The sequence below is a fragment of the Rutidosis leptorrhynchoides genome, chromosome 4 (genome assembly GCF_046630445.1).
Source record: "Rutidosis leptorrhynchoides isolate AG116_Rl617_1_P2 chromosome 4, CSIRO_AGI_Rlap_v1, whole genome shotgun sequence".
Taxonomy (NCBI): domain Eukaryota; kingdom Viridiplantae; phylum Streptophyta; class Magnoliopsida; order Asterales; family Asteraceae; genus Rutidosis; species Rutidosis leptorrhynchoides.
This window is the reverse complement of record NC_092336.1, coordinates 544,268,785-544,340,873: the sequence shown is the minus strand read 5'-3', so window position 1 is coordinate 544,340,873 and position 72,089 is coordinate 544,268,785. Positions and strand designations below refer to the sequence as shown.

General features: G+C 36.2%; 2 protein-coding genes across 2 annotated transcripts; both read right to left on the bottom strand.

Moving 5' to 3' along the window:
- Window positions 1–14,875: 14,875 nt before the first annotated feature.
- LOC139842657 (uncharacterized) lies at window positions 14,876–15,319 on the bottom strand. Its single transcript, XM_071832774.1, has one exon. It carries the CDS (start codon window positions 15,317–15,319, stop codon window positions 14,876–14,878), a length of 444 nt encoding a protein of 147 aa, XP_071688875.1.
- Window positions 15,320–48,652: 33,333 nt separating this feature from the next.
- Window positions 48,653–49,723, bottom strand: LOC139842656 (uncharacterized). The gene has a single exon (XM_071832773.1). The coding sequence runs from the start codon at window positions 49,721–49,723 to the stop codon at window positions 48,653–48,655; it is 1,071 nt and encodes a 356-aa protein (XP_071688874.1).
- Between the last annotated feature and the right edge of the window lie 22,366 nt (window positions 49,724–72,089).

The following is a 72,089-nucleotide window of genomic DNA, read 5'->3' as shown; positions in this document are numbered from 1 at the left end:
AAAATCTTTCAAGGGGAAGCCTTACTTTTAGAATTCTGTTAACTTCCTGGGATTAAATTTTAATGGTTACGAAAGGGGGAGGTAACTCATTGATATCATATTTCAAGGGGGAGTTAACTCATTTTCTTGTGAAAATATCAAAATGGTGATTTACTTTCTTGTATATCACATTTTGAGGGGGAGAAAAAGGGAGAAAATGAAAAGAAAATTATTTTTCAAAAGTGAATTTCATAAACTCTTTGTTTTTATCTGAAATAATTCACTAAGGCTTGTATACATCTCAGTATACAACCCGTTTTAACAATTGGTATCACTGAAGATTTGTACTTTGTACATAATTCAAAATTTTCTAAGTACAAATCTTGTTTTGATAAAATTCATAAAAATTGGAAAAGATAAAATTCAAAAAGATTTGAATTTAAATGAATAAATGCTAATTTTAGCATTATACCGAATCTGACAACCAACAGTACAGATTCGGTAAGTTCAAAATTTTCAACAATTGTCTCAGAAATATTTTTCATCAAAAATGTGATAATCTTGAATGATTTTTGATAAAGATTTGTCAAAGTTTGAAGTGCAATGTGTCTAAATTTGAAAATGGACTGCATTCGGTACTTAAGGCCCATTCAGTAAAGCCCATTTCTTTAAAACATTCGGTATCTGTAAATAGCAGGGTCAAAGTCAAACTTTCTTTTACTTTTACCTAATTGCATACCGAATCTGATAAAACCTACCGAGTCTGCCTAATCTACCGAATCCGTCTCTCTGTATCTTCAAATCTTTGGTATATTCTTGTTTTAATTGAATTTAAGTATCACATGTTGTAGATCTGAGATAATTGAACATTTATAAACCAGAAAATCAAGCAAATAACATGATTGTGACACTTAATTTTGAAAAATGTTGCTTATACCGAATCTGAGTCGTATTTCTTAATTCTTTGATTAAACTCATCTGGTTTGGTTGATTAACATGAAATCTTGTCAATTCATGTTAAATTAGTTGATCTATCAATTGACCGAGTCTGATTACATGTTTAATTGAGTATTTGATAGATTCTGTACATACCGAATGTGTTCTTGCTACAGTACCGAGTTTGTTCAAGTCATTAACATGTTTTTCTGGTTTGTTTGAGTTGTTAATTGATTGTGACTATGTTTTTGCATGATATAAGACTGAATATGCATGTTTGGGTGATTATGTGTGATTTTTGAAGATACCGAATCTGTTTTTGGAATTATACCGAATCTGTAATTTGGTACTTTCAAAATCTGAGATTTTCAACTTGATAAATCTTACATGCTTTATTTAAGTCTTTGGTATGAAAACTCAAGCTTATTTGGTTACAGAATCTCAAGTTTTCATGACTACCGAATCTGCTTTATTTGTGCTTAAAATTGACTAAGTGTTGTTCTGATTCTTTGTGTTATATAATTGACTTTGCATAATAATTTTGTACTGTAATGAATATCATATGAATGTCATGTTTGTCAATTACTTGTTCATATTTGGAATAAATGATGTTTATAACTTAGAAAAATCATAAAAATTATAAAATTTGAAAAATACAAAGTATTTCAAAGGCAAATAAGAATAGAGATATGTGCTTTATGTTAAATATCTTGTGGTATTCTATTTATTATTTATACAGCTAAATGGCGAACAATCACTTCATCAATTCTGAAACCAATATTCCGTGCAATTACTGGACTGCAATACTAGAGAGGCATATAATGTGGCATGCTCTAAGCTCAACTGTCAGTGTACCTGTGACAGATCTGGAGCTACTTAATAGAACTATTAGGTTTGTGGAAGCTACACAACTTACTGCAGCAAATCCAGAGGGTACACAAGCTCGATTTGAGTTTGAGCTAAGAGGAGTTCAAGGGATGAGGAGTATCACTAAGTCTGATTTAGGCTTTCTCTTATACAGAATGCTCCTGCTTTCCCTGCTACTCAGCAAATGATGTCATTAATCTTTGATCTTGGTTATGTTGGAGCAAACAATGTTCCACCGGCTAAGTTTCAAAAGAAATACCTGCACTCAAGGTGGTATGTGATCTTCTCAATCATCAACAGATGCTTACTGATAACAAGAAGTGGATCCGACAGCCTGACTGTGCCAATGTTGAGATTGTTCTACTCTTTCACAAGAGTAGAGACTCCTGATTATGCAGAACTTTTATGGGATTTGGTTCAGGCTCAAGTTGATAAGCCAAGGGGTTCATACATCCCTTGTGAAAGGTTTTTCTGTATCTTTATCCATGATGCTATCACTGCTTGCAGAAATGCAAATATATTTGTACCAGGTACACATGGATTACAGATGAAAAGATTTGGAGAGCTGAAGATGAATACCCCGATGGTATCTGACAATCAATTCACTGCGCCAATTCCAAATTGGCTTGTGGGGCTAGCTGCACCCCAAGACGTTCGAATGCGTTCTTATTTTGAGGCTGTAGGAATACCTCTTCCGAACCCGGCACAACATGAACAAGTTGAACCCGCCGCGGTTCCAGTCCCAGAGGTTGTAGAGGAACCTGTAGTACAACCACCCAGGCCAGCTAATCCTCCACTTAGGGTAAACCTCAAACGTTCTAGGGTAGCACACCAAGCTCAACCCGTGAGGATCAGGGAACCTAGATCATCTAGGATTGAACCAACCCTTTCAACAACACCCGAAGTGAGCAGTGACACTGATTCTTCAGCAACTGAGTTATCTCCTGAACATTCTCCTAAGAGAACTCGTTTTATGCCTGATGAGATGATTCAGACTCCGCCAACCCAACGAGTAACTAGATCTAGGACTTCGACAACTATCGTCCGCCAAACAGTTACTCCAACCGTTAGTGATACGGATCATGACCTAGAGCCAATTAGGTCACCCTCACCCATCTCTGTATCACATCCAATAATAACAGTAAGCCCTACGCTAAATGAAGCGCAAGCTTCGGTAGGCAAGAGAGCTAAACGCACGGATGGTAAAAAGACCAAAAAGCCCATCCAATCTAAACCGGACTTAATAATAAATCTTACACAGCAAGATGCTTCGGCATCTAAGGAAGTAAAGTCTTCCTCTGCAGTAAAGTCTGCGTTGACTCAATCGATTAAGGAAACTCAATCATTGAAGTCCAGAATGGCCGAAGGGGAGCTGAAAAGTCTTGAAAAGGCACCCTGCGTATCGGCTGGAAATCCTCCTGTGCCTCAAAGTACAACAGGGTCTCGAGGTCCGGCTTATCTTAATGAGGGAGATCTACCGCGTCCCATGGAAACGAGTCAACATGACAATCCTTCGGGATATTTATCAGACTTCCAGCAGACTGATCCCTTGGTTCATGAAAGTGATCCATTGGTTTAAACCACTTCTCTTTCGGATTCTGAAACTCAGGGTCTGGAGGAAGAGTCGTTAACTGAAAGAGATTTACCACCTCATGGTATATCAATGATTTCAGGAGTCGAAGATAGCAATATCTCTGCGAGATCTAAACCGACGGGTAGTTCTACTACTTTGTCAGAGTCCCATGAGACTAAATTCATGGAGGTGGATGCTTCGAAAGAAACTTCGTCGACGACAACTCCGGTTGTTGCCCAACCTCCATCAGAAGGGGATATCACGAATATGACTAGTAGTATGTACAGCCCTACATATAAGCATAATACCGCACGTATATCCTTACCTGCACTCACGGAAAATCAAACACTTCCACCGACATCGCCTTCAACCGATGCTGCTGATGCTGATGTTGTTCGTGGTTACACCGTTGTTTCACCAACTGGGTCACCTTCTAGGATTTCGAATAGATATGGATTGCAATATCTCTCTGACAATGAGGTGGAGGAACTATATCTTGCTGAATTTGCTAAACGAACCGATCTTGATGAAGTTCGCGAGACTATGATGATTTATCTTGAGCAAGCAAGATAGTATATCCTTTATCTCCATGCAAGTCACCTGGACCAATTCACATGCCTGATCATGATGATTTCAATCCCGACAATCTTCATGAGGGGGAGAATAGACAAGGTGGTTATCGGTCTAGTGGTTTTCAAAGATCAACGTATGAAGCTGGTACATCTAGTCAACATAAGGATCAAAATGTTGTTGATATATCTGATTCTGAAAGAGATGAAATTGAGGAAATTCAGTGTGAAAGTTTTCTAGATGAATCGGAAGGTCAGAGAGAGGGTGACTCAGGGATGCTTATGATTATGGATTCAGCTGATCAATTAGAGAATAAATCAGCTCAAGAGGACAATTAAAACTTTGATAATACTGAAGATATTTTGAAGGGATCGTCGAGTGTCGCCAATGAATTCAATGATCATTAATTTGTTAACTTGTCATCTCCAACTGATGAATTTGGGATACACTTTGAAAAGGAGATTTTCTCTAACGACAAGGAAGATACTACGACTCCTCCTGATCTGAATGTTCCATTTCAAATTGCAGAGATTGTTCTTGAGCGTGATGCTGATTTCCAATTAAGTGAGGAAGAAGAGAATAGGATTCTTCATTTACCATTCATTGAACAACAAGCATATAGAATCTACGGTGATTTTGATCTCATCCTTTCTGCATCAATGAGTGTTCTGGGTGCATGGAAATATCATAAGAAACTAGAATATCTCAAAGCTTATCTGAGTGTTCGTGACAAATATAAATTGAAGAATGAAGAGAAACTTCAAGTTCATCGAAATTTAGAGATCAAAAGCATAAATAAGATTTTGATGATTAACAAGGATGGAGTGAAGATGCCATTGTTTCAGGTAACAAGAATGGATGATGAAGATTATCAATTCTCTGAAGTAGATTTTGATAGATTGAAGATGGACGACATTATTTTCATTTACAACTACTTGATTAACTTAAATGAATCTGCAACAATTTATCATGCTACTACAATGAAGGCAATCTACAGATTTATTCTTGACTCGATGAGATGGATGTCCGTTCATGATTTTCAGATGGGGTTAGAATCTGGACACAAAAAGCTCGGAATCAAACCGCCAAATCAAGTAATCGAAGATCTAAGATATATGTCCTTACTTGAAGTGAGTGACTGTCCTTATGGGTTTGTGTTTGTCAATTCTCACTATACAAAGATCTTCATCAGAGTCTCAGATTTCAGAAGATACTCAGACGGAACATTGATGTATGCTTTCAAATACTTGAGATGAAGACTGATCAATAGTTGCTATTCAACTGAAGATAATGAGATTGTCAAATATATTCTCACAAGATTGAAATGTCGTCTAAAGACAAGAGAGAACATATGAAGATATGAGAATCTCAAGGGATTCAAATCTAAAGTTCACTTCAGAGGAACAAATTTCCTTTAGATGTTTTAATAGGATTATATTGTAAAGTTCACATTTAACACTAAGGGGGAGATTGTTAGGACCCCGAAGTTGTATAGTGTTAATGTGAAATAAGCTTAAATGATGGTTCCTTAGAAGAGAGCTATATAATTGTGTTTGCAAGTATTAATTGTGTTGTAAATCACTAATACACTTGTGAGTTAGTGAAAGGGTTGTTAATGGGTTTAACTTTGACCTAGTTGGGTAAGATGGGTATGAAATACCCTAAGTTTGTGTTAGTTGGTGTTATGGGACTTTAATCACCAGCCTTTAGTGATTTATGATAAGTCTTGATCTAATTGGGCGGTTTCAATGTAAATGGGTCATTTATTGCAAATGGGTCATTAAATGCACATGAGTTAATTTTTGGTGTTTAGTCCAACGACTTAGTGTATTGAATGTGTACTTATTGTATTAGGTACTTCACCTTGAAGCTTGCAGATTTGCATAATCATCACCTAGGCATTAAGGTGAGTGGGATAATTATGCATGTATGTATATAGTATATTTATTTGTATGCTATGACATGATCTACGGAGCCAGAAATGCCATAGTGTGTGAGAGTGTTCTATGATGTGAACCACGGAGCCGGTTGCATCATGGTACGTGTAATGTGATGTGAACAACAGAGCCGGTAACATCAAAGTGTGAACCATGGAGCTGGTAGCACTATAAAATGAGGTGTGAACTACGGAGCCGGTAACACCAAAGTGTGAACCAAGGAGCTGGTAGCACTATAAAAGAGTATGACTCAAATGCGTAGTGGCATGAACCAAGAAGCAGGTAGCTTCATAGCATTACGTATGGTGTGAACCACAAAGCCGGTAGCACCATGACGTGAGTATGGTTAACCATATAGTTTGTGCATGTATTGTAGTGTAGCATATTATATTTTGGAGTATATGCTATTGTTTATGCTAGTTACGGTAATGGAGGTTATTAGCTTTATACTTGGAGTTCGTATGCTAATATTGTATTTTAGAGTATATGCTATTATTTATGCTAGTTGCGGTAATGGAGGTTATTAGCTTTATACTTGGAGTTCGTATGCTAATATTATATTGCTAGCATGTTTGTGTATGTGAGTAGGTGGTTGTAAGTAGGTATATTATATATACATGTGTATACTTATTGCACTCATTAAGCGTTAGCTTACCCCTCTCGTTGTTTACTTTTTTAGGTACAAGTATGGAGAAGGGTAAAGGGGTTGTCGGGAATTAGATATTCCCATGTTGGTTGCTAGACGAAGCTTTTAGAAGTCGACCTGGTGTTTTGGGTAGTTTAGCCCCAAACCATGCTCGAGTGTTGTTTGGTTTAAAACTATCTTTTAATGGGTCGAACTTGTAAACATTTGATTAAAGGCCTTTGTGCCTCTTTATGTAAACGTTAAACTTATTGTATGTTTAAACGGGTGGTATGAAACGGTTTACATCATGTAACCATTTAAATGGCGCGTTAATGGTTTATTATTAGAAAAAAAAAATTGTCGGGTTGCATACGGGTTGAGTTGTTTCAATAAGGTCAATATATCACCATTTCAGTGTTCAATTGGTTTAAAGAAAATCATGTCATCCCTAAAGAATTTGATAAGGGATTTTATAATCATATTTTTATGAATAACAAAGATGAGATTTACATGAGCCTTTATATAGGCAACTAAAGAAACCAGAAAAGGACATTATTATCCATATCTAATTAGAACTTAGAGAAGGAAGCCAAATAAATATACGTATCTATATAGGAAACATATATCTCAACACTCCCCTTCAAGTTGGATTGTGAAGGTCATGAACACCCAAACATAGAAGTTTAAAACGATCTGCTCCAATAGACTTGGTGAAAATATCTGCTGGTTGAAGCTCGGAACGAATTACACAAGGTTTAATTTCTCCACTGGAAATCCATTTACGAACAAAGTAACTGTCCATCTCAACATGATTTTTACGTTCATGATACATTGGGGTTACTGCAATGTGCCTCAGTGCATCATTATCACACACCAAAGGAGTTGCTTCAGATTGTGCCACGTCAAAATCCTGAAGCAGCCAACGCAACCATAAGACCTCACAAACAGTAGAAGCCATAGCCATATACTCAGATTCGGTAGATGAAAGAGATACAATGCTTTGTTTTTTCGGTCTCCATGATATAGGAGCTTTACCAAGCGTGATGAAGTAACCCGTACAAGAGCGCTTCGCATCACAATAAGCTATAAGCTCCAAGTTTCCATGTGAAGGGTAAAATAACCCTTGACCATGGGTGTTTTTAGATAACGTAGCACTCTAAATGCAGCATCCATGTGACTATGTTGTGGGTTGCTCAAGAACTGACTAAGCTGGTTTACGGAATATGTTATATCAGGTCTTGTGACTGTTAAATAGAGAAGACGTCCAATCAATCTGCGATATTGTCCTACATCAACATATCCACTATCGTCTTCTTTCTTTAGCCGAAGGTTTTCTCCATTGGGAAACTAATCGGTCTGCACCCTTGAACTCCACAATCATCTAGAATATCAAGTGTGTATTTTCTCTGATTAATGACGAATCCTTCTGGTGATCGTACAACCTAAATGCCAAGAAAGTACTTAAGTGAACCTAAGTCTTTAATACTAAACTTTTTATGCAAATTTTTCTTGACTTCATTAGCTTTCTCACGATTATTACCCATTAGTAGAACATCATCAACATATATTAAGGCAATGATATGAACATCCTTAGTTTTGTACACAAACATGGAATGATCCGCCTTGGATTGTTGGAAGCCAATCTCAATTAATGACTTGGTGAACTTTCGATACCAATTTCTCAAGGCTTGTCGTAGTCCATATATTGATTTTTACAATTTGTACACCTGATTTTCTCGGTTTTTATCATATCCTTAAGGTATCTTCATGTATACCACCTCATGGAGGTCTCCGCGCAAGAATGCATTATTAACGTCCATTTGATCTACTAACCACTATTTTTCAGCAGCAACGGCTAACGCACAACGGACCGTTACCAATTTGGCAACATGGGCGAATGTTTCATGAAAATCCACTCCTTCTATCTATGTGTAGCCTTTCGCTACTAAATGCACTTTGTAATGTTCCACATCACCATTCAGCTTATACTTTATCTTGTATACCCATTTTGAATCAATCGCTTTCTTGCCTTGTGGAAGATTAGTAATGACCCAAGTTTGATTGTCTTCGAGTGCTTGTATTTCTTTACTCATGGCCTCACACCATTGTGGAATTTTTGTAGCCTGAGCAAAAGTTTTAGGTTCTTCATGAGTAGTAATAGCTGCTAAGAATGCCTGATGACTGTCAAAAAATTTATTATAAGAAACAAACTGAGATATGGGATGTACCATGGTAGAACCTGAAGTGGGAATGGGATTCTCATGATTTAAGGATGGTAGCAAGTCAGTGACATATTCTTCTAAATGCTTCGGTCGTGATTTAACACGAACACTTTGTCGTTTATTTTTAGCCTCATTTTGTGAAGGAACACCAACATTAGTTTGTGTATTATCTTCACTTGTCGTTTGTGTATTTTCGATCATGGGAAAGAAACTGGAAGTATCCACCCCATTATTAACATTATTACTTGAATCAACACCTTGATCAATAACTATGTCATCATAATGATTTTGTACATCAGGTAAGGCTTCTTCCAAATACTCTTTTTCTATAGACTTGTGTCCTTCATAGTCGATGTCAAACGGAAACTTATCGTCAATGAATGTTACATCACGAATAACCCGCATCTTTTGATCCTTTATATCATAAAGTTTGTATCCCTTTTGACCCATGGGATATCCTAGAAAAACACATGCTCTCCCCTTCACACCAAACTTATCTCGTTTGTAGAAATTATCGTGAGCATACACGAGACTTCCAAAAACCTTCATATGATCATACGAGGGCTATTTTCCAAGGAGAATTTCATGGGGCGTTTTGTTATCTAGAACACGACTTGGTAATTTGTTAATAATGTAGGCCGCTATGAGAACACATTCTCCCCAAAACTCTATGGGTAATGACGCTTGAAAACATAAAGCCCTACTCATTTCGAGCAAGTGCCTATGTTTACCTTCTACTATTCCGTTTTGTTGTGGGGTTTACGGGCACGACGTTTCCAACATAATTCCCTTCTCTTTGTAGTAATCTAGTATAAAATTAGAATGGAACTCGGAACCATTGTCTGTTCGTAACCGTTTTACCCGCTTGTTACATTGTGTTTCGACCATGTTGCAAAATAATGTAAGATAGTAGGCCACTTCAGATTTCGCCTTCATCAAATATACCCATACCCCACGACTATGATCATTAACGATAGATAAAAAATAATATGAACCATTAATTGAAGCATGATGATAACGACCCCATACATCCACGTGTATTAACTCAAAACATTCATTTGTATTTGAAAAACTAATGGGAAAAGGTAATGTATTTAGTTTAGCGCGAATACAAGAATCACAAAAATGACTACTAACATCTAGATTTTCTAAGTGCTTTATTTTCTTGAGTACATAATTAGAAGCGTGTCCCAATCTTCTATGCCAAAACTTCTGCTGCCTTAACACAGACATTGCCACAATCATGCGTTTAGATGGCTGCATAGTACAGACCATCACGAACTCTACCCATCCCAATCAGGTTCTTGGAGCGTAAGTCCTGGATAAAACACATTTTCGGATAAAACTTGAGAACGCGATTCAAATCGTTACTCAATCTACTAACAGATAATAAATTGCACTTCAATTCAGGGAAATGTAAAACACCTTTTAGGTTAAGGACATCAGATACTTTGATGTCTCCCACTCCTTCCACTGGAATGGTGGATCCATTCGGTATGGTCACCGAAGTATGGGTTTCATGCTCATTCGTGGGCTCGATCCAATTTTTATGGTGCGTGATGTGTTCACTTGCACCCGAATCAAGAATCCATGAATTATGAGACTCACTTTTACCTGCGATGTTTGCGTTTGGTGCACTTTATCTTCCCTTCGTAGAACGTAACAGTTGCATTAAAGAATCATAATCCTCTTTGCTAATAGTTTTTTTGATTTTCTTATCTTCTTAAACAGAGGCAGCCTTGGGTAGAATGCTAGGCTGCATTTTACCTCTACTTGATTGAGGTTTAGGAATAATAGCCTTTTTCATCCACCATTCCGGATAACCAATTAAATTGAAGAAACCATCAATGACGTGTCTTGACTTTTGGCAGTATGTACATGTCTTATCTTCAGTCTTTACATTCCTATCATCCCTCTTATATGTCGATTGATTATAGTTTCTACCTAAATATCTTGATATATTCTTGCTCTTGGTTTGAAAAGCAGATGCATCGATATTAACTGGTCGAGAAAAACCCACATGTCATTGTTGCTCATCCTGGTTAACGAGATGGAAAGCTGCCCCAAGTGTGCTCAAAATCTGTGTTCTCACCGTTCCATATTCTTCATTTAAACCCATTAGGAAGTCGTACAATTTTTCTTTGTCACGCATTTGTGCTATTGATTTTGCCACATTGCATGTATATCCTGAACAGGTACACTTTGGTGTTGGACTCACTGATTGCATCTCATCCCACACGCCTCGTAATTTGGTGTAATATACGGATACATATAAGATTTCTTAATGAATCATGGTAATGGTTCTTCCTAGTTCATAAGCTCTAGGCGCATTCTCTTTGTTAAATCTTTCTTCAAGATCGATCCAGAAGTCTCTTGCAGTGGTGGCGTACTTCACGCTAGTTCTGATATCCTTTTCCATGGCACTTACAAGCCAGCCTCGAACCATTGCATTACAACTCTGCCAGTTCATTAAGTCCTTTGATCCTTCTTTAGGCATCCGTATCATTCCATCGATGAATCCCATCTTGTTCTTGGCAAGAAATGCATTAGTAATTTCGCTTTTCCAGTCACTGTAATTACCGTCTCTAAGGAGATTATCTCCTACGAAATTTAACCCTGGATGGTCGGCAGAAGTGAGAAAGTATGGTGAAGTTATATCAATAATCGACCTTGTACTAGACTCTGTATCATCTCCTGCCATTGTTACAGAGTAAGTTGTGGATTGGTTTTATTTTTATCTCGGTTAAAAGAGCACACGAAGATGAATCAATGAATTAATTCTGAACGAGTTTGTTGGTTAGGGTTTTAAAGAACTTGATTTAATTTGAGTGATCTTTGGGCGATTTGTGATGGATGAATTTTAGGATAAAGGAATTTAGGGTTTGAATTGGGTCGGTACGACTAACAGACGAATTTTAGAGGTTTGATTTTGATTATAGGATTTTGCTCTTGATACCATAAAGAATTTGATAAGGGATTTTATAATCGTATTTTTATGAATACCTGAGATTTACATGAGCCTTTATATAGGCAAATAAAGAAACCATAAAAGGAAATTATTATCTATATCTAATTAGAGCTTGAGAAGGAAGCCAAATAAATATACGTATCTATATAGGAAACATATATCTCAACAATCCCTAAGGATCGAACCCATGACATCTCCCTGATGCGTGTGGAACAATACATCAATTACCCTTAAATTTATACAAGATTCAAACACTACAAATAAGCACACACAACTAACGAGTACTTAGAACCCGGTTATTATAGCACTTTTTATGTAAGTATTCGTTTCAAGTTCATCCCAAGAGAGCGGTGTAAATAGAATAATTGAAACTATTAATTGTCTTAGGGGTTGTTTGATTGGGGGGTTTTGATTGATATTAATTAACAACTAAAACGTGAACAAGTAAACAAACTTAAACTTAACAATTAAAACTAGTAACAAGTAACAAGTAATTAAGTATTAAGGACTAAATCAATCAAATATGTAGTGTTCACTTACCTAATCCTCTCTATGCTTGAATTGCCCCGTTTTACCCAATTTGCTATTGCATTAGTTATTGAACTATTGAATGTTTAACATTACTACCAAACCTTAATCATATTACACTTTGCAAACTCACATAAGCATTGTATCCTAAGATCAAGTTAAGTATGAGCGGTTATTTAGATTATGCTTGGGTTGAACTCACTTAAAACCCTTCAACTATCAAAATCACTTAAGATAATCTAACACCACTATGTTGACTAAAGGTCAATTGAAAACTAACCTAAACTAAGAACACAATCACTTGAAATTCCTAATTTAGTTGTCTAGATCACTTGAAGTGTTGAAGCACAAATTGATTCACTTCTCAAATCACTAAGAGAGCTACACAATCTATGTAATCAAAGTAAAGCCTAAAACAATGCATAGCAATGGACCTCATAGCCAACACAATAACACTTGCTCATGTATTTCATTCAAACAACTTCATTCAATTGATTTAGGGCAAATCCTTACACTAGAGATTCATAGATAAGCAAACACAATCAAATTAGCCAAGCATGGCTAAGATTACATTGAAATATAAATAAACATCATATTAATCTATTACAAGTATTCAATTCAAAATTAGAGAAATAAAGGTGGAGATTACAGCCCAAATGGTAAAACTAGATAGATCTAATGATAAGATTGCTTGAGCTTTTGCTTGATCTTCCAAATTAGCCTTAATCTCCTTCTTGATGATGAAAAATTGTGCTAAAAATTGCAGCTCTCTCTTGAAAACCCTATCCTCTTTCCTTTTATACTTTCCAAAATTTCTGCCAAAAAACAGCGAGGTACGCCGCACCTAGAGGAGGTGCGTCGCACCTTAAGGCGTGGGACTCTGGTGCGTCGCACCATAAGGCAGGTGCGCCGCACCTTATAACTGCAATTATGATCTTCAAGTTCTGAATTTGAATTTTGGCTTTTTAGTGTTAAGGTGCGCTACTTTTTGAGTTTGGTGCGCCGCACCACATAACTGCTCTTCCAAAATCTTCATTTTTCACTTGGAATTGCCCATTTTGCAATCTCTTTTCACTTTGGATCATGCTCTGCACTTTGGCTCACTAAATAGGCTAAGTTTTGGTCAATTTTTCACCAATTTGAGCTTTTAGCCTTGAACCGACACTTTAGCGCGAATAAACAACTTTCGGGCCCAATGATCCTCAAAACCGAATGAAATGAGGGAGATTTTGTGAGATAAAACGTGTATAACTAGAGCAATATCACTCCCTATCACATGACATAAAGTACATGGGGAACCGTTGGACTATGCCGGCAAGTTTAACGTTCTAATATCATTATAAGTGTTTTAAGGTTTCTACCTCACTAGCTTTACATCTTGAAGTGATTAGGAAAAGTATGAGAGCAAGTAACAAAATAATCTGATTAGAACGTAAATTTGAGTAAAAAAAAAAAAGTCACCCTCTACGAATAACCTATGAAAAACACTTGCCATTTACTTATTTACATATCTCTCTTTTCGATTTTATCTTTAACCGCGTCTTTCGTTATTTACAAATTGGGTGCGTTGAGAAATCGGACCCAACATATAAAACCAAGTAGGTTGTACAACCGATTCAATTCGTATCATAGACTTGGTTGCTTTCCCAATATAGAAAGTTTCATTGACTGTTAATGCAGATCTACTGAATAAGGTTATTTTATATCATATGGTTTTATTATTAAGAATTAATTACAATTTTAATCTTTATTTTTGTTCTCAAAAGAAGAAGATGTGCTCATGCATGTTACCTTGGCCTAATAAACAATTACCGGCACAAATAATTGAGGCATGCATACTGTATAACTTATCAATTTATATACACACTTTCCGTTCATTTTCATCAATAAATACAAGAAAGCCACAATGATTGGATGCTTGCTTCATTATTTGTTTCAATCTATTTTATTAAATCATCTTTTTACGCTATTATTAGAGTGGTCATTTAAGTGGTTGAAACTTGTTTTTTTTTTACCTGTGTATCCAACTTTTTGAACCGACTAATCTCAGGGCAACTACCCGCTTTGCGAGCAGCCCGGAGTCATTGCAGGCGAACCTCCGTGACCATGAAGAAGAATAACTTTTGTAGTAGCAAGGAATCGAACCCTTGACCTCCACATTGGAAGGTCAGGGTCTTATAAACAAATTGTGTGGTCATTTAAGTGGTTTACCGCTCATCCTCTCGAATTGGCCGAATTTCCTTCTGAACAACAGTTGGGGTCGAGTTATGCAACTGCGAGAAATGAACGCGTGAATGGTTAAATTCCCCAAAGTAATTCCGTAATATTGTTAAAAAAAAAGTATCTAAAAAATCTAAATAATTATTATATGTATATTATCTTCTAATAGTATTTCTATGTGTGTGGCATGTCACTTTAAACTACGAAAGTTTCAAACAAAACACGCTACACACTTAATTTTTGTGTCATAGATTGGCTTAAAATTTTAATGGATTGCCGGAATATTAATTCATATAGAAATCTCGATCTGGGTTTGGGCTCCTTTCGTATGTAAAAATAAAGAAACACGCTATACATCTTAGGTCCACTAAGAAGCTACGGAGTATAAAAATAGTTGAGCTATTTTTCAAATTTGTTTCTTCTTAAGCCCATTAAAAAACTTTAATAGCCTCATAATCCAGATTTATCTATAAGACCATATATAACCCTGCATGTTTTATCTTCCTCCCAATCACTTAACGCAAATCCTTGATATTCTAAAATCATATTATGTAATATGATACAATAATCCATAACTCTTTGCATCTTGTTTACAGACATAGTGCGTGCCGCTAATTTTAAAATATGAAGTCGACCTTCAAAAACCCCACTCACAACATTCTTTCGGGCACTAGCTTGAAACCATGTAAACTTAATGCTCGGGTCATCTGTCAGCGCCGCAAAACCTTTGACTAGGGTAGTCCAGTGAGGATATATACCATCAGCTAGGTAATAGTCTTTTGTGTAATGATTACCATTTACCTCAAATGGTGCGGGTGAAGTTGTTCCGTTCTTTAGTTTATCAAAAACATGTGATTGATTCAAAACATTTATATCATTGTTGGAACCCGTCATCCCAAAAAATGCATGTCAAATCCATAAGTCATACGAAGCAACTGATTCAAACATAATGGTGGGTTTCTTATGATCACCCGAGTGTATTGTCCCTTTAAAGCAACTGGACAATTCTTTCACTCCCAATGCATACAATCTATACTCCCGAGCATACCCTTAAAACCATGTTTCTCCTCATGTATTCGACTTCGGCATCTTCACCATGTAATTCTTGAATTAGTGCAACAATACGCTCGTCTTCTGAATCGGATTCGGAATTAAGTAAATACGATGCAATTTTATTATATAAATAATTTGAATGAAAGTGTTAAAATGAGAGAAAATATTGAGTTTAATGTGTTAAAAATGATAAGTTTGATGGGTTTATATAAATAAAACTATAAATAATTTAAATAAAAAAAATCTTTAAAATAGCCGTTGCCCAACGGCTAAAAACGTGGACCAATCACAGCTCGACACAAGTTATGACGCCGTTTTTTTCCCGTGAAAAATTCAACTGACGTCGCGTAGGTCTAAGTATTGATATTATTTGGACATAAGTAAATGTAGGTAGTTGTCCAGTCGTAGCCAAACAATAAGATTCCCGAGAAAAATGCACCTAAGAACAAATATTTCGAGCCGGCTTCCGTGGAAAATTCAGACTTTCTTTTTGATGTTGCGATCACATATAGTCTGCCTAGCTTGCTTGTTTAGTCCTAATTTTTTTTTGTCATTACTAGAACAATCCTCATGCTATGTCAATAAGACCATTTCTAATTGTGACTGTGATGTCACAGGTAGTTTTGACACTTTTTGACCAAAAAGTGCAATCTGACTCTGACTGAGTAGTGTCAGTTTCTGACATTTTATAACCCTAAATGTCAATTTTCAGTAGGGTCCATCTGTCTTTTATTTTTACATTTTATTTATATAATTAACACATATATAAATAATAAATAATATTCATTTAAACGGCTATATCTTTAAACCAGGCTATATTTTTTTCCTCTTTAAATAGACCAGTTTTCTCACCATAAATTCACACTTCAAACCGTATCTTCCTCATTTTGTGATTGAATTTGTGGTTGAGTTTCGGTCACCGTTTCTTGAGGCAACGTCGGAGTCATCGGATTCATCAGCAACATCGGCGTTATGGGGCGATATTGAGCTTGTTCGAGAAGTCGTTGTTGCTCCAAATAAATTTGATGTTGTTCTTGTGTTAGAGAACGATATTGAGGTGCAACGATTAGGATTTGTTGAAGATTATTTGGGTTTGATGAACCACCACCTAAAAAGGTTCCGTATTGAAACCAACCGTTGTAGTCATTTGGGGTTGGTAGTCTTTGATTTGGATTCGACATGGTTTTTTTTGTAGAAAATGATAAAGTTAAAGGTGAGATTTTTGTTGATGAAGATGAAGAGAATTGTATGAGTTAATATATAGAAGAAGAAAAAGGTATAATGTTCGGACTGCGTGGAGTATTAGACTAGAGTTTAAGTTAGTTGGCTCAAGTCCGATTATGGGCTTGGATCCATTAGAATTTTTATGTAGCTTTAGGGTTTATATATCCTATAAATATTGCATTATAGTGAAGTCATCCTTACGGGCCATGTATCATTCTTAAACATTACTCTTAAGTCTCATATTTATTACTGTATAAGTAAAGGTTTTTAATACCAGTGTTTTAGGCATGTAAAATAAATAAAAAAGTAGATAAAAAGTAAAGGGTATGTTTGATGTGCAAAGAAGATCAAAACAAAGAAACAAGGGCTGTCGCATTTTGGCTTGTTCTGTCGCCAAACGCGACAGCACCAGGACGCGGTATACTAGCCTTAAACGTGACAGATGTGACAGAACGAGGTGTCTGAAGGTGTAACGTTTGAAGTTGTTTTGTCGCGTGTGGATGCAGTTGGTCGCGGATCACGACAGGTCATCGCGAAACGCGATGATGTGCGTAGCCAGCAAGTTATTAGATTGTTTCCTAATGTTGATTAGCACTATAAATATACCTTTTGTAATCTGTAAGCCTAAGCACGAAAAATCAATAATAAAGCTCTCTAGTTGGCCGTGGACTAAAGTAATCACACTGATTGCATATAACCATGTAATATCTTGTGTCGTTTACTTTTCTTGCATTTATTCTGTCCGTTTGCCGTTTGTGGGATCACAATCTATCGATTGGTGGTCATTGTTGGGTCCATAAATTCCTAACAACTGGTATCTAGAGCACAAGGTTCGTATTGGGCACAATGGCGAACGAAGGAAAATTTAAGATTGATCGGTTCGATGGGAAAGATTTTGGATTTTGGAAGATGCAAATAAAAGACTATTTGTACCAGAAAAAATTACACTTACCACTTGAAGAGAAGAAGCCTAATAGCATTAAACAAGAAGATTGGGATCTCCTGGATCGCCAAGCTTTAGGGGCGGTTAGGATGTCTCTTGCAAAAAACGTTGCTTACAACGTTATTAATGAGAAGACTACGTTTGGGTGCTTAAAGGCACTTACAAACATGTAAGAAAAACCTGACGCTGCTAATAAGGTTTTTCTCATGCGTCAATTATTCAACCAAAAGATGAAAGAAGGTGCATGTGCTGCAGATCATATCAATGATTTCAACAATCTCATCACAGGATTGGCCTCGGTGGATATTGTGTTTGATGATGAACTTCAGGCACTGATTTTGCTTTCGTCTTTGCCTAAAAGTTGGTCGGGTACAGTTACTGCAGTTAGTAGTTCCACAGGAACCACTAAGCTCAAGCTTGAAAGGATCAAGGATTTGATTATAGGGGAAGAAACTCGTAGGAGGAATTCCGGGGAATCATCGGGGTCGTTCTTAAACACCGACAGGGGCAGGAAGAACGATAAGGGTACGAAGAAGAGTAAGAAATTCAAAAAGAGGTATAACTCTAAGGACTGAGAATCTGCGGTTTGTTGGAATTACAATCAAAAGGGTCACTTTAGCACTCAATGTAAGAATCCAAAGGTGGATAAAGCTAGAGTGAACTTCACTTCTGAGGATACGGATGACGCTTTGGTGTGTTGTGTTGAAAATTCGGTTGAAGCTTGGAACATGGATTCGGGCGCATCATTCCATGCTAATCCAAGTAAGGAGATGATGAAGAATTTTAAGGCGTATCGGGGGAAGGTGAGATTGGCGAATGACAAACACTTAGACATAAGAGGCATTGGAGATGTGACATTGAAGACATCCAATGGTTCCAATTGGACTTTCAAAGATGTGAGGTATATTCCGGATTTGAAAAGGAAGTTTATCTCTATAGGTCAATTGGATGAAGAAGGTAATCATACTACCTTCGGTGATCGCAAGTGGCGTGTTCAAAAGGATGGTCAAGTCGTGGCTTCGGGACATAAAAGGGGAACTTTATACATGGTCGAGGTATTCGATGATGATGAGGTTAATGTGACGAGTAATGTAGGGGCCGATTCTACTCTATGGCACCGAAGATTAGGGCATATGAGTGAGAAGGGGATGAAATTGCTAGTTTCTAACAGGAAGATTCCGGGTTTGAAGAAGGTGGATATCGGGTTTTGTGAGCCATGTACTATGGGGAAACAAAAGAAGGTATCATTCGGGAAATGGAGAATTGTGCCAAAGAAGGAGAAGATTGAACTTGTTCATTCCGATGTCTATGGATCTACAACGGTTGAGTCGCATGGTAGTTCCCGCTACTATGTCACCTTCATTGATGACTCCACAAGAAAGGTATGGGTTTACTTTCTCAAAGTTAAATCTGATGTGTTTTCTACTTTTAAAGTGTGGAGAGCTGCTGTTGAAAACGAGACTAACTTGAAAGTTAAGTGCTTGAAATCTGACAATGGAGGAGAATACAACAGTAAAGAATTTAAAGACTATTGTGCAGAACATGGTATTCGTATGTTGAAAACAGTTCCGGAAACACCACAACACAATGGGGTTGCCGAACGCATGAACAGGACGCTCAATGAGCGGGCTAGGAGTATGCGGTTACATGCGGGTCTACCAAAGATGTTTTGGGCAGATGTCGTGAACACGACAGCTTATTTAATTAATAGAGGACCCTCAACACCGTTATAGTTTCGAATTCCAGAAGAAGAATGGACCGGTAAAAAGGTGAGTTTGGCTCACTTTAGGGTTTTCAGTTGTAATGTGTATGTGAAAACCAAAGACATTGACAAAGACAAGCTTGAAGCTAAATCAAGAAAGTGTACTTTTATCGGGTATGGATTGGATGACATGGGTTATAGGTGTTGGGACAATGAGGCGAGGAAGGTGATTCGTAGTAGAGATGTTACTTTTGATGAAAGCTCGTTGTATGGCACCAAGGTAACAGTTAATTCTAATCATAGTCCGGTTATGCTTGATAAGTTTGTTGATGTGAATACAGGTTCTAGTGGGAGTTCGGGAACTATTGAATTGCCGATTGACGGTGAGAATCAAAGTGATGGAGATGATTCAGAGAGTGGTGCTAGCTCCGAAAATGATGAGAGCTCTATTGGTGGGGATGATGGTGACTTAACTCGATCACCACCACCCGTTACTCCACCATTGAGAGGCTCTAGTAGAACGCCCAAACCTACTGTTAGGTTTTCTCCATCAGCAAACTATTTGCTCTATACCGAGAATAGTGAACCCGAGAGTTATTTTGAAGCAAGACACTCTATAGAATCCATACAGTGGGAGCTTGCTATGAAAGAAGAGATGGGGTCACTTATTAAGAATAACATATGGTCTTTAGTGAAATTACCTCCAACAAAAAAGGCGTTGCACAGTAAATGGGTCTTTCGAGTCAAAGATGAGTTGAACGGGAAAAAGTGGTACAAAGCTCGGTTGGTAGTTAAGGGGTTTCAACAAAGGGAAGGAGTTGATTATAATGAGATCTTTTCGCCGGTTGTGAAGATGACTACTATTCGATTGGTTTTGAGTATTGTTGCTGCTGATGACTTACATCTAGAACAGTTAGATGTAAAGACCGCATTTTTACATGGGGATCTTAAAGAAGAGATTTATATGGTGTAACCAAAGGGGTTTGAGGTAGTTGGTAAAGAGAGATGGGTTTGCAAATTGAAGAAAAGTCTGTATGGGTTAAAACAAGCACCACGGCAATGGTACTTGAAGTTTGATGAATTTATGACAAGGAGTGGCTTTACAAGAAGCGAGTCGGATCATTGTTATTACTTGAAGAAATTCAAGTCCTCCTATGTTACATTGTTACTTTATGTTGATGACATGTTAATTGCATGATCGGATATGTTAGAGATCAACAGGTTGAAGAGAAAGTTGTCTCATGCGTTCGAGATGAAAGACTTAGGGGCTGCTAAACCGATACTCGGAATGAGTATTGAAAGGAATCGAGTTGAAGGTACTTTAACTTTGTCTCAAACCAAGTATATCGAGAAAGTGTTAGAGCGGTTCAACATGGGTGATTCAAAGGCAAGATCTGTGCCTTTAGGCGGTACCTTAAAGTTAACAAAAAGTCAAGCACCTACAACAGAAGTAGACAAAGAGGAGATGGCTCAAATTCCATATGAGTCGGCAGTGGGTAGTATTATGTACGCAATGATTTGTCCAAGACCCGACATAGCTTATGCAGTGGGAGTAGTGAGTCGGTTTATGTCGAATCCGGGTAAAGAGCATTGGGAAGGTATAAAGTGGCTTTTGCGCTACTTGAAAGGTACTTCTAAAATGGGGTTGCAATTCACTAAAGGTGATTCCATTTTGAGATGGTACGTTGATACTGATTTGGGTGGTTGTGACGATTCGGGTAGAAGCACTACGGGGTATGTTTTCACGGTTGGTAAGACGACGATTAGTTGGATGTCCAAACTTCAAAGCTGTGTTGCGCTGTCAACAACGGAGGCTGAATATATGGCAGCAGCAGAAGCATGCAAAGAACTTGTATGGCTGAAGAATTTTATGATTGAGTTGGGACGAGTTCAACAAGATTACTGAAATGTCCCGTTCGTATTGATTATAAACGTTCCATATTAATTGATTTCGTTGCGAGGTTTTGACCTCTATATGAGACGTTTTTCAAAGACTGCATTCGATTTTAAAACAAACCATAACCTTTAAAATATTACGACGATTATCAAATAATGATAATCTAAAATATAGCGTTTTCACACGACCATTACATAACGGTTTACAATAATATTACACAACAATATATGTCTTCGAATGCTGTTTTTAAACAATATTATACAAGCATGCTGACTCCAACTCTTGTCCATAAATTAGCATGCAACAGCGGAAGCTCTTAATAATCACATGAGAATAAACATGCTTTAAACGTCAACAAAAATGTTGGTGAGTTATAGGTTTAGCCTATATATTTATCAAATCGTAATAATAGACCACAAGATTTTCCATTTCCATTTCTCAATAACATGCAATCTGCATAAAAATCATTCATATGATGAACACCTGGTAACCGACATTAACAAGATGCATATAGAATATCCCCATCATTCCGGGACTCACATCGGATATGATAAATCAAAGTACTAAAGCATCCATAACTCGAATGAGGATTGTTGGGCCAAATAGATCTATCTTTAGGATTCGCATCAATTGGTGGCAATTATCATAAACACCAATTCTTAGGCTACCAAGCTAAAAAGGGGCATATTCGGTTCGATAATTCAACATAGAATGTAATTTCGATCACTTGTGTCTATTTTGTAAAACATTTTTAAAACTGCATGTATTCTCATCCCAAAAATAATAGATTTCAAAAGTGGGACTATAACTCACTTTCACGTATTTTCACTTTGTTGGAAAATAAGACTTGGCCACTGGTCGATTCACGAACCTATAACAAATATGTACATATATATCAAAGTATGATCGAAATATATTCACAACATTTTTATTACGTTTTAATGATTTAAGTTTGTTAAGTTAACATTCCAACGTTAGTAATCTACAACTAGTTGTCCACAGTTAGATGTATAGAAATAAATCAATATATATTATCTCGAATCAATCCACAACCCAGGGTATACAAGTCTCAGGCTAGATCACAACTTAAAGTATATATATTATTTTGGAATCAACCTCAACCCTGTATAGCTAACTCAAGCATTACTGCATATAGAGTGTCTATGGTTGTTCCGAAATATATTATATAGATGGGTCGATATGATATGTCAAAACATTGTATACGTGTCTATGGTATCCCAAGATTATATAATATATGTTAGAATACATGTGTAATATAATATAAGTTAGTTAAGTTATGATTTGTATAGATTTGTTACAAATTTCACGTAAATACAACAAGCAAAATAACCAATCTTGTTTTACCTATAACTTCTTCGTTTTAAATCCATTTTGAGTGATTCAAGTTGCTATTGTTTCATAATGAACTGAAATTTATGAAACTAAACAGAAAAAGTATAATTTTATAGTCAGAAATACAAGTTACAAGTCATTTTTGTAGAGGTAGTCATTTCAGTCGAAATAACGACGTCTTGATGACCATTTTGAAAAACATACTTCCACTTTGAGTTTAACCATGATTTTTGGATATAGTTTCATGTTCATAAGAAAAATCATTTTCCCATAAGTATAGCTTTTAAATCAAAGTTTATCATAGTTTTTAATTATCCAAACCAAAACAGCCCCCGATTTCGTTACGACGGCGTATGTCCGGTTTTACGGTGTTCTTCGTGTTTTCAGGTTTTAAATCATTAAGTTAGCATATCATATAGATATAGAACATGTGTTTAGTTGATTTTAAAAGTTAAGTTAGAAGGATTAATTTTATTTGCGAACAAGTTTAGAATTAACTAAACTATGTTCTAGTGATTACAAGTTTAAATCTTCGAATAAGATAGTTATATATATATGAATCGAATGATGTTATGAACATCATTACTACCTAAAGTTTAGTAGGTAAATCTACTGGAAGTGACAAGAAATGATCTAGCTTCAAAGGATCCTTGGATGGCTTGAAAGTTCTTGAAGTAGAATCATGACACGAAAACAAGTTCAAGTAAGATTTCTACTCGAATTAAGATAGTTATGGTTATAGAAATTGAATCAAAGTTTGGATATGAGTTTTACCTTGAATAAGAAAGATAACCTACTGTAAATAACAAAGGTTTCTTGATCTTAGATAATTACTTGGAATGGATTGGAAAGCTTGGAAGTATACTTGCAAACTTGAAAGGATTTTGGAAGTGTTCTTGAAGTGTTCTTCCTATGATGATTATAGCTTGATTCTTGAAGTAATTTTTGATGAAAATGATGATTTGGTTACTGGAAAAATTCGTTCATAGGTGTATGTGTGTGTTGAGAGAGAATTAGAAAGGAAAATGGAAATGAAATGAAGTGAATGGTGAGTGGTGAGTGGTGAGTGGTGAGTGGGGTTAAAAGGAGTTCTTGTTAGTTGACTAGTTCATGGTAGAAGTTAAACTTGATTACTCATGCATGACATAATCAAGAGTGGAATCCCATGCTAGTTCCTATTGGTATATACCTGTAGTAAGTACGTCTAGAAGTTGGGTATAATACGAGTACGAAGACTGAATGAATATGAGTAGAATTGTTGATGAAAATGAATGAGAATGTAATTGTAAGCATTTTTGTTAAGTATGAGTGTTTTGATATATGTCCTGAAGTCTTTCAAAAGTGTATTAATATAACTTAATACACTACATGTATATACATTTTAACTGAGTCGTTAAGTCACTGTTAGTCGTTACATGTAAGTGTTGTCTTGAAACTTTTAAGTTAACGATCTCATTTAATGTAGTTAACCCATTGTTTATTATATCTAATGAGATGTTAAATTATCATATTATCATGATAACATGGTGTATGAATATATCTTAATACAATATATATATATATATATATATATATATATATTGAAACGTCGTTACAACGATAATCGTTACATATATAACTCGTTTCGAAACTCTTAAGTTAGTAGTCTTGTTTTACATATGAAGTTCATTGTTAACTCACTTAATGATATATTTAATTATCATTTTATCATGTTAAACATAGTGTATCAATATCTTAATATTATTCATATGTATTTAGTAAGACGTTGTTATAACGATAATCGTTATATATATCGTTTCGAGTTTCTTAATTCAATAATCTCATTTTTATGTATATAACTCATTGTTAAAATACTTAGTGTGATACTTACCTATGATAATTCTCATGTTAACTATATATATATATATATATATATATATATATATATATATATATATATATATATATATATATATATATATATATATATATATATATATATATATATATATATATATATATATATATCATGTAGTTGTTACAAGTTTAAACATTCGTGAATCGCCGGTCAACTTGGGTGATCAATTGACTACATAAACTCATTTCAATTAATCAAGTCTTAACAAGTTTGATTGCTTAACATGTTGGAAACATTTAATCATGTAAATATCAATTTCATTTAATATATATAAACATGGAAAAGTTCGGGTCACTACAATTATGTCTTGTACTGTGATAATCAAAGTGCTATTCATTTGGTAAAGAACCCGGTGTTTCATGGTCATACGAAACACATAAAGCTAAGGTATCATAAAATTCACGAACTTATTGAAGATGGTACTTTAGTTGTTAAGAAAATTCCCGGTACGGAGAATCCTGCTGATATGTGTACTAAGGTGGTTACGATCGGAAAGTTGAAGTTTTGCATAGCTTCAACTGGTCTTCTTTTTACTTGATGAAAGAAGACGCGAACTAGAGAGTTCTAAGGATTATTGGTATTGATTTCGACAAGTAGTGCTGAAGACCTTGTATCGAAAGTCTGCTCTTCCAGCGATGTTGAGTTTGCGTATCCCATGTTTGATTGGCAGTATGAGAGGTGGTTTGATGTTCTTGGTTGAAATGATTAGTTTTGGGGTTGACGAGATCTCTGGGTTTTGCTCTCCTTTGAGTGGGAGATTGTTGGATGTGCAAAGAAGATCAAAACAAAGAAACAAGGGCTGTCGCGTTTTGGCTTGTTCTGTCGCCAAATGCAACAGCACCAGGACGCGGTATACTAGCCTCAAACGTGACAGATGTGACAGAACAAGGTGTCTGAAGGTGTAACGTTTGAAGTTGTTTTGTCGCGTGTGGATGCAGTTGGTTGCGGATCGCGACAGGTCATCGCGAAACGCGATGACGTGCTTAGCCAGCAAGTTATTAGATTTTTTTCTAATTTTGATTAGCACTATAAATATACCTATTGTAATCTGTAACCCTAAGCACGAAAAATCAATAATAAAGCTCTCTAGTTGGCCGTGGACTAAAGCAATCACACCAATTGCATATAACCACGTAATATCTTGTATCGTTTACTTTTCTTGCATTTATTCTGGCCGTTTTTTGTTTGTGGGTCCATTGTAACATCCCTCCTTTTTCTGTTTACTTTCCGTTTATTTATTTAAGGTCCGTTATATGATTATAACATCTTCTGTTAATACGCGTTTTAAAATATTTCGTTTAGGTAATTCACGCACCCGAATTTAAAGTTGAGGGACTAAACTTGCCAAGAGGCCATAGTTTTGACTAGGTCAACTAGTCAACCATGACCTCTCATCCATTCATTTCATCTTTTCCTTTTTCTCTAATACTTCTACTTTTCTCTCAATTCACTCAACACAAATTCATCATCTATTCAAGATCTAGCAAGCATCAATTCAAACAAATTACATATTAGGAATCCTTGCATCTTCCTCTTCGAATCCATACCGATTACATCTCATTTGGGTAACTTTCTAAAAACACTAGATTTTGTGTTCTTGATGATTTTGACTTATAAAGGTGTTAATTAGTGTCTATGGCTCAAGACTAACATGAATATGTGATTTATATGTTTGATCTTGTTATTTTAGGTAACTAGCATGAACTTGAAAGTTGGTATGTTTGATTTGGTGATTTGGTTGTTTAATGTTGTTAAATGTTAAAAGTTCTTGTAATAATTGTGTTACTAGCATCACTAGCTTCATTTTGATGTGAAGGTTGATTAAGGAAACTTCATTAACATGATTATTGTTTTGGTGATTTGGGTTAGGGTTTGATAGGCTTGATTATGAACTTTTGATGCATTAAATGCTTTGCAATGTTGTTTGTAAGTGTTTAGTTGTATTGTATTAGTAATTATCAACAAAACGGCATACCACATGTGTGCATTAAATTCTCGAATCATCTAAGTGCATTTATGAACTAGAAAACATTTATGGTGAGCATTTAATGAGCTTTTAATTTGGTTTTGATTATTGTAAGTGATGATTTTGGTTGATGAAATGTGTTTAGTTGTATTCCTCGTTAAATTACCTTTCCAACGATGTATGATATGCATTTTAGGTGTTTACGGTTCATTAGTTACGATAAATTGAAGTTTGGTCCGAGACTTGTAAAATTTTTAAAGCAGTTTCACTGAATCAGATACAGATGCGGCGCATCTGCCTTAGATGCGGCGCATCTGCTGCAGATGCGGCACATCTGATGGCTGCTGTCCATTTTTTATTTTATTTTTTTCGTTTAATTCCCGCTATGCTATACATGTCCGATTAACATGAAACTTGGCCAACATACTTATATATGCTTATCTTTCAAAGAAAAATTGTCGGATACCCAACCCGACCCCGTTGACTTTGACTTTGACTTTGACCAAGTTTGACTTTTAATCGAACTTAACCGAATACTTATGCGATCATTTCTAACATGCTTTTATACTTGAATCTTGCATGAAACTTGACAATTTGATTCACATGCTACATTAATCAAGTCGTAACGAGCCATAGGACTAATTGAATATCTTTGACCAACTGTGTTTACCGTTATTGATACAACCTACTTGTTTAGGTCAAGACTAGCATTCGTTCTTGCACACGTTACTTTGTGAAGTACCTTATTTACTCGTGCACTCAAGGTAAGATCATAGTCCCACTTTCTCAACAACTTTTGTACTTTAAAACATGGGATGAGAAACATATACAATTTATACAACTTACATTTATACTTTGAACACAAGTATGAAACAAACATTCCACGTGAGAGTTTGAACAAAAATCCTCAATTCAATTATCATTAGTTACACTTGCGGGTGTGAGCGTGAACTTATGTTGTATGGATCCATGCGGGCTAGACGTGCCCTCATTCGGACGGTTCGCAACCGTCAGCGGATGAAATATATTTTCGATTATAGTGTATGTTCTAACACTACGTAACAGGGTACCAAACAGTAAAGTCTTGATAATTGGGTGCTCCACAAACATTTTGGACTGCAAACGATTTGGATAATCAACTATATTAAATCTTGTGGTTCAAATACAATGTTTACTAATACACCTATGATTTCACCAACATTTTTCGTTGACAGTTTCTATATGTTTTCTCAGGTCCTTGAACGCTATGTGATGCATGCTTCCGCACTCTTTTTGATACTTGCTTGGATGTCGAGTATATATGCATACATGGAGCATCTTTTGGCTTACTTTTAAAATTGTGTCGCATAGGTTTTATTTGTACATTAAACATTTTAATGTAACTAGTCGTGGAACTACCTTTGTAAACTTGAAACACTTTTACATTTGAAATGAATGCGACATATTTTGGTCAAACGTCATCTTAAAGACTTATGACCACGTAACGGGACCTAAGTAGACGGCGCCGTCAATGACGATTTTGTCGGGTCACTACAGATGGTATCAGAGCATTGGTTGTAGGGATTTAGAGTTCATTGGTGTCAACCCCAAGTCACAGGGTACATTGGTGAGTCTAGACTACAACCGGCATATAGACTTGAAGTAGGAATTACTTGACTACTTTTGCATTTATACTAGAGCTCTTCTATTCGTATCTAACTCTTATTACATCTAAATCTCACGTTGTTTAATTTGATTGACACGCCATCTTGTTCTTATGTGATAATGTCAAATGCACACATGAATTAGGGTAATATAATTGCCTGGATTATATTACGGTGACTCATATGAATGTTCCGACATTATAACATAAAGAATTTAAGGCGAGTCAAGGAAAATTTTCTCTTTATCCTCATTCCATATCACGGTTAGTATTATTGAGAATACTAATCAATGATATTCTTGTGTTTTGAAGGAACAATGCCTCCTTGCCGTGTACCACGCCATGAAACACCCGAACAAGCTCTTGAACGAATGATCGCCACCGCCGTAGATGCGGCCATGGCCCGTCACTCATCCAACACCAACAACCCCAACAACAACAACAATGGAGCCGAAAATTCAAATGAGGGATGCTCCTACAAAGCTTTTATGGGGTGCAAACCTCATACTTTTGATGGAACCGGGGGACCGGTTACTCTCACCCGATGGTTCGAACAAACGGAAGCCGTTTTTAGCATAAGCGGTTGCCGAGACCAAGACAAGGTCAAATATTTCACCCACACTTTTGCCGGTATCGCTCTCACGTGGTGGAACACGTATGTATAATCGGTGGGTACCGATGAAGGCCACGCTCTCTCTTGGTCCGACTTAAAGGGGAAGATGATTACCGAATACTTACCACGTGAAGAGACTCGCAAGTTCGAGCAAGAGCTAAGAACTCTAAAAGCGGTCAAAAACGACCTCAAAGCTTATAATCAACGGTTTGCCGAACTAGCCTTAATGTGTCCGGCTCTCGTGACTCCCGAATCCCTCCAAGTGGAACTTTAAATGGATGGCCTCCCTAAGAGCATCAAACACGGGGTAATGTCATCCAAACCCACTAATCACCAAGAAGCTTTGAATATGGCCCGCAAATTGATAGAAACAGTGGACAAAATCGTAGTACCGGCACCTAAGGTCGAGGATAAATCGGGTGGCAACAAGAGAAAATGGGAAGCCACCCCATCAAACAACTACAACAACAACACCTTCACCAAAAAGCCTTTCACCTCCTATGATAGGAAAAGTTATTCTGGGAATAAACCCTTTTGTAACAAGTGCCACAAACATCATTATGGCGAATGTGGCAAGCCATTTTGTAACAAATGTCAAAGAAGTGGCCATGTGGCCAACGATTGTAGAAATATCGCTCCCGTCGCTCAAAAGGGGCCCAATGCACCAAAACCGGGTGTTTGTTTAGGATGTGGCCAAACGGGTCATTATAGGGATGCTTGCCCAAAGAAGAAAGACAACCCCAATACACGCGGTCGAGCTTTCAACATTAACGCCCAAGAGGCCCGAGATGACAATGAACTAGTCACGGTTACGTTTCTTCTCAACAACTCTTATGTTTCTTGCTTATTCGAGTGCCGATAAATGTTTTATATCCAAGGCTTTGACTCATACTCTTTAGACTCCACTACTCCCCCTATATACTACTGACGCCATTGAGGTGGCCAAAGGGAACCTATTAAGCGCCGACACATATTATCGGGGGTGTACGTTAAACATTTTGGGTAATGAGTTTGAAATTGACTTGATACCCATGGAACTAGGGAGCTTTGATGTAATAATCGGTATGAATTGGTTAGTCAAAATGAAATCTCACATCCTTTGTGATCTTAAAACAATCCGAATTCCTATCGAGAATGGTGAACCTTTGATTGTTTATGGCGATAAGAGTTGCACCGGACTCAACCTCGTCTCGTGCCTTAAAGTTAGAAAACTACTCCGTAAGGGTTGTTTTGCAATCCTTGCCCACGTTAAGGAAGTCGAGTCCGATGAGAAGCATATCAATGATGTGCCAATTGTTCGTGACTTTTCCGATGTATTTCCCGACGAATTTCCGGGTCTTCCACCTCATCGACCGGTAGAATTCCAAATCGATCTTATTCCGGGAGCCGCACCCGTAGCACGTGCACCGTATAGACTTGCTCCCTCCGAAATGCAAGAATTGCAAAGTCAAATCCAAGAACTACTTGACCGTAGTTTTATCCAACCTAGCCATTCACCATGGGGTGCTCCGATTTTGTTCGTTAAGAAGAAAATGGATCCCTACGAATGTGTATCGACTATCATGAACTAAACAAATTGACGGTTAAGAACCGATATCCTCTTCCATGCATCGATGACCTCTTTGATCAATTACAAGGATCTCGTGTATATTCGAAAATCGATCTCCGCTCGGGTTATCATCAATTAAGGGTTAAGGGGGAAGATGTCTCCAAAACCACTTTTTGGACTCGTTATGGTAGTTATGAATTTCTTGTAATGCCATTTGGCCTCACTAATTCACCGGCGGTGTTCATGGACCTTATGAACCGCGTGTGCAAACCGTATCTCGATAAATTCGTTATTGTGTTCATCGATGACATCTTGGTCTATTCTAAAAGCGAAGAAGAACACGAACAACACCTTCAACTCATGCTCGAACTCTTGAGACAAGAACGACTCTATGCCAAATTCTCCAAGTGTGAATTTTGGTTGAAGGAAGTTCAATTTCTTGGCCATGTTGTAAGTGATCAAGGTATTAAAGTCGATCCCGCAAAAATTGAAGCCATTAGCATATGGGAGACTCCTACTACTCCTACTCACATTCATCAATTCTTGGGTCTCGCCGAGTACTATCGTAGATTCATCGAAACTTCTCTTTGGTTGCACGTCCTCTAACCGCGTTGACTCACAAGGGAAAGAAATTCATTTGGGTGACCGAACAAGAATCCGCGTTTCAAGTCTTGAAGACAAAGCTAACCACCGCACCTATCTTTTCACTTCCCGAAGGTAATGATGATTTTGTTGTATATTGCGATGCCTCTAAACATGGTTTTGGGTGTGTATTGATGCAACGAAAGAAAGTCATTGCTTATGCCTCTCGACAACTAAAAATTCATGAACAGAACTACACGACGCATGATCTCGAACTCGGAGCCGTTGTCTTTGCACTTAAAATGTGGAGACACTACCTTTATGGAACCAAAAGTACCATCTTCACTGATCACAAAAGCCTCCAACCATCTTCGATCAAAAGAAACTAAACATGAGACAAAGACGATGGATTGAAACCTTAAACGACTACGATTGCGAGCTTCGTTACCATCCCTGGAAGGCAAATGTAGTAGCCGATGCCTTAAGTCGAAGAAAAAGAGCGGTGCCTCTTTGTGTCCGAGCTTTAAACATCACCATACACACCAATCTTAATAGTCAAATCCGTGTAACCCAAGACGAGGCTCTCAAGGATGAAAACATCTCTTTCGAACACTTGAAAGTCCTCACCTCTCGATTCGAAGTTAAGGAGACCGGACTCCGATATTTCGCCGAAAGAATTTGGGTGCTTAGTTATGGGGACTTGCGAAGCCTTATTCTAGACGAAGCCCATAATTCAAGATACTCGATTCACCCCGGTGCCAATAAGATGTACCACGACCTCAAAGAACAATATTGGTGGCCGAACATTAAAAGGGACGTTGCTACTTATGTTGGAAGGTGCCTAACTTGCTCCTAAGTCAAAGCCGAACATCAAAGACCGTCCGGACTACTTCAACAACCCGAAATTCCGCAATGGAAGTGGGAAAGGATAACGATGGATTTTATCACCAAACTACTAAAGACGGTGGGCGGTTATGATACTATTTGGGTTATTGTTGACCGTCTTACCAAATCCTCACATTTCATCGCCATGAAGGAGACCGACAACATGGAAAAACTTGCACAACTTTACATTAAAGAGATCTTTGCCCGTCACGGTGTGCCTTTATTGATTATTTCCGACCGAGATGGCCGTTTTTTTTCTAGATTTTGGCGTACTTTACAAGAAGCGTTTGAAACGCGTTTAGACATGAGCACCGCATATCATCCACAAACCGACGGACAAAGCGAACGCACAATTCAAACCTTGGAAGACATGCTACGAGCTTGTGTTATCGATTTCGGAAAAGCTTGGGACAAGCACTTGCCTCTCGCCGAATTCTCTTACAACAATAGTTACCACGCGAGTATCAACGCCGCACCTTTCGAAGCGTTATATGGCCGAAAATGTCGTTCACCTCTTTGTTGGGCCGAAGTAGGCGATACACAAATCACCGGACCTGAACTCATTCATGAAAAAACCGAGAAGATCGTTCAAATCCGAGATAGGCTCCGGACGGCCCGTAGTCGTCAAAAGAGCTATACTGACAAAAGACGCAACGACCTCGAATTTCAAGTTGGTGATCGCGTAATGTTAAAAGTCGCACCTTGGAAAGGTGTAATCCATTTCGGGAAACGCGGGAAGCTAAATCCGCGGTATATTGGTCCTTTCGAAATCTTGGAGCGTGTTGGAACCATCGCTTATCGTTTAGATCTTCCGCCTCAATTGAGCTCCGTTCACCCAACCTTTCATGTAACAAACTTGAAGAAGTGTCTTACCGAACCCGATGTCGTCATCCCTCTCGAAGAGCTTACTATCGATGACAAACTTCATTTCATGGAGGAACCGGTTGAAATTGTGGACACCTCCGTCAAAACGCTAAAACAAAGTAGAATCCCGATCGTTAAGGTCCGTTGGAATGCCAAAATGGGACCCGAGTTTACTTGGGAAAGACAAGATCAAATGCAAAAGAAATACCCTCATTTATTCGCGGATTCGGAAACGGAAGATCTCGAAGAAGAAACAACGACTACTACGCCTACTTAAATTTCGGGACGAAATTTCTTTTAAGGAGTAGGTAATGTAACATCCCGCCTTTTTCCATTTACTTTTCGTTTATTTATTTAAGGTCCGTTATATGATTATAACATCTTCTGTTAATACGCATTTTAAAATATTTCGTTTAGGTAATTCACGCACCCGAATTTAAAGTTGAGGGACTAAACTTGCCAAGAGGCCATAGTTTTGACTAGGTCAACTAGTCAACCATGACCTCTCATCCATTCATTTCATCTTTTCCTTTTTCTCTAATACTTCCACTTTTCTCTCAATTCACTCAACACAAATTCATCATCTATTCAAGATCTAGCAAGCATCAATTTAAACAAATTACATATTTAGAATCCTTGAATCTTCCTCTTCGAATCCATACCGATTACATCTCATTTGAGTAACTTTCTAAAAACACTAGATTTTGTATTTTTGATGATTTAGACTTATAAAGGTGTAACAACCCAAACCAAACCACGACAATTCCCGTTAAATTTCACAACACAAAAAAAAAATTTCTGGTGCAGTTCATTTGCGCGGCGCGCCAGGTGGGTGCGCGGCGCGCCAAACCACCTGGACAGCCCGCTGTCCCCGGAAGTCAATTTAACGAAAATGTTTGACTAGTTCCCGACATTTTTAGCCAAAACGCTTTTAACCATAAATTCATATATATAAAACTAGCACGTTTAATTAATAAAATTGAGTTTACGAAGCGGGTCCCACAACGACCCATTTTACCACCTTAAGTACCGAAATACAATATTTGACCAAAAGACTTTTAATACAACAAAGCCGAGCATGGCGATTGGGAATACGCTACCCAATCCTAAATGATCCAAAAGTAAGTCACTAAAGCAACTATGCACGTCTTCTAGTCCTCGCGCTTACCCGAGCCACCAATCCACATGCGATCTATAAAAAGAGTCAACAACGAGAGGGTAAGCTAATGCTTAGTGAACGATAATATACTACATACATATATATGTATAAAATGAATACGCCACACAAACAAATACCGCATACCGGGGCATTCAAGTATAAAGCATCTACACTAAGCATACCGTACGATCTAAGCAACGAGCTAAAGATACAACACAAATAGGAGTCCACCAACGACAAAGTGAACATCGCCAAATAGCTACACCCGGAGGGTTAGCTACAACACAACAACACATTAATATATAAACAATAATAATAATGCACAAGGTTAACCCCTTAACCTCAATCACACGAACATTGGCCGAACTACCCGAGCCTTGTGAATTCGCACAACCCGAAATTCACTTCTCAACCATAAGATGACCGAACAACCCGAGTCATCGTGAATCCGCACTACCCGAGATTCACTACCTCAAATAAGGTGACCGAACAACCCGAGTCACCATGAATCCGCACTACCCGAGATTCATTTCTCAATACCAAAACCCATGGTCACGGGATTATAAAATCCACCAAATCGGGGCCACAACATCCAAATCACAATCATGTGTGATAACGTACACACGAACGAATACTTCGCCAAAGATGGTCAACCAAAACGCACAACCGTGCCAATTGGACTCATACAAAAGTCCATCAAGTCCACCTACATGTGAAGTGAGCTCTATAGCCGAGATTCACTTCACCCGACCCGCACCCATCCTACACATACATATGTACATAGGATAATATCACTCACCTTGAAGTCTTGAAGAAAGCTTCCAAGTGATCCGCAACTCGCCAATGGAAAATACCTATTCCATTACCACAATTACAACAATACAATTAAGATGGATTTACAAACCAACCCAATTCGCCACTTAGTGCAATTTCGACCCAAATGCACTTCCGAGCACAAACCGTGCCCAAACTAACCAATAATCACTAACGCAAGCGAGAATGGTCATAATATGCCAATTAAACCCGAACACAAGTGCCAAACACATGTCATACCCATTTTGACACTTAAACCCTAATTTTGACCCATAAAGGTCAAAATCTCGTCCTTTACAAGTTTGACACCAAAACACATTTAACTCGGTCATATACTTCAACTTAATCCATTTTAAGTTTATAAACCTCATTAATTCGCCAATCGGGTCATAATTACCACCAAACCCTAATTTGACCCAAGGTCACAATTAGTCAACCAAATTACCCTAAATGGGTTCCAATACTTCCATAATCACTAGTCCAAGTGATTAAACTCATAACCAAAGCCTAATCAAGGCCAAACCGCCAACCAACCCAAAACCCGCCAAGTGACAAGAATAACTAGTCACCATAAATCCATTTCATCACCTAAGTGGGTTACACAACAAATTAACTCAAAACCCTAAATTGAATATCAAATTAAACAAATGAAATTCGGAGTTTGAGCTTACCAATACCACCACAACGTAGCTAGGAACGAGGAGAACAACTTTAAAAACCGAGACTTTGAACGATTTGAGCTCCTTCCTCACCAAAACCTCCAATCTCTCTCTAAACTCTTACTCTCTCTCTAAAAATGGGTGAAGATGATGAGTGGATGTGAATGAGATCCAAAACTGGTCCAAAGTAGCTAATATGCCTCACAAATCCGGCCTCAAGTGAAATTACCCATTTGCCCTTCATTTAAAACACTTAAAAGAAAAGGGGTCTGTCAGCAGCAAACGGCGCGGCGCGCCCCAACCCCGCGCGGCGCGCGACATAGCTGAACCAGATTCCTTTGCATCTTAATTCCATATAATTAATCCACGAAGCCCATTCTCGAATGTCTTAATACACAAGCAAGCAAGATAATTATTCGGGTCTTACAACTCTCCCCCACTTAAACTCGATCACGTCCTCGTGATCCTCGTCACTTAACCCAACGGACCTCACCTCACGGTCCTCGACGTAAGTCCCAAACCGACTTTCCTAAGCAATTCTTTCCAACGAATCGCCTTCTACAACTTAATCGTCACCCGCGATTTCTCAAGTTCACAACCCGAGCACTAAACCATGCTCATTCCCCAACATCGAGGAAAACTCAACTAATCTCTTACCGGGATGTCAATCCCTTAGCATACTAATACCGAGTACAACTCTAAAAGCAACCAAGTCTCAACCTAAGGTCAACGACCCGAAACAATGAAGACCGAACCAAAAGAATCCTTACGGATACCACCAATCACGAATCCTCCATTGTAGTGCGCAATACGACCCATACGCAACTACCGTAACAACACAATCCACGGTTAGAAACCGATAGCGCCCAAAGCGGCTATGGGAACACAAATCCCAAGGTGTACGAAATCGTCCATCGTCACACCCGTAACAAACATGTGAGCGAAACACGGCTATCGCATCACTAATCATACCACGTGGTCCTCACAACCCCACCATCGACGCATAAAACGACCGATAGTTCCCACAACATGGTCCTTACGACCCCACCATTGGTGTATCAAACAACCAATAGATTACAACTCAACATGGCCGAAACAACCCGAGCCAAAACACATATGGAGGATGGTCGAAACAACCCGAACCTTAGTGAATTCGCACAACCCGAAATCCACCAACCCAATCCATATATCTCACAACGAAATGACCGCACAACCCGAGTCATCGTGAATACGCGCAAACCGATATTCACTACCACCGCCACATAGTATAACCGAGGATGGCCGTACAACCCGAGCTTTAGTGAATCCGAACCACCCGACATTCACTACCTCAAACTATGAGCCCAACCAACAGGGACAATCGTACTACCCGAAATATTGTGAATACGAACAACCCGATATTCACGTCCCACAACACAACTCTCTTGATGAAGTCAGCGGACCCCGAAGGTCATGCTCCACCAATCTCAATACCGGATGAAGTCAGCGGACCCGAAGATCATGCTTCACCGATCTCAACACCACGCTCATGACGAAGTCAGCGGACCCTAAAGATCATGCTCCATCAATCACGTACTCCCATGATGAAGTCAGCGGACCCTAAAGATCATGCTCCATCACGTAACCATACTATAATGAAGTCAGCGGACCCGAAAGTCATGCTTCATTAATCCACAATACTACGATGAAGTCAGCGGACCCCGAAGGTCATGCTTCATCAACCACATACCATAATCGAGCAAGAACCACCTATATCAAACATAGGTACCGAACAAGAATTCTCCAAAAGAGAACCCGACACACACCTTCCTTAACCGAAGGATTTCACCTTGCTCACCAAACACGACCATTATCTCTCAACGAGGTTTACCACATTACCACCTCGGTGGTAATTCCAATCCAATATCATAAGTACAATTTAACCAAAATTGTACTCTACCACAAGTTGACCAAAACTAGGTCTCGACGAAATTTCCGGATCTACCAAAAACATCATCCGAAATATCACACTAAAACTTCCTCGTGCGGAAATGCGACTCCCCCTCTTGGAACCACGTTCCTATATCACACTCGTACAACCGTACAATGCTACCAAAGGTAGACTTTACCAACGATTGGGTACACACGACCCATCACTACACCTTGCTCCAACCTTGAGCATACGAAGGATTTCAAACAATCCTTAAACATTTCGAACGAAAAGTGTACCACGCATTACACAAACTACACCCTCGCAATCATCCAATTACTATAGTTGTCAAGTTTCACCTAGTCACTCATGTACCTAAGGGTTTCTCCCGGGACCCTAAGTATAATGTAACCACAACACAATCGGAGTCGACACCACGCTAGTAGGTATAAAAGAGGCACCTAATGTCGCGTCATAAAGACTCCATTACCAACACACATCGAGATTTTAAACACTCGATCTCAAAGGTTCCAATCACCCGGCGAACCTCATGGTTCATCACTTCAACACCAAAAGCGAACACGCGCTTAACAATCGAACACCAAAACCATTTCCGTGGCTTGTAGAAACATTTCCCAAATACTAAGGGATGCTTGGTTACACCAAGTCTTACGCCCTTCGTCCAACAACCAAACATGCAAATTACTATGCAATTAACAAGTCCGAACATATATGCCACGTAAATAAATATTCAAAGACATATTTATTAAAACGAAACGTACCTCAACGTCTCCTTGCGGCATTCGCCGCCGCCAACTCGGGACAATCCGGCTTGCGATGTCCCTCTTTATGGCAATAGTAGCACATTCCGTCATCACTCCTCGGCATTGTGCATTCCCACAACTTGTGACCCCTAACGCCACAATTAAAACATCTAGGCGCACGAGACTCCACCGCGTCCTTTACCACATTACTCGTACTCGCACTCGGACCCTTAGTCCTCTTACTCGGAGCACCATAAGAAACAACCCTTCTCTCAATTGAAGGTTCGCCCCTTTTTGATCGGGAATACGACTCGAAACCTCTAGCCACGGCGAATAATTCTGCAAACGATTTCGCGTAGCCCCGGCTAATCTTACCTTTCAAGTCATCATTCAAAGTTCGATAGAAATCCTCCATCAACAAACGATCATTCCCCAAATATTCCGGGCAAAAACGAGCCTTCGACATAAAAGTCGTCTTTAAAGTATTCAAGTCCATAGAACCCTGTTGCAAATTTCGCAACTCACAACGCAATTCCGATAAATCGGCTGAAGTTCGGAACTCCTCAAAGAATTCCTCCTTAAACTCGTCCCACGATAAGGCCATAAACGTCTCGCCACCGACAAGATCAATCTTACCATCCAACCAATCCCTTGCCCTACCACGCAACAAACTCGTAGCGAGTCTCGTCTTCCTCTCGGGAGGGCAATCAATAGTACGAAAACACCCTTCGACATCCGAAATCCAAGTTGTGCTTACCAAAGGATCCGGTTTTCCGTCGTACATCGGGGGTTTAGTCCTCATGAAGCTTTTAAGATAATGCTCCATTTCACTACTACTTTGAAGTTCGGAATACTTCCTTTCCATTCTTTCTTCCAACCCACGCATTTGCTCCGCAACGGCGGCTGCAACTCTAGCGTTAAACTCCGCGTCGTTCGTATCGATCCCACTTCCCGTCGCCATTCTAAGGAATGCAAAACGATTAGATCACGAACGTATAAGTAAACACGCACAACCCCGACCCATCTTGCTAAGCACTCGTCGTACATCACTTGTTAGACACGATTTGCACCCGTAATAAGGTTTGCAAGTTCTTATTACGCACACATGCCGCATCGACTCGTTAGTACAACGACCGTCTCACTCGATGATATACACAAACACAACCAAAATTCTACGCAGTACAAACACACGCGAGAATTATTATCACAACACAACAACATATTAATAATATCCGCATTACTAATATAAACGTTAGTCAACCTATAGCCAAGGCACTAACCAAACCCATTCCGACCCGTAATCCTACAAGTCCCGCAACAATTTAAGCACACACAAGTCTAAGTCTAGGCACCTATCTCAAGTCACCTAAATCCCTTAGACCATGCTCTGATACCACTTGTAACAACCCAAACCAAACCACGACAATTCCCGTTAAATTTCACAACACAAAAAAAAAATTTCTGGTGCAGTTCATTTGCGCGGCGCGCCAGGTGGGTGCGCGGCGCGCCAAACCACCTGGACAGCCCGCTGTCCCCGGAAGTCAATTTAACGAAAATGTTTGACTAGTTCCCGACATTTTTAGCCAAAACGCTTTTAACCATAAATTCATATATATAAAACTAGCACGTTTAATTAATAAAATTGAGTTTACGAAGCGGGTCCCACAACGACCCATTTTACCACCTTAAGTACCGAAATACAATATTTGACCAAAAGACTTTTAATACAACAAAGCCGAGCATGGCGATTGGGAATACGCTACCCAATCCTAAATGATCCAAAAGTAAGTCACTAAAGCAACTATGCACGTCTTCTAGTCCTCGCGCTTACCCGAGCCACCAATCCACATGCGATCTATAAAAAGAGTCAACAACGAGAGGGTAAGCTAATGCTTAGTGAACGATAATATACTACATACATATATATGTATAAAATGAATACGCCACACAAACAAATACCGCATACCGGGGCATTCAAGTATAAAGCATCTACACTAAGCATACCGTACGATCTAAGCAACGAGCTAAAGATACAACACAAATAGGAGTCCACCAACGACAAAGTGAACATCGCCAAATAGCTACACCCGGAGGGTTAGCTACAACACAACAACACATTAATATATAAACAATAATAATAATGCACAAGGTTAACCCCTTAACCTCAATCACACGAACATTGGCCGAACTACCCGAGCCTTGTGAATTCGCACAACCCGAAATTCACTTCTCAACCATAAGATGACCGAACAACCCGAGTCATCGTGAATCCGCACTACCCGAGATTCACTACCTCAAATAAGGTGACCGAACAACCCGAGTCACCATGAATCCGCACTACCCGAGATTCATTTCTCAATACCAAAACCCATGGTCACGGGATTATAAAATCCACCAAATCGGGGCCACAACATCCAAATCACAATCATGTGTGATAACGTACACACGAACGAATACTTCGCCAAAGATGGTCAACCAAAACGCACAACCGTGCCAATTGGACTCATACAAAAGTCCATCAAGTCCACCTACATGTGAAGTGAGCTCTATAGCCGAGATTCACTTCACCCGACCCGCACCCATCCTACACATACATATGTACATAGGATAATATCACTCACCTTGAAGTCTTGAAGAAAGCTTCCAAGTGATCCGCAACTCGCCAATGGAAAATACCTATTCCATTACCACAATTACAACAATACAATTAGGATGGATTTACAAACCAACCCAATTCGCCACTTAGTGCAATTTCGACCCAAATGCACTTCCGAGCACAAACCGTGCCCAAACTAACCAATAATCACTAACGCAAGCGAGAATGGTCATAATATGCCAATTAAACCCGAACACAAGTGCCAAACACATGTCATACCCATTTTGACACTTAAACCCTAATTTTGACCCATAAAGGTCAAAATCTCGTCCTTTACAAGTTTGACACCAAAACACATTTAACTCGGTCATATACTTCAACTTAATCCATTTTAAGTTTATAAACCTCATTAATTCGCCAATCGGGTCATAATTACCACCAAACCCTAATTTGACCCAAGGTCACAATTAGTCAACCAAATTACCCTAAATGGGTTCCAATACTTCCATAATCACTAGTCCAAGTGATTAAACTCATAACCAAAGCCTAATCAAGGCCAAACCGCCAACCAACCCAAAACCCGCCAAGTGACAAGAATAACTAGCCACCATAAACCCATTTCATTACCTAAGTGGGTTACACAACAAATTAACTCAAAACCCTAAATTGAATATCAAATTAAACAAATGAAATTCGGAGTTTGAGCTTACCAATACCACCACAACGTAGCTAGGAACGAGGAGAACAACTTTAAAAACCGAGACTTTGAACGATTTGAGCTCCTTCCTCACCAAAACCTCCAATCTCTCTCTAAACTCTTACTCTCTCTCTAAAAATGGGTGAAGATGATGAGTGGATGTGAATGAGATCCAAAACTGATCCAAAGTAGCTAATATGCCTCACAAATCCGGCCTCAAGTGAAATTACCCATTTGCCCTTCATTTAAAACACTTAAAAGAAAAGGGGTCTGTCAGCAGCAAACGGCGCGGCGCGCCCCAACCCCGCGCGGCGCGCGACATAGCTGAACCAGATTCCTTTGCATCTTAATTCCATATAATTAATCCACGAAGCCCATTCTCGAATGTCTTAATACACAAGCAAGCAAGATAATTATTCGGGTCTTACAAAAGGTGTTAATTAGTGTCTATGGCTCAATACTAACATGAATATGTGATTTATATGTTCGATCTTGTTATTTTAGGTAACTAGCATGAACTTGAAAGTTGGTATGTTTGATTTGGTGATTTGGTTTTTTAATGTTGTTAAATGTTAAAAGTTCATGTAATAATTGTGTTACTAGCATCACTAGCTTCATTTTGATGTGTAGGTTGATTAAGGAAACTTCATTAACATGATTATTATTTTGGTGATTTGGGTTAGGGTTTGATAGGCTTGATTATGAACTTTCGATGCATTAAATGCTTTGCAATGTTGTTTGTAAGTGTTTAGTTGTATTGTATGAGTAATTATCTACAAAGCGGCGTACCACATGTGTGCATTAAATTCTCGAATCATCTAAGTGCATTTATGAACTTGAAAACATTTATGGTGAGCATTTAATGAGCTTTCAATTTGGTTTTGATTATTGTAAGTGATGATTTTGGTTGATGAAATGTGTTTAGTTGTATTCCTCGTTAAATTACCTTTCCAACGATGTATGGTATGCATTTTAGGTGTTTACGGTTCATTAGTTACGATAAATTGAAGTTTGGTCCAAGACTTGTAAAATTTTTAAAGCAGTTTCACTGAATCAGATACAGATGCGGTGCACCTGCCTTGGATGCGGCGCATCACTTGCAGATGCGGCGCATCTGATGGCTTCTGTCCATTTTTTATTTTATTTTTTTCGTTTAATTTCCGCTATGCTATACATGTCCGATTAACATGAAACTTGGCCAACATATTTATATATGCTTATCTTTCAAAGAAAAATTGTCGGATACCCGACCCGACCCCGTTGACTTTGACCAAGTTTGACCATGTTTGACTTTTAATCGAACTTAACCGAATACTTATGCGATCGTTTCTAACATGCTTTTATACTTGAATCTTGCATGAAACTTGACAATTTGATTCACATGCTACATTAATCGAGTCGTAACGAGCCATAGGACTAATTGAACATCTTTGACCAACCGTGTTTACCGTTATTGATACAACCTACTTGTTTAGGTCAATACTAGCATTCGTTCTTGCACACGTTACTTTGTGAAGTACCTTATTTACTCGTGCATTCAAGGTAAGATCATAGTCCCACCTTCTCAACAACTTTTGTACTTTAAAATATGGGATGAGAAACATATACAATTTATACAACTTACATTTATACTTTGAACACAAGTACGAAACAAACATTCCACGTGAGAGTTTGAACAAAAATCCTCAATTCAATTATCATTAGTTACACTTGCGGGTATGAGCGTGAACTTATGTTTTATGGATCCATGCGGGCTAGACGTGCCCTCATTCGGACGGTTCGCAACCGTCGTCGGATGAAATATATTTTCTATTATAGTGTATGTTCTAACACTACGTAACAGGGTACCAAACAGTAAAGTCTTGATAATTGGGTGCTCCACAAACATTTTGGAATGCAAACGATTTGGATAATCAACTATATTAAATCTTGTGGTTCAAATACAACGTTACTAATACACCTATGATTTCACCAACGTTTTTTGTTGACAGTTTCTATATGTTTTCTCAGCTCCTTGAACGCTATGTGATGCATGCTTCCGCACTCTTTTTGATACTTGCTTGGATGTCGAGTATATATGCATACATGGAGCATCTTTTGGCTTACTTTTAAAATTGTGTCGCATAGGTTTCATTTGTACGTTAAACATTTTAATGTAACTAGTCGTGGAACTACCTTTGTAAACTTGAAACACTTTTACATTTGAAATGAATGCGACATATTTTGGTCAAACGTCATCTTAAAGACTTATGACCACGTAACGGGACCTAAGTAGACAGCGCCGTCAATGACGATTTTTTCGGGTCGCTACATCCATAAATTCCTAACAGGGTAAAACTAAAAGTTAACAAAAAATATATGTGACATTCATTTTTTTTTTTAAATTGTGTATTTTTTTGTTAGAGTGGCGATAAATATGAGATGAAGCGAGCATAATTTAAAAAGGTGGTCACCTGCGAATAAAGATAGCAGCTTACAAACAATTAACTAGTGTCACATGGATTGTCTTCCAACCAAAGCATAACAAACGTTTACCTACAATTTCACCTGCAGGAGAAATAAGATTCAGAGAGAGATTCTTTATGGCCTACCATGTTCTTGTTGAGACAATGGAGGCCAGATTCTTAATAGTCATGTCAAGTGCCAAATACATTATGAACATGTAATCTGTTACGAGAGAAATTATCTATGTAAATTTCATAAGTTTGAATCCTTAAGTAGCCCATTATTTTGATATTCTAATTGGTACACTTCAATTCTCACTCCTTAGCGACGAATCTAGAATTGTAGCTATGAGTGCTACTAGTTAAAAGCTCAAATTTTACATTATCAAATTGTGTTACACGAATCTAATGGTATCACTAGTTAAAATTTTCAAAATTAGTACTCCTTAATATAGTTCTCTAAAATAACAAAAAAATAATAATTAATAATCAAATAAATAAATAAGGGTGCAAACACTAGAAGCTGGGAAGTTTTTTTTCACATGTGACATTGTCTTTTGATACTCCACTAAATAAAGATTACTTATAAAACTATTTGTTATGTGGAGTGTTGTTGTGAGTGATGGATACTTGCATGGATAATTATGCTAACATGACAATGTTGTGAGTAGTGCCTTTTGTAATGGTAGTGTTGTTGAAATTTTGCGAGGAGGATCGTAGAGATGTGTAATATAAATTTTTTGTTTTTTTTTTGTTTTTTTGTTTTTGTTAATTCTTTAAATATATTATTCATCTATATAATTAAAAGTATCAATAATAATACATAAATTAAAATACATTAAAAACATAAAAGTGACATTAATTCAACAAACATTAAAATTTAAAGTTTACATAATTTTAAATGCATAAACACTAAAAAATACATAAAATTCAACAAATAAAGTACTCCTCATCATCCTCTATTTTCGCGAAAAAAATTACTCATCATCCTCGTCACCGCCATCCAAAATTTGTATATAATCATTATATTTGTGACGAACTCACACGTTCATCTTGTTCACTCTCTTGACATTCTTTTAATTCTTTATGTTTTGATAGAGGTCGCCTGGAAACTCACTTCAAACAATGCAGATTGAAGAGCAACATGTACTTGATATTCGTCACACGCTGACACCTTAGATGAGGTTACCTCTCTTGATACTTGCTAACGTCATCCATTTTTATTTTTTTTGGAAAAGCAAGCATCCATTAAACAAAACGAGAAGTGTACATCGATATGGTTCAAGCCAGATGAGAGACTAGCATCAGAAGAGGAAAACTAAAATTATGTACAATGGATCAAAAAACTAAACATCGAGCTATATTAGCATCAATTAGCCTATTCCAGATCAAATATTTGCCGATGAGTAAAGAAGAAGTTGAGAGAGATTTTGAGATTGAGAAATTGTATATTAGTTCATCTTAACTGTTACATTGAGCATTATACAAATATATAGCTGGAATCTCAAAACTGAAAGTGTAACTGACTCTAACTAATTTGGTAACTAACTAAATAATTACATCATGTTACAATGAGTAAAATATCTAGAGTGCTTGACGTATGATGAAGCTGTTGTGCTTGCTCTGTATCCTCTGACCATGTGAATGGCATGTGTTGAAGACAGAGTTGACTTTTGCGTTGACTCATTTGATTCTGAATTTGAAGCTTGTATGCCTTTACCCCCCCCACAAGTAGGCAGTGTGTATGGATCACAAATGCCTAACTTGGATAAACATTGATGAAAAGGCATGTAAGATAGTGATTTTGTGAGAAGATCTGCTGCTTGAGCTTTAGATGGTATGAAAACAGGATGGATAGCACCACATTTAATCTTGTCTCTTACAAAATGGCAATCAATTTCAATGTGCTTAGTGCGAGCATGCTGAACAGGATTGGATGCAAGTGCTATAGCAGATTCATTATCATAATAGATGGTGGTAGGAGAGGTTGACCTGATGTTGAAATCAAGTAGTAAGCATTTTAGCCAACTTATTTCACAAGTGCAATCAGCTAATGATCAATATTCTGCTTCTGTTGAAGAACGTGAGACCACGGTTTGTTTCTTAGATCTCCATGAAATTAGGCTGGTGCCTAAAAAGACACAAAACCCTGAGATATACCTTCTGGAAATCTTGCAGTTTGCCCAGTAACTATCACAAAATGCAGATAGTGTGAGATTGTTGTGCTTTGAATAGAACAGACCTTGACCTGGGCTGAGCTTGATGTATCTTAATACACGTGTAAGTGCCTTCATGTGGGATGTAGTAGGGCTATTTGTGAATTGACTTAAAGCTTGAGCTGCAAATGCAAGATCTGGGCGTGTGATTGTTAGGTAAATGAGTTTACCAACCAATGTTCTGTATAAGGATAGATCTTCTAGAAATGGAGAATCTTCCAGCTGTAAGATGTGTTGAGGATCTAATGGTGTAGTTGCAGGCTTAATGTTGGTGAGATTAGCATGTTGAATAAGTTCCAAGGCATATTTTCTTTGTGTCATGGCCAGACCATCTTTGTTTCTGAAAAACTCTATGCCCAGATAGTAATGTAAAGGTCTAAGAGCCTTAATGCTAAATTTGGTATCAAGTTGTGTCTTGATATGTGTAATAATAATTGCATTGTTGCCTGTTATAAGTATATCATCAACATAGATAAGTATGTAGAGAATATCAGAATTCTTATGAAGGGTGAATAAAGAGGTGTCTGCATAGCTTTGTATAAAACCAAGTTGTAACAAGAAGGTTGTGAGTTTAGTAAACCACTGTCTATTAGCTTGTTTGAGCCCATAGAGTGACTTCTTTAACCTGCAAACAGTATTAGGGTTAGTTGGTTTGGGATAGCCTTGTGGAATGGACATGTACACCTCTTCATCTAGATCACCATGCAGAAATGCATTATTGACATCTAATTGTTCAATGGACCAGTCATTGTGTACTGCAACATTGAGAAGAATTCTGAATGTCACCATTTTGGCAACAGGAGCAAATTAAAGTCAACACCTTCTTTTTGAGTGATCCCTTGGCTACCAATCTTGCTTTAAACCTTTCAATGGTCCCATTTGAATGATATTTGATTTTGTAGACCCATTTATAGCCAATTGGTGTCTTGTTGGGAGGTAGAATAGTTAATTCCCAAGTGTTGTTTTGCTCAAGAGCAGATATTTCTTTTATCATTGCTTCATTCCATCTTGGATCTTTGGATGCCTGTTTATAGGTTTGTGGTTCTGACTCAGAATTGATGGATAGGAGTAGATATGTATAAGTAGGTTTAGAGAGGTTTGAGTAGTTGATGAAATGAGAAAGACTATGTTTTGACTTTGTGAGGTTGACTTTGGATGAGGGAAATGTAAGATGAAAGTCTTGAATTTTGTGTGGTAAAGTGGTTTGTCTTGTTGATTTTCTTATTGGAGCAAGTGGTTCAGTTGGTATGGTTGAATCAGACTGTGATGAAGTTGAAGGATCTACAGGTTGTTGGCTGTTGGTTGATGTGGTGGATGAGTAATCATGATTTGGGAGTGGATCTGTGTTGGTGGATGATGAGGTATTTGTGGATAATGTTGGTGTAGGTGTAAACATGGGTAAGAAAGATTCTTTTGATGTTGATTTGTTTGAAGTTGTGGTGTTGAATGGAAAGATAGTTTCATGAAAGATGACATTCCTACTAACAAAGATTCTTTTGGTGGTTTGATCATAAAGTAAGTAGCCCTTTTGGTTTGCTGGATAACCTAATAGAATGGATGGTATGGCTCTAGGGGCAAGTTTATCTGATTGTGATTGATATGCAAAGGTTAGACATCCTATGGATTTGAGATGATTTAGATCAGGAGTGGTATTGTGTAAAAGTTCATAGGGACTTTTGTTGGCTAAGACTCTGGAAGGTAACCTGTTGGTGATGTAAGTGGCACTAAGTAGACTATATCCCCAAAAATGAATTGGAAACTTAGCTTGAAAGTGTATTGCTCTGGCCATTTCTAAGATGTTTCTGTGTTTTCTTTCAACCCTCCCATTTTGTTGAGGGGTGTAGGGGCAGGTTGTTTAATGAATTATGCCCTTGTGTTCAAGAAATGAGGTTAAGGATTGATTTACAAATTATGATCCATTGTCAGATCTTAAGCATTTAATATTTGTTTTGAATTGTGTTTCAACATGTTTATGAAAGGTTTTGATGGTGGATGTTACATGTTATTTACTTGGTAAGAGAAATGTACATGATGTTCTTGAGTAATCATCTACTAAGGTAAGGAAATAAGTGCACTTGTTAATTGTAGGATGTTTGTATGGACCCCACACATCAGCATGAACAAGATCAAAGATTGATTTAGCACTAGATGAACTTGAAGGAAAAGGAGATACATGTTGTTTTGCTATTGGACATATAGTACAAGATGGTTGATCATTACAATGAGATAGTCTGATGGATTTTATTTTGTGTAAAGTATGAAAAGGACAATGACCTAATCTAATATGCCATAGACATGGATCAGTTGTGGTAGAATTGATGGTTGATTGAATAGAAGGATGAGAGCTGTGGTGTGCTTCTGGATGAATGAGATAGAGGCCATCACATAGTGTTCCATGGGCAATCTTCTTGTGGTTGCCCTGAAAAATACACTCAAGGTGATTGAATAGTACAGAAAGATTAGTATGTTTGGTGATTCTACTTATGGATAAGAGATTGTAAGTGAATGAGGGTATATAGAACACATTGTGTAATGTGAGATTAGGAGTCAGTTTGACAGAACCAGTGATTGAAACTTTTATTGTTTGTTTATTTGGTAGACTGACTAGAATAGGTGAAGGATGGTGTTTGATGTCATGCATTGATTTTAAGGATATGGAAATATGATCTGTTGCACCACTATCTATAACCCAGGCATTTTCAAGATGTGAGAAGAATGAAGCAATAATGGAAGTTGTACCTGCTGAATGAGTTGATTCAGAAGAGGTATTGCCCTGCATCATTAGCATAAGTTGGTTCAATTAGTTTTGAAGTTGATCCATCCTTGCAGTCATTATGTGTTCAGCTTGTTGGTTTGTTGCAGGGACCTGTGAGTCAATAGTGTTGTTAGTATAAACACTATTGATGACTTTATCTTTTGCAGTTGGCTGTTTTGGTTGAAATTTGCCATGTAAGGGATGACCAGGTGGATAACCAACATTCTTGTAGCACTCTTCTGATGTATGTCCTTCTCTGAAGCAGGTGGTGCATTTGACACCAGGTTTGAAGCTTGATTTTCTTTCTGTGATGGTAGATGATGGTTTTGTGGTTCTTTGATAGTTGTTGTATGTTGATGGTTTGTAGTTGTTGGTGAATGTGGACATGACTGCAGGAACTGCTGGTTTGGGAAGAATACCTTCTCTTTGCTTTTCTTCTTGTTTGATCATCCCATAGGTTTTGGCAATGGTTGGAAGTGGTTGCATTAGCAGGATTTGTCCTCTTATGCTGGAGTAACTTTCATCCAATCCCATCAGGAACTGGATTAGTCGTTTTCTTTGGTCCCCAGCACCATTCAGTCTACCATTTTCACAAGTACACAAGCAATTGCACATGTAAGGTGCCTCTAGGGCATCTGTTTCATCATAAAGGCCTTTGAGTTTGTGATAATAAACCTCAATGGTGCAGTTATTCTGTTTGAGTTGAGAGATGTCATTAGCTAGCTGATAGATCCTATGTCCATCAATTTGTGAATAATGCTCTTGCAGTTCGTGCCATAGCTTTGAAGCTGAGTTGATGAAGTTCAAACTGTTGATAATTTCATCTGTGACTGTGTTTAAGATCCAAGAAATGACCATGTCATTATTCCTCTCCCATAGTGGTCGAAGGTTTGAATCTGCAGCAGGTTCTGGATATTCATTGGTGATGATCTTCAATTTGTTTTTGGCGTTTAATGCAATCATCATAGATCTCTTCCAGCTATCATAGTTTTCTGATCCAGTGAGTTTCTTTGAAATTAGGATGATGCTTGGATTGTCATTTTGATGAAGAAATAGTGGATGATTAATGGAGTTAGTGTCGGTTGAATTGAGTGTATCTTCAGTTGCAGATGACATTTTAAGGGTTTGATATGAAATTGTTGAGAAAAATTGGGGATTTTGTTGAATTTGATCGAATTCGATGATGATTTTGATTTAATTTGATGAATTGAGGTGCGGAATTGTATGATTTTGATCGGATTTAGGTAAGATCGAGTTGATTATCTGATACCATAAAGAAGAAGTTGAGAGAGATTTTGAGATTGAGAAATTGTATATTAGTTCATCTTAACTGTTACATTGAGCATTATACAAATATATAGCTGGAATCTCAAAACTGAAAGTGTAACGGGCTCTAACTAATTTGGTAACTAACTAAATAATTACATCATGTTACAATGAGTAAAATATCTAGAGTGCTTGACGTATGCTGAAGCTGTTGTGCTTGCTCTGTATCCTCTGACCATGTGAATGGCATGTGTTGAAGACAGAGTTGAATTTTGCGTTGACTCATTTGATTCTGAATTTGAAGCTTGTATGCCTTTAATGAGATGTAGAATTCGGGATTTATAAGCCATTGATGCCATTGAAGCGAATATTTCTTGAGATGTTTAGCAATGCATCCAAAGCTTGTTGATTGAATGTTTGTTAAGATTGATACCGCGTTCCAATTTTGATTTTTAAATACCACATCATTTCGAGCCTTCCAAATGAAGTAGCAACAAACCCATATGACACTGTGACGACCCGGAAATTTCCGACCAAATTTAAACTTAATCTTTATATAATTCCTACTTGATAAGAAATGAATTTTAATAAATCTTGAACCTCTGAAAAGAGTTTTACACAAGCTTTTGGTCACCCTTTTATTCCGACGATTCACGAACGTCATAACTTGATTTAATTGTTTAATTATTGTGTATATATATGGATTTATATATATTTAACTTAAAAATATGATAATTAAATATCTCATTAAGTATATTAACAAAGTATTATATATATTTTCATACTACTAATTTAAAGAGTTTTCAAACAATATATATTACTATTTAAACGATGTAATTAACTTATGTTAAAATGTATTTACATATAATGTATTACGAGTGTAAATACATCCTTACAAGTATTGAATACACTTTATAATATACCAATATTTCCGTTCAATTTCCTCAAAGAATTTTACTCGCATTCATACGGTATTTTTACCCGTATTATACACAGCTTCTAGAAGTATTTACTATTGGTATATACCAATAGAAATCTGCAATTATTTGTGTAATATATCATCAATGACCTAATCAATTTAATATGTCATGCATGACTTAATACAATTTAACTTATCTTATATATTTTCACTAAAAGCCAAAATTATAAGCTTATAAATAAGGACCATTTTTACTCCACATTTTCTTAAACTAAAAACACATACTTGAATGCTCTCATATCATATTTTAATCTCAGTAACTTTCCTCTTCATAATCAAGGTAAAATACTTCTCAAAATCCTTGTTCAATTCCTTGTATAGTTGTTATCTTATTATACTTATAAAACTTGTAAAAACTAGAACTTGTTTTGGTGAACACCAAGCTTGTTTAAAAAACTAATATAATCTTTCTAACTTAACTCTAATTACACTTATTTATATGTATTATGATGTTATATTAAGTTAATATAAGAACTTATAACTTGTACATATGAAGAACACCTTGAAACTTAACATATATCCTTTAATCTCCATTCGGTAAAAAGTGGGCTGTTTTGGGTTGGGAATTAAAAAACTATCTTAGACTTTGAGTTCGAGGCTAATACTTTGGAAATATGTTAATATATGTAAATAGGATTTCCAGTATTTTTTTCATGATTTTAGACAAAGTGGAAGTATTTTATCAAAAATCATATATTGGGTGGATGCCGGGATTTTTCCAAATCTGTCCACCGACACAAAAAGAGGGTAAAGCTCTAAAAATTACTACTTGGGATGAAATTTTCGAATTGGTTTTGTAAAATTTACTTCTTAATGAATCCATAGCAATTTGATTCACTTTAAACGGAGTTGTAATGAATATTTGGCGAGCAAAACAAAATCTGCTAAAATTAACGTTGTATGGACGAAATTTATATTATAAAAACAATATTAAGCATATCCTTTTTAACTTTTCCTATATCCTATATATATTTGGACATGTTATCAGTAGTATAACAAAATATTATAATCTTGGTTAATTCTGTGATTGTATAGATGTATAATAATATTCTTGGTACGTCCTAACACAATAAGTATACAATACGTTTTGATAAATCCTAAGACAATACGTACACAATACGTCTTAGTTAATTCTAAGAGAATATGTATACAATACGTCTCTGGGTTGATGCAAAGACAATACGTATACAATACGTCGTGGGGTAATTCTAAAATTATATATATATATATATATATATATATATATATATATATATATATATACATATATATATATACATATATATATATATATATACATATATACATATATACATATATATATATATATATACATATATATATATATATATATATATATATATACATATATATATATATATACATATATATATATATATATATATATATATATATATATATATATATACACCGATTATTGGACTGTTGGACTTTTCGGACTATTTTGGACTACTAACAAAGGACTACTAACAATGGACTACTAACATAAAATGTTAAAAATTATTATATAAGTATTCTATGAACTTGCTTTATTTTATTCATATGTCGTATTATTATCTGAATCGTTATTATTGTTATAGGTTCGTGAATCCAAGGACGATGGTCATATTTTTAATAAGTTGAAAACTTATTATTAATATACTTTTACTACTGTGAGTATATAGTCCAATTTTTAAACTCTACAAATATTTTGGGATGAGAATACATGCATTTTATGTTTTACGCCATAGACACAAGTACTTAAAATATATTCTACGTTGAGTTGTACCACTTTACATATCTTCCCTAATAGCTTGGTAACTAATATTTACATGTTGTAAGAACATGTATACGCGAATCCTATTGATAGATCTATCGGGTTTGACAACCCCAACCGGGCTAGTCGCTCTAGTATCGTAAACGGTTGCATAGTACTTCGTTTTTACTACACCTAGTACAGTGTAGGGAGATTTCATAATAAAGGGAATATGCCACATTAATGGTTAAGTATGGTTACCGAAGCGCTCAACAACTTATGGAATACTTTTATACACTTGCGAGTGTACATATATTTATAACTATGAAATCTTGTGGTCTATATTTATATCGATGATAAACCTATATATCTCACCAACCTTTGTGTTGACTGTTTACGCATGTTTATTCTCAGGTCCTTAAGAAAGTCTTCCGTTGTTGCATTATTTGAGCAAGCTATGCATGGAGTCTCATACTTTTATTTAAATAAAGTATTGCATTCAATAAAACTTTTGTCATGTATTATATTAGACTGTTACGTCACGTGTGTAGTATTTGGAAACTGATGTATTTTGGGAATTATTTCTTAAATAATCGTCCACTTGTTTAAACCATGCATTATGTATAATAATGATGTGCTTTTTAAGAAACGAATGCAATATTTTCTAAAACATATCATATAGAGGTCAAATACCTCGCTATGGGACCAATGAGAACGTACTGCGTTTATAGTAATATGGACGGGTCATTTCAGTTGGTATCAGAGCGGTGGTCTTAGCGAACCATGTCTTGCATTAGTGTGTCTAACAGATAGTTATTAAGATGCATTAGTGTGTCTGGACTTCGACCTTAACTGCATGTCAAAAGTTTTGCTTATCATTTCTAGTCGGAAATCATCTGCTTATCACCGTTAGAAAATTACATGCTTATCATTCTTAGTCTAGACACATCTTAATGCATTGATTGCATAAATAGTGTATAGACAAAGTTCATATTTTAGCGTATATGCTAATTCATATCTTAGCGTATCAGTTACTGCAAACTTTGTCTAACATATTTCGTAAATTCCTCCGTAATCTATGAAATCTTTTGCTCTATATATATAGATATTCTATGTAATTAGAATACCATCCGATAGCCGGAAATCATTTCATATCGAAAAATCCTTTATTCAATCGTACGAAATGGAACTCTCCACTAGTTCAAGTCCCTCGAATTTCGATATGAAATTTCACTCGAGCTCCGAAACCAGTGTGACCGGAATGGATCAACCAATTAGCCATCATCTATTTTGGATGAATTGAGGATGGGTTCGTAGTCTACTTAATCATTGGAGACAAGAAGAATGTGATCCCTTCCATCCACCACATTGACCTCTTGGTGAAGAACATGAGGCACTTACCGGCGAACCCGTTCGTAACACCATTTTCTCTCTCCTTTCCAGGATATGCCGCAACGAGTATAATATTACTAATATTATTGAGGCTATCCGACCTTTACTCCATATCTTACATGGTGAATTATTTAGTAAAAAAAAAAATTACTGTCATGAAAAGCAAAACTTCATTAGCAAGTACATCCTACATCATTTCATTCCCTTTATAAAGGTCTTGACCTCTCTTTTTATTCAGGAAACTTTAAACATCTTCTTTCACAATACAAAACAAAATAAATTCTTATCATCTATACTCACATTAAACCACTACCAGCACCAGCAGCAGCATTACCAACAACATCACAAGCCTCAACATCGCAAGCCGCATTACGAGCATCAACATCATACGTTCCGCAGGCACTGAGGGATACCAACAATAATGAGTGATGAAGTATTAATTCATTATTTTATTTACGTTGAAAAAATATTCCGCGATGATTATGTAATCTCTAAAGTTTTAGGGATTATTCATTTCTAGTTCCAACCGTAAACCAAATGAGATTAAAATAATATTAACTCATTAAATCCATATTACATCTGAAGAAAATATACATACATATATTTTCATAAAGACTGTATTAAAAATTCTTTTGTAAAAAATATTACTTGTGAAATTTTATTTTAACGGGTAGGTAATATCCGAGAAATACTTAAGTTCACATTGTTACACTGTACATTTTCAATGATGTTTCGACAATCGTTAATTATACTCTCTCCTTTCATAGCAATATACATCATTTCACAAAATTCAAGACAACCATTTTCCATACCAATTCAATTACATATTCTGATTTTGACAGATCAAAATCCAAGTCAAGATTTAAGAAATGCCATCAATCTTAAATTCCTACATCCTTCAAAATCATACTTTAAATTCAAACTATACTAGAACATCACTTTCATTCACAGAACACATAAAGATATTCGTATCATTCAAGATTCATAGCGAATTCATTATACGGATATTGACGATGACAACCTGCATCTAAACCCTTCAAAATTCTTGAAAACATCTCAACTAAGGAACAATCGAGAGAATGAACCAATCACACGATACATACGAAGAATATATGTATATAGATATGCATTCGGAGGACACTTGAACCTAAGCAAAGGTTCAACACGTATCCGTGTCAGATCCTTTAGCATTATTATTACCCAAAATAACTTTACAATCCCTTTTCAAAATAGCGAATTTTATCACAGCTCCAAAAAGACAACTTCGACTTTTCATCCGGAGTAAACTTATTATAACCTTGATATATACGTTGTCTTTTCGCCATCGTTACTGGGGAACCTTTTATATTCCACCACATTAGTAGTAAGCTTACCAGCAACTTTATTGCTCTTTGACTTAAATCTCTCTGAAAGATCACTATAAAACCTTGTCATGTACCCATCTACATCTTGTAACAATAATTGTCATACCAAACTCCAGGAAGTATCAATAATTATTCTTGAATCTCACATCATTTCTGCATATACATATAACGTTATTTCCTGAAATTATAATTCTGAAATCCATAATAGCACTTCAGCCTACGAATCAGTACTATGAAGTTTTGAAAAAGCTGAATGAAGCAGTAGAAATTGTAGACAACCGTAGCAGTCAAAAGTTGATGATAATGAATATTGTGTTAGCAAAGCACAGAAAAAGAGAAGGTTTGGAACTGGAAAATGGATTGAGCAAACCCTGAAGGAGGCTGTGGACAAATCACAAGGACAAAATCTACCTTCAAAGAATCCAAATGATTCGGTGTCTGCTAAAATCCTTAGCAAATACCTTGCTCCTTACTCTAAAACCCTTGCGGACAATATTCTTCATCATCCTCTTATCTTAAATATTCTAAGATATCATCGTATCTTCCATTATAAATATCCTTCATATTTCTGAAGATATTTTCATAACCATTTTTATCTGAAATAATTTATTCCTTCGCGTTATTTGTATCACATCATAAAGAAAACTGTTTTAGTTTCTAAATATCTGGAACCTCTGAGTGTAAAGTATGAACGTTTTTAAAGTAATGTTGGGAACTGAAGCATGAGTTAGTATAATATAATGATACTTGATCAACGTGATTATATTACAGTAAGTCATGCTGAGTTTCTAAAAGGAACGTAATGATTCACAGAACATAACATCATCATGTACCATGTTACATGACTCTTACATTCAATCTAATCTCTAAACATATCAAGAACATATTCTATTGATAGTTCTATCTTTTCCTTTGGATTCTGGCAATTTCACAAGTCAAATTGTGCTATTACAATTTCTCTCTTAGAGCATTAGCTATGTTCATTCCGAATTTCATATCTATGAATTCTAGACCATTATTCGCTTGACTTGAAGTCGGGAAAAGAAGACGGAAGCATGAAACTCCAAAATATAATAAAAAATATAAGCACGAAGACAACGAAGAAATTACAAACCGTGTATGTCAATGCGTATAGCAATATAAAGACACGGGAAAACTAAGAACACTATAAACCCAAGAGCATAGTAGAAATTAACGGATTCCTCCGGTGGAAGATGAAAAAGAAGAATGACAGATGTGATAGTCAAGAATATATCAAGAATTAAAACTCGATGGAGCATATTGACGAATGTTTTGGAAGTACGAAGAAAGGAAGAAAGTATAAAAGATGGGAGATATGGAAATAAGGAAGCGTAGGAGGTTGATTTATAGTAAAATATCCGACAGAGAAATCGAGACAGATTATTGCATTAAATCAAAGAGGATCATAATTTCCTTAATCGCCGAAGAATCAAATCTTATATAGATTACAAAGATTTTCTTTAATCCGGAGATCAACCGTGATGACGTCAAAAGATAAGACGAATCCCTATTTTCTCATTTCACTCTTTTACGATAGCTTCACTCATACGTTTCGAGTAATCGAATTATTTTATCCATATTTCTCAATCATGATAAAATCCTATGAATCAACTTATATTCATCATAATAACATTCTTATTGTTAGCCATGACGACCTCGATCAAATTTCGGGACGAAATTTCTTTAACGGGTAGGTACTGTGACGACCCGGAAATTTCCGACCAAATTTAAACTTAATCTTTATATAATTCTGACTTGATAAGCAATGAATTTTAATAAATCTTGAACCTCCAAAAAGCATTTTACACAAGCTTTTGGTCACCCTTTTATTCCGACGATTCACCAACGTCATAACTTGATTTAATTGTTTAATTGTTTAATTATTGTGTATATATATGGATTTATATATATTTAACTTTAAAATATGATAATTAAATATCTCATTAAGTATATTAACAAAGTATTATATATATATTTTCATACTACTAATTTAAAGAGTTTTCAAACAATATATATATTACTATTTAAACGACGTAATTAACTTATGTTAAAATGTATTTACATATAATGTATTACGAGTGTAAATACATCCTTACAAGTATTGAATACACTTTATAATTGTAGTGACCCGAACTTTTCCATATTTATATATATATTAAATGAAATTGTTATTTACATGATTAAGTGTTTCTAACATGTTAAACAATCAAACTTGTTAAGACTTGATTAATTGAAATAGGTTTCATATAGACAATTGACCACCCAAGTTGACCGGTGATTCACGAACGTTAAAACTTGTAAAAACTATACGATGACATATATATGGTTATATATATAGTTAACATGATTTTATTATAAGTATGTATCTCATTAGGTATTTTAACAATGAGTTATATACATAAAAATGAGACTATTAATTTAAGAAACTCGAAAACGATATATATAACGATTATCGTTATAACAACGTCTTACTAGGTACATATGAATCATATTAAGGTATTGATACACTTGGTTAATTATATTAAATGATAAGTAAATATATTATTAAGTGTATTAACAATAAAATACATATGTAAAAATAAGACTACTAACTTAATGATTTCGAAACGAGACATATATGTAACGATTATCGTTGTAACGACATTTAACTGTATATATATCATACTAAGATATATTATATATCGTAATATCATGATAATATAATAATTTAACATCTCATTTGTTATAATAAACAATGGGTTAACAACATTCAACAAGATCGTTAACCTAAAGGTTTCAAAACAACATTTACATGCAACGACTAACGATGACTTAACGACTCAGTTAAAATGTATATACATGTAGTGTTTTAATATGTATTCATACACTTTTGAAAGACTTAAAGACACTTATCAAAATACTTCTACTTAATAAAAATGCTTACAATTACATCCTCGTTCAGTTTCATCAACAATTCTACTCGTATGCACCCGTATTCGTTCTCGTACAATACACAGCTTTTAGATGTATGTACTATTGGTATATACACTCCAATGATCAGCTCTTAGCAGCCCATGTGAGTCACCTAACACATGTGAGAACCATCATTTGGTAACTAGCATGAAATATCTCATAAAATTACAAAAATATGAGTAATCATTCATGACTTATTTACCTGAAAACAAAATTACATATCCTTTATATCTAATCCATACACTAACGACTAAAAACACCTAGAAACACTTTCATTCTTCAATTTTCTTCATCTAATTGATCTCTCTCAAGTTCTATCTTCAAGTTCTAAGTGTTCTTCATAAATTCCAAAAGTTCTAGTTTCATAAAATCAAGAATACTTCCAAGATTGCAAGTTTACTTCCAAGTTTTCTAAATCCATTCCAAGTAATCATCCAAGATCAAGAAACCTTTGTTACTTACAGTAGGTTATCTTTCTAATACAAGGTAATAATCATATTCAAACTTTAATTCAATTTCTATAACTATAACAATCTTATTTCGAGTGAAAATCTTACTTGAAATTGTTTTCGTGTCATGATTCTGCTTCAAGAACTTTCAAGTCATCCAAGGATCCTTTGAAGCTAGATCTATTTTTCTCATTTCCAATAGGTTTATCCAAGGAACTTGAGGTAGTAATGATGTTCATAACATCATTCGATTCATACATATAAAGCTATCTTATTCGAAGTTTTAAACTTGTAATCACTAGAACATAGTTTAGTTAATTCTAAACTTGTTCGCAAATAAAAGTTAATCCTTCTAACTTGAATTTTAAAATCAACTAAACACATGTTCTATATCTATATGATATTCTAACTTAATGATTTAAAACCTGAAAACACGAAAACACCGTAAAACCGGATTTACGCCGTCGTAGTAACACCGCGGGCTGTTTTGGGTTAGTTAATTAAAAACTATGATAAACTTTGATTTAAAAGTTTTTATTCTGGGAAAATGATTTTTATTATAAACATGAAACTATATCCAAAAATTATGGTTAAACTCAAAGTGGAAGTATGTTTTCTAAAATGGTCATCTAGACGTCGTTCTTTCGACTGAAATGACTACCTTTACAAAAATGACTTGTAACTTATTTTTCCGACTATAAACCTATACTTTTTCTGTTTAGATTCATAAAATAGAGTTCAATATGAAACCATAGCAATTTGAATCACTCAAAACGGATTTAAAATGAAGAAGTTATGGGTAAAACAAGATTGGATAATTTTTCTCATTTTAGCTACGTGAAAATTGGTAACAAATCTATTCCAACCATAACTTAATCAACTTGTATTGTATATTATGTAATCTTGAGATACCATAGACACGTATACAATATTTCGACCTATCATGTCGACACATCTATATATATTTCGGAACAACCATAGACACTCTATATGTGAATGTTGGAGTTAGCTATACAGGGTTGAGGTTGATTCCAAAATATATATAGTTTGAGTTGTGATCAATACTGAGATACGTATACACTGGGTCGTTGATTGATTCAAGATAATATTTATCGATTTATTTCTGTACATCTAACTGTGGACAACTAGTTGTAGGTTACTAACGAGGACAGCTGACTTAATAAACTTAAAACATCAAAATATATTAAAAGTGTTGTAAATATATTTTGAACATACTTTGATATATATGTATATATTGTTATAGGTTCGTGAATCAACCAGTGGCCAAGTCTTACTTCCCGACGAAGTAAAAATCTGTGAAAGTGAGTTATAGTCCCACTTTTAAAATCTAATATTTTTGGGATGAGAATACATGCAGGTTTTATAAATGATTTACAAAATAGACACAAGTACGTGAAACTACATTCTATGGTTGAATTATCGAAATCGAATATGCCCCTTTTTATTAAGTCTGGTAATCTAAGAATTAGGGAACAGACACCCTAATTGACGCGAATCCTAAAGATAGATCTATTGGGCCTAACAAACCCCATCCAAAGTACCGGATGCTTTAGTACTTCGAAATTTATATCATATCCGAAGGGTGTCCCGGAATGATAGGGATATTCTTATATATGCATCTTGTTAATGTCGGTTACCAGGTGTTCACCATATGAATGAATTTTATCTCTATGTATGGGATGTATATTGAAATATGAAATCTTGTGGTCTATTATTATGATTTGATAATATATAGGTTAAACCTATAACTCGCCAACATTTTTTTTGACGTTTTAAGCATGTTTATTCTCAGGTGATTATTAAGAGCTTTCGCTGTTGCATACTAAAATAAGGACAAGATTTGGAGTCCATGCTTGTATGATATTATGTAAAAACTGCATTCAAGAAACTTATTTTTGATGTAATATATTCTTATTGTAAACCATTATGTAATGGTCGTGTGTAAACGGTATATTTTAGATTATCATTATTTGATAATCTACGTAATGCTTTTTAAACCTTTATAGATAAAATAAAGGTTATAGTTGTTTTTAAAATGAATGCAGTCTTTGAAAAATGTCTCATATAGAGGTCAAAACCTCGCAACGAAATCAATTAATATGGAACGTTTTTAATCAATAAGAACGGGACATTTCAGTTGGTATCAGAGCGTTGGTCTTAGAGAACCAGAAATTTGCATTAGTGTGTCTTATCGAGTTTGTTAGGATGCATTAGTGAGTCTGTACTTCGACCGTGTTTTCTTTAAAAATGATTGCTTAACATTTTTGTTGGAAACTATATATTATTAACATGTATATATTATGTGATATATTAATCTCTTAACATGTTTGATATTGTGTGATAGATGTCTACCTCTAGCACAAATCCCATTGACTCACCTAATAATAACGAAGATTCGAATATATATTGAACTGATTCACAAGTTCCCGAAGAAGAACCGGAAGAAGAATCAGAACCGGAAGAGGAGGAACCAGAGGAGGAAATAGAACCGGTGGGGGAAATAATAAAACGATTAAGTAAAAGAAAATCCTCAACCAACCGACCAAGGTTAATTATGGTCAATGGTGTTTCCGCCAAGGAAGCAAAATATTGGGAGGATTACCAATTCTCCGATGAATCGGATTCCGACGAGAATTCCGATGATGTTATAGAAATTACCCCAACTGAATTTAAAAAGGCAAAAGAAAATAATAAGGGAAAGGGCATAAAAATAGAGAAATCTAATTCCAACCCCGATGAACTTTATATGTGTCGTCAACCCCCGAAGCCCTTAAGTTGTAACAATGACCCGGGAACCTCTAAACCACCAGGTTTTTCTAAACCGTTGTGGAAAACGACAGCTCGTATTAGGGGAACATCATATATCCCTAGACACTTGGCAAAACGAACCAAAACCGAAGAATAAGAAACGAGCGAGTCCGAATAAGATAGTTGTATTCGTGTGGTGTAATATATGTAATATAGTGTGCTTATGCTTTATGATATATGTAAAAATTGCTTGTATTAATAAGTAATTTTTTTTATGAATCTAACTCTTGTCTATTTTACAGTATAAAAACACAAAATGGATAGACAACCCAATATTTTAAGAGACCTACCCGGAGACATGATTGATGAAATCTTGTCTAGAGTCGGTCAGAATTCTTCGGCACAACTATTTACGGCGAAATCAGTTTGTAAGACATTCGAAGAACGTTCCAAGAATGTCTTGGTTTATAAGAGACTTTTGTTTGAAAGATGGGGGATATCACATTGGGAAACCCATAAGTTACGATGTGTTTACTTTGACGCATATATTGCGGGGAACCCAAATGCTATTTTACGCAACGGGTTAAGAAATTATTTTGACTCAATGTATCCGAATATAGGACTTCATGATTTAGAAAAAGCGGCTAACATGCAACATAAAGAAGCATGCTATGCTTACGGGTTAGTAATGTTCGCTTCTCACCAAAGTGAGAAAAAGAACATCGGGCTACAACTATTAAACAAAACGTTCCCACAAGTGACGGAGTCGGTAATTGGGGTAAGAAATGAGGTTTTTAGGTTATTACGAGACTGTTGGTCATTACGTAACCCTCGTCCCTTTGACGACGTTACAACACGCTGTCTTATCAACGGCCATAACGGTTATGTTCCACAAGACCAAGGATGGGAAGTAGTCCTAGTAAAACCAGAATGCATGACTTGTTTCTAGACGTATGAATTACGTGTCTTTATTGCCTTTGCTGAACGACTTGTGTACTAGCTAGAATTATCTTCACAACTATCTTGTATCAAAGTTATTGTGTGCTATATTTCATGCTTTATGTAAAATAAGCGGTATTGTAAGTTTGTAAAATATTGTATAAAAGTTTGAACGCGAAATATTATTATAATCAGTTTTTCATATAGAATTGTAGTAGTTGAATTGTATATTAGCTACTAAGTATGAACTTAACGGGTAGGTACTACCCGAATTTAAACTTATAAAACGCTAATATGAAGAAAAAACTTTTATAAATGAGTTCATATTATGCTACGAAATATTATTAACTACTCTTAATATTCTGTATGATTAACTTGTTCCATTTGACTATTTTGAAGGAAATGGCACCGACTACTCGACACACCGTGAATATGAATGAAGAGGAATTCCGTACTTTTCTAGCTTCAAACATAGCCACAGTACAGGCTGCGCTACATACCAACAATAAACTTGGATCTAGCAGTACAGGAAATCGTGTAGGATGCACCTACAAAGAATTCACTGTCTGCAAACCTTTGAAATTTGATGGAACCGAAGGACCGATCGGATTGAAACGGTGGACCGAGAAGGTCGAATCGGTGTTTGCCGTAAGTAAGTGTACTGAAGAGGACAAAGTAAAGTACGCTACGCATACCTTCACAGGTACTACGTTAACATGGTGAAATACCTATCTAGAGCAAGTGGGACAAGATGATGCTTACGCACTACCGTGGTCAGCATTCAAGCACTTGATGAACGAGAAGTACCGTCCCAGAACCGAGGTCAATAAGCTCAAGACAGAACTTAGAGGGTTACGAACCCAAGGATTTGATATTACCACATACGAAAGACGATTCACAGAATTGTGCCTATTGTGTCCGGGAGCGTTCGAAGATGAGGAAGAGAAGATCGACGCGTTTGTGAAAGGATTACCGGAAAGAATCCAAGAAGATATAAGTTCACACGAGCCCTCCTCCATACAACAGGCATGTAGAATGGCTCACAAACTAGTGAACCAGATTGAGAAAAGAATTAAAGAACAGACGGCTGAAGAGGCCAATGTAAAGCAAGTCAAAAGAAAGTGGGAGGAAAACAGTGATAAGAATCACTAATACAACAACAACAGCAATTACAATAATAATCGCAACAATTATCCCAACAATCGCAACATCAATCACAACTACAACAAACGGCCCAACAACAACAACAACAACAACAACAACAGCAACTACAACAATCGTCCCAACAATAATAACAACCGCAACAACAACAACAATCAGAAGCAGCTATGCCAAAGGTGTGAAAAGTATCACTTGGGATTCTGCACCAAATTTTGCAACAAGTGTAAAAGAAATGGTCATAGCGCGGCGAAGTGTGAGGTCTACGGACCAGGAGTTAACAGAACGAAAGGAACAAATGGTGTCGGAACGAGTAATGGCAGAGCAAGTAGTGTCGGAGCAAGTTATGCCAATGTAGTTTGTTATAAATGTGGAAAACCGGGCCACATTATTAGAAATTGCCCGAACCAGGAGAACATGAATGGACAAGGCCGCGGAAGAGTTTTCAATATTAATGCGGCAGAGGCACAGGAAGACCCGGAGCTTGTTACGGGTACGTTTCTTATTGATAATAAATCTGCTTACATTTTATTTGATTCGGGTGCGGATAGAAGCTATATGAGTAGAGATTTTTGTGCTAAATTAAGTTGTCCATTGACGCCTTTGGATAGTAAATTTTTACTCAAATTAGCAAATGGTAAATTAATTTCAGCAGATAATATATGCCGGAATCGAGAAATTAAGCTGGGTAGCGAAATATTTAAGATTGATTCGATACCAGTAGAGTTAGGGAGTTTTGATATAATAGTTGGCATGGACTGGCTGAAGAAGGTGAAAGCAGAGATCGTATGTTATAAAAATGCAATTCGCATTGTACGAGAAGAAGGAGAACCCTTAATGGTGTACGGAGAAAAGGGCAACATGAAGCTACATCTTATTAGTAATTTGAAGGCACAAAAACTAATAAGAAAAGGTTGCTATGCTGTTCTAGCACACGTCGAGAAAGTACAAACTGAAGAAAAGAGCATCAATGATGTTCCCGTCACAAAAGAATTTCCCGATGTATTTCCGAAAGAATTATCGGGACTACCTCCACATCGATCTGTTGAATTTCAAATAGATCTTGTACCAGGAGCTGCACCAATAGCTCGTGCTCCTTATAGACCCGCACCCAGCGAGATGAAAGAACTGCAAAACCAACTTCAAGAACTATTAGAACGTGGTTTTATTCGACCAAGCACATCACCATGAGGAGCTCCTGTTTTGTTTGTCAAGAAGAAGGATGGTACATTTAGGTTGTGTATTGACTACAGAGAGTTGAACAAACTTACCATCAAAAACCGTTATCCACTGTCGAGAATTGACGACTTATTTGATCAACTACAAGGCTCGTCGGTTTATTCGAAGATCGATTTACGTTCTGGATATCATCAAATGCGAGTAAAGGAGGATGATATTCCAAAAACTGCTTTTAGGACGCGTTATGGTCATTACGAGTTTATGGTTATGCCGTTTGGATTGACTAACGCACCAGCTGTGTTCATGGACCTTATGAACCGAGTGTGTGGGCCATATCTTGAGAAGTTTGTCATTGTTTTCATCGATGACATACTTATTTACTCAAAAAATGATCAAGAGCACGAAGAACATTTGAGAAAAGTGCTAGAAGTATTGAGGAAAGAAAAACTGTACGCTAAGTTTTCAAAGTGTGCATTTTGGTTGGAAGAAGTTCAATTCCTCGGTCACATAGTGAACAAAGAAGGTATCCAGGTAGACCCGACAAAGATCGAAACCGTTGAAAAGTGGGAAACCCCAAAAACTCCGAAGCATATACGTCAATTTTTAGGATTGGCTGGTTACTACAGAAGATTCATCCAAGATTTCTCCAAAATAGCAAAACCCTTGACTGCATTAACGCATAAAGGGAAGAAATTTGAATGGAAGGATGAACAAGAGAAGGCGTTTCAATTATTGAAGAAAAAGCTAACTACGACACCTATATTGTCATTGCCTGAAGGGAATGACGATTTTGTGATTTATTGTGACGCATCAAAGCAAGGTCTCAATTGTGTATTAATGCAACAGACGAAGGTGATTGCTTATGCGTCTAGACAATTGAAGATTCACAAGCAAAATTATACGACGCATGATTTAGAATTAGGCGCGGTTGTTTTTGCATTAAAGACTTGGAGGCACTACTTACATGGGGTTAAAAGTATTATATATACCGACCACAAAAGTCTTCAACACATATTTAATCAGAAACAACTGAATATGAGGCAGCGTAGGTGGATTGAATTGTTGAATGATTACGACTTTGAGATTCATTACCACCCGGGGAAGGCAAATGTGGTAGCCGACGCCTTGAGCAGAAAGGACAGAGAACCCATTCGAGTAAAATCTATGAATATAATGATTCACACTAACCTTACTACTCAAATAAAGGAGGCGCAACAAGGAGTTTTAAAAGAGGGAAATTTAAAGGATGAAATACCCAAAGGATCGGAGAAGCATCTTAATATTCGGGAAGACGGAACCCGGTATAGGGCTGAAAGAATTTGGGTACCAAAATTTGGAGATATGAGAGAAATGGTACTTAGAGAAGCTCATAAAACCAGATACTCAATACATCCTGGAACGGGGAAGATGTACAAGGATCTTAAGAAACATTTTTGGTGGCCAGGTATGAAAGCCGATATTGCTAAATATGTAGGAGAATGTTTGACGTGTTCTAAGGTCAAAGCTGAACATCAGAAACCACCAGGTCTACTACAACAACCTGAAATCCCGGAATGGAAATGGGAAAACATTACCATGGATTTCATTACTAAATTACCAAGGACTGCAAGTGGTTATGATACTATTTGGGTAATAGTTGATCGTCTCACCAAGTCGGCACACTTCCTGCCAATAAGAGAAGATGACAAGATGGAGAAGTTAGCGCGACTGTATTTGAAGGAAGTCGTCTCCAGACATGGAATACCAATCTCTATTATCTCTGATAGGGATGGCAGATTTATTTCAAGATTCTGGCAGACATTACAGCAAGCATTGGGAACTCGTCTAGACATGAGTACTGCCTATCATCCACAAACTGATGGGCAGAGTGAAAGGATGATACAAACGCTTGAAGACATGCTACGAGCTTGTGTTATTGATTTTGGAAACAGTTGGGATCGACATCTACCGTTAGCAGAATTTTCCTACAACAACAGCTACCATTCAAGCATTGAGATGGCGCCGTTTGAAGCACTTTATGGTAGAAAGTGCAGGTCTCCAATTTGTTGGAGTGAAGTGGGGGATAGACAGATTACGGGTCCGGAGATAATACAAGAAACTACCGAGAAAATCATCCAAATTCAACAAAGATTGAAAACCGCCCAGAGTCGACAAAAGAGCTACGCGGACAGTAAAAGAAAAGATATAGAGTTTGAAATTGGAGAAATGGTCATGCTTAAGGTTTCACCTTGGAAAGGCGTTGTTCGATTTGATAAACGAGGAAAACTAAATCCAAGGTACATTGGACCATTCAAGATTATAGATCGTGTCGGACCAGTAGCTTACCAACTGGAGCTACCTCAACAACTCGCGGCTGTACATAACACTTTCCACGTCTCAAATTTGAAGAAATGTTTTGCTAAAGAAGATCTCACTATTCCGTTGGACGAAATCCAAATCTATGAAAAACTTCAATTCATTAAAGAACCCGTCGAAATAATGGATTGTGAGGTTAAGAGACTTAAACAAAACAAGATACCGATTGTTAAGGTTCGATGGAATGCTCGTAGAGGACCCGAGTTCACCTGGTAGCGTGAAGATCAGATGAAGAAGAAATACCCGCATTTATTTCCAGAAGATACGTCAACACCTCCAACTGCTTAAAATTTCGGGACGAAATTTATTTAACGGGTAGGTACTGTAGTGACCCGAACTTTTCCATGTTTATATATATATTAAATGAAATTGTTATTTACATGATTAAGTGTTTCCAACATGTTAAGCAATCAAACTTGTTAAGACTTGATTAATTGAAATAGGTTTCATATAGACAATTGACCACCCAAGTTGACCGGTGATTCACGAACGTTAAAACTTGTAAAAACTATACGATGACATATATATGGTTATATATATAGTTAACATGATTTTATTATAAGTATGTATCTCATTAGGTATTTTAACAATGAGTTATATACATAAAAATGAGACTATTAATTTAAGAAACTCGAAAACGATATATATAACGATTATCGTTATAACAACGTCTTACTAGGTGCATATGAATCAAATTAAGGTATTGATACCCTTGGTTAATTATGTTAAATGATAAGTAAATATATTATTAAGTGTATTAACAATAAAATACATATGTAAAAATAAGACTACTAACTTAATGATTTCGAAACGAGACATATATGTAACGATTATCGTTGTAACGACATTTAACTGTATATATCATACTAAGATATATTATATATCATAATATCATGATAATATAACAATTTAACATCTCATTTGTTATAATAAACAATGGGTTAACAACATTCAACAAGATCGTTAACCTAAAGGTTTCAAAACAACATTTACATGTAACGACTAACGATGACTTAACGACTCAGTTAAAATGTATATACATGTAGTGTTTTAATATGTATTCATACACTTTTGAAAGACTTCAAGACACTTATCAAAATACTTCTACTTAATAAAAATGCTTACAATTACATCCTCGTTCAGTTTCATCAACATCTACTCGTATGCACCCGTATTCGTACTCGTACAATACACAGCTTTTAGATGTATGTACTATTGGTATATACACTCCAATGATCAGCTCTTAGCAGCCCATGTGAGTCACCTAAAACATTTGGGAACCATCATTTGGCAACTAGCATGAAATATCTCATAAAATTACAAAAATATGAGTAATCATTCATGACTTATTTACATGAAAACAAAATTACATATTCTTTATATCTAATCCATACACCAACGACCAAAAACACCTACAAACACTTTCATTCTTCAATTTTATTCATCTAATTGATCTCTCTCAAGTTCTATCTTCAAGTTCTAAGTGTTCTTCATAAATTCCAAAAGTTCTAGTTTCATAAAATCAAGAATACTTCCAAGATTGCAAGTTTACTTCCAAGTTTTCTAAATCCGTTCCAAGTAATCATCCAAGATCAAGAAACCTTTGTTACTTACAGTAGGTTATCTTTCTAATACAAGGTAATAATCATATTCAAACTTTAATTCAATTTCTATAACTATAACAATCTTATTTCGAGTGGAAATCTTACTTGAAATTGTTTTCGTGTCATGATTCTGCTTCAAGAACTTTCAAGCCATCCAAGGATCCTTTGAAGCTAGATCTATTTTTCTCATTTCCAGTAGGTTTATCCAAGGAACTTGAGGTAGTAATGATGTTCATAACATCATTCGATTCATACATATAAAGCTATCTTATTCGAAGGTTTAAACTTGTAATCACTAGAACATAGTTTAGTTAATTCTAAACTTGTTCGCAAATAAAAGTTAATCCTTCTAACTTGACTTTTAAAATCAACTAAACACATGTTCTATATCTATATGATATGCTAACTTAATGATTTAAAACCTGGAAACACGAAAAACACCGTAAAACCGGATTTACGCCGTCGTAGTAACACCGCGGGCTGTTTTGGGTTGGTTAATTAAAAACTATGATAAACTTTGATTTAAAAGTTGTTATTCTGGGAAAATGATTTTTATTATGAACATGAAACTATATCCAAAAATTATGGTTAAACTCAAAGTGGAAGTATGTTTTCTAAAATGGTCATCTAGACGTCGTTCTTTCGACTGAAATGACTACCTTTACAAAAATGACTTGTAACTTATCTTTCCGACTATAAACCTATACTTTTTATGTTTATATTCATAAAATAGAGTTCAATATGAAACCATAGCAATTTGATTCACTCAAAACGGATTTAAAATGAAGAAGTTATGGGTAAAACAAGATTGGATAATTTTTCTCATTTTAGCTACGTGAAAATTGGTAACAAATCTATTCCAACCATAACTTAATCAACTTGTATTGTATATTATGTAATCTTGAGATACCATAGACACGTATACAATGTTTCGACCTATCATGTCGACACATCTATATATATTTCGGAACAACCATAGACACTCTATATGTGAATGTTGGAGTTAGCTATACAGGGTTGAGGTTGATTCCAAAATATATATAGTTTGAGTTGTGATCAATACTGAGATACGTATACACTGAGTCGTGGATTGATTCAAGATAATATTTATCGATTTATTTCTGTACATCTAACTGTGGACAACTAGTTGTAGGTTACTAACGAGGACAGCTGACTTAATAAACTTAAAACATCAAAATATATTAAAAGTGTTGTAAATATATTTTGAACATAATTTGATATATATGTATATATTGTTATAGGTTCGTGAATCAACCAGTGGCCAAGTCTTACTTCCCGACGAAGTAAAAATCTGTGAAAGTGAGTTATAGTCCCACTTTTAAAATCTAATATTTTGGGATGAGAATACATGCAGGTTTTATAAATGATTTACAAAATAGACACAAGTACGTGAAACTACATTCTATGGTTGAATTATCGAAATCGAATATGCCCCTTTTTATTAAGTCTGGTAATCTAAGAATTAGGGAACAGACACCCTAATTGACGCGAATTCTAAAGATAGATCTATTGGGCCTAACAAACCCCATCCAAAGTACCGGATGCTTTAGTACTTCGAAATTAATATCATATCCGAAGGGTGTCCCAGAATGATGGAGATATTCTTATATATGCATCTTGTTAATGTCGGTTACCAGGTGTTCACCATATGAATGAATTTTATCTCTATGTATGGGATGTATATTGAAATATGAAATCTTGTGGTCTATTATTATGATTTGATAATATATAGGTTAAACCTATAACTCACCAACATTTTTGTTGACGTTTTAAGCATGTTTATTCTCAGGTGATTATTAAGAGCTTCCGCTGTTGCATACTAAAATAAGGACAAGATTTGGAGTCCATGCTTGTATGATATTATGTAAAAACTGCATTCAAGAAACTTATTTTTGATGTAATATATTCTTATTGTAAACCATTATGTAATGGTCGTGTGTAAACGGTATATTTTAGATTATCATTATTTGATAATCTACGTAATGCTTTTTAAACCTTTATAGATAAAATAAAAGTTATGGTTGTTTTAAAAATGAATGCAGTCTTTGAAAAACGTCTCATATAGAGGTCAAAACCTCGCAACGAAATCAATTAATATGGAACGTTTTTAATCAATAAGAACGGGACATTTCAATAATATACTAATACATATAAAGGATAGCTATACTCGTATTTCCGTTCAATTTTCTCAAAGAATTTTACTCGCATTCATACGGTATTTTTACCCGTATTATACACAGCTTCTAGAAGTATTTACTATTGGTATATACCAATAGAAATCTGCAATTATTTGTGTAATATATCATCAATGACCTAATCAATTTAATATGTCATGCATGACTTAATACAATTTAACTTATCTTAGATATTTTCACTAAAAGCCAAAATTATAAGCTTATAAATAAGGACCATTTTAACTCATTTTTACTCCACATTTTCTTAAACTAAAAACACACACTTGAATGCTCTCATATCATATTTTAATCTCAGTAACTTTCCTCTTCATAATCAAGGTAAAATACTTCTCAAAATCCTTGTTCAATTCCTTGTATAGTTGCTATCTTATTATACTTATAAAACTTGTAAAACTAGAACTTGTTTTGGTGAACACCAAGCTTGTTTGAAAAACTAATCTAATCTTTCTAAATTAACTCTAATTACACTTATTTATATGCATTATGATGTTATATTAAGTTAATATAAGAACTTATAACTTGTACATATGAAGAACACCTTGAAACTTAACATATATCCTTTAATCTCCATTCGGTAAAAAGCGGGCTGTTTTGGGTTGAGAATTAAAAACCTATCTTAGACTTTGAGTTCGAGGCTAAGACTTCAAAAATATGTTAATATATGTAAATAGGACTTCCAGTATTTTTTTCATGATTTTAGACAAAGTGGAAGTATTTTATCAAAAATCATATATTGGGTGGATGCCGGGATTTTTCCAAATCTGTCCATCAACACAAAAAGAGGGTAAAGCTCTAAAAATTACTACTTGGGATGAACTTTTATAATTGGTTTTGTAAAATTTACTTCTTAATGAATCCATAGCAATTTGATTCACTTTAAACGGAGTTGTAATGAATATTTGGCGAGCAAAACAAAATCTGCTAAAATTAAAGTTGTATGGACGAAATTTATATTATAAAAACTATATTAACCATATCCTTGTTAACTTTTCCTATATCCTATATATAATTGGACATGTTATCAGTAGTATAACAAAATAATATAATCTTGGTTAATTCTGTGATTGTATATATGTATAATAA

Coding starts and splice junctions, on each gene's coding strand:
- LOC139842657 (XM_071832774.1), bottom strand. CDS start 15,319: ATGACGGGTTCCAACAATGATATAAATGTTTTGAATCAATCACATGTT.
- LOC139842656 (XM_071832773.1), bottom strand. CDS start 49,723: ATGTCATCTGCAACTGAAGATACACTCAATTCAACCGACACTAACTCC.